Here is a 62,148-nt window from a genome sequence, read left to right as displayed (position 1 = left end):
GCCTCGAAGCCTCGGCTTCTCCTCCGCACCCACGCCCGAGCTAGGCACCTCCCGGCCCCAGTCAACAAGCGGCCCCCGATCGCCGCCATCTTTGTAAAGGCTGGAGGGGCGGGCCTCAGCTGAGTGCCGCTACCGCCGCCATCTTAGTAAAGGCTGGTGCGGCGGTGGCGGCACGGAGCTCCGCGCAGCAGGTGCACAGTGGCGTCTAACTCGCCCCCCCCCCCAGTCTGTCTCTCTCTCTCTCTTCCCCGCGCCTCCTGAATGCGCGGGGGAAGAGGCCCGGCGCACGCCGCATTTGGAGACTTCAACTCCATGACAGGTAAGGAGGGTCTTCGTTCACGTTGGGCGGCGGGCGGGTTCCTCGGGTGCTGATCCCTGGTGGTGTGGGGCCGGAGCCCGGCTCTTACCTTGCCCCGGAGAGCGGGTGGACGGCGGAGCCTGGAGTAGCAAATCGGGCACCACGGCAGAAGAAAAACTGAGAGCGACAGAGGGGAACAGACGTCAGAGAGACAAAGAAATAGGGAGGGAGAGAGGGAGAGGGGCAGGGAGGGAGAGGGGCAAGGAGGGAGAGGGAAGAGAGAGAGGGTGGGTGGAGGGAAGAGAGAGAGGGTGGGGGGGAGGGGCGAGAGAGAGGGTGGGGGGAGGGGAGAGAGAGAGGGTGGGGGAGGGGAGAGAGGGTGGGGGAGAGAGAGAGAGTGGGGGGAGGGGAGAGAGAGAGAGAGAGAGAGAGTGGGGGGAGGGGAGAGAGAGAGGAGGTGGGGGGAGGGGAGAGAGAGAGGGTGGGGAGGGGAGAGAGAGAGGGTGGGGAGGGGAGAGAGAGGGGGTGGGGGAGGGAGAGAGAGAGGGTGGGGAGGGGAGAGAGAGAGGGTGGGGGAGGGGGAGAGAGAGTGGGTGGGGGAGAGAGACGGTGGGGGAGGGGAGAGAGACGGTGGGGGGAGGGGAGAGAGAGGGTGGGGGAGAGAGGGTGGGGAGGGGAGAGAGAGGGTGGGGGGAGGGGAGAGAGGGTGGGGTGAGAGGGGAGAGGGGGGAGAGAGAGGGTGGGGAGGGGAGAGAGAGAGGGTGGGGGGAGGGGAGAGAGAGAGGGTGGGGGGAGGGGAGAGAGAGGGGGTGGGGGAGGGGAGAGAGAGGGGGTGGGGGGAGTGGAGAGGGGGTGGGGGGAGGGGAGGGAGGGGGGGAAGTGAGGGAGAGAGAGTAAAGCAGGGAGAGACAGGAGGAGAGAGAGAGAGGGTGAGGGAGGGAGAGGGTGGGGGGAGGGGAGAGAGAGAGGGTGGGGGGAGGGGAGAGAGAGAGGGTGGGGGGGAGGGGAGAGAGAGAGGGTGGGGGGAGGGGAGAGAGAGAGGGTGGGGGAGGGGAGAGAGAGGGTGGGGGGAGGGGAGAGAGAGGGGGTGGGGGAGGGGAGGGAGAGGGGGAGGGAGAGAGAGAGAGAGAGAGTAAAGCAGGGAGAGACAGGAGGAGAGAGAGAGAGGGTGAGGGAGGGAGAGCGTGAGGAGAGGGGGAGGGAGAGTAAAGCAGGGAGAGACGGGGGAGGGAGGGAGAGGGTGAGGGTGAGGGAGGGAAAGAGTGAGGGGGTTGGACAGGGAGGGAAAGAGTGAAGGGCTGGGACAGGGAGGGAGAGCTTACCTTCTTCCTTCCTTCACAGGGGTCCATCGGGCCAAGTTCCCCCCCAGTCGCACTCTCTCTTCCCCCCCCCAGTTGCTCTCTCTCTTCCCCCCCCAGTCGCGCTCTCTCTCTCTCTCTTCCAACAACAACATGCCCTCAAAAGACCCTCAGCACCGCCGGGCACTTCAGCTAGTATATATATATATAAAACGGATCGTTCTGTTTGTCTGTCTGTCTATCTGTCTGTCTGTCTGTCTGTCCTCACGTGTGCGTCTGTCCGGCTATGCGCTCAAAAGTTATAGAGCGTACCTACGCGTGCGTTACGTCCAAAGAAAGCTTACCGTCCGAAACGGTCGTAAGCATATTTACGTTTCGGCCGGACAAAAATCGCGCCCGCGGTACCAAAAAACGTTCAACATTCCGCTCATTAGCATCTCATTATCCGCTCATTAGCATCTCATTATCCGCTCATTAGCGATAGAGTGACCTCGAGGTCGACCAATCGTACGCGGGTTGCTGGCGCGTGCGGCCGGGCCCTCCTACGGGCGAGTGACGGGACGATTGACCAATCCTACGCTTCGGTCACCTGACGGTCGACCAATCAGTGCGTGTGTGGGCGGGCCTTATCGTTCTGAACCGAGGTGAGTCGCCGCCATCTTGATTCCAAACTTTTCCTTTCTTTTTCCTGCTTTCTGCGTCTTTAAAAAAAAAGTTGCTTTTAAAACACATAGGCCTAGAAATTCAGTTGGTTGCGCCAGCCGTTAGCGCCTTAGGAGGAGTAGATGTCGGGCGCTAGGCGAGTAGCGCCCGGGCGCAGCGAGAACTGCGCCTCGCCCCAACTTCACTCGAGATTTAGTGCCGGTGCAAAGTCTTTGCGCGCGCTCAGCTGCGCGCGCAGATCATGACGTCATTTCCTCGTGCAACGCCCTTTGTGCGCCCCAAACCGGAACTTCAGTGGCAACGCCCCATTGTGCGCCTGACGTCCCTAGCGACTGTGAAGTGGAACGGTGCTCAGCCGATGCGGGGCGCGGGGGGTGCAAATTAAAGGGCACTCCTCCTGCAATATAAAAGGCTGCCATTTTGCAGCACTCCCTCTTGCGAAACGGATCTTTGGAGAGAGACCAATGTAGATAGCTTTCTGCTTTGGCCCAACACTCGGACAGGTACTTCTGGCTTCAGGCCACAGATTTCCAGTAGTCTTTTCCTTCATTGACATCTCATTGTTTGCCAGCATATTATAGGGGCTGCAATGGGTGTCAACGCAGGCTTTCTCAATTACATCCAAAGGGCTCACAGACGCCGTGAGAGAGTGGCAGCCCTGGCTAGACGGAGAGGGGGCAACAGGCATCGGCAAAGGAGGCCTTACCCACCCAGGGTATTCCGCCAGCAGTTCTCCTATCTCAACATGTCTGAGGAGCAGTGTGTTCGGAGGCTGCGATTCAGAAGGGACGTGGTCACAGAGATCTGCCACCTGCTTGGCGGTGATCTGCAGCCACAGCTGAGGAGCAGGACGTCTCTGTCGGTGGCAGTCAAGGTGACGGTGGCTCTCAACTTCTATGCCACCGGCTCCTTCCAAGCTGCTACTGGGGACATTGCCAACATCTCCCAGTTCGCCGTGCATTGCTGCATCCGCCAGGTCACCAATGCCCTTTTCCAAAGGAGACGTCAGTTCATCTCCTTCTCCATGGCCCTTGCCAAGCAGCAACAGCGTGCAATGGGCTTTGCAGCATTCGCGGGCTTCCCCATGGTGCAGGGCGCCATTGACTGCACGCATGTGGCTTTGCGGGCACCTCTGGAGAATGCCGAGGATTACCGCAACCGGAAGGGCTACCATTCGCTGAATGTACAGCTGGTGTGTGGCCACAGGCAGCTCATCCTAGCTGTCAATGCCCGCTTTCCAGGCAGCAGCCACGATGCCATCATCCTGCGACAGACTTCTGTGGCAGACATGTTCCAGGCCCAGCCTCACCCACGCGGATGGCTTATCGGGGACAAAGGCTATCCTTTGTGTACCTGGCTGATGATCCCGCTCCGTGCGCCCAGCACCCCTGCTGAAGAGAGATACAACGAGAGCCATCAAGCGACCAGGAACATCATCGAACAAACAATCGGCATCCTGAAGCAACAGTTCCGCTGTCTCGATCGTTCCGGTGGAGCCCTACAGTATTCGCCAGAGCAAGTCTCCCATTTCGTGGTCGTTTGCTGCATGCTGCACAACCTGGCTATCCGCAGGACTCAGCCACTGCCACCACCAATTGGAGGACCACCTGAGGAGGAGGAGCAGGAGGAGGAGGAGGAGGACCAGCACAGGAGGGAGGCACAAAGTGCAAGGGCCGCCCGTCGCCGGCTTATTGAACATCGGTTCTAGGCCCCCTCTCAGGGACTGGCTTGTGCCAATGTCAGCAGATGAATGTAGCCGCTCCACAAGCCCTCAGCCGAGCAGGGCAACCAGGACTTACCAAAAAACCATGCACACTGCAATTTAACAACAATAATTTATTGAAAACCTCTGCCCTTCCCACATTACATGCTCATGTGGAGAAGCCCCCTCCAAAAACACAAAACTACCAGTCTCGGCCTTACGAAAAGAAAGAAAGACACCAGTCTCGGCCTTGCACAAAAACAACTGCACTAGTGTCGGCCTTACAACAAGCACCAGGCATTTGTGCATACCTCTACTTTTTGCCCTGCGAGGGCGATGCCTTGCGCATCCTTGCCTGGCCCCTGCCCGCCCTGCTGCTCCTCCTCAATGGGAGCCCAGTGGCTGCAGCAAGGCTGGGGGAAGGCTGCTGAGGGTCAGATGGCGAGACGGCAGATGCCCTTGGGGGTCGGCCTGCACCAGCTCTGGCCTTGGAGTGGCCGGCTGCTGACTGCTCCAACTCTGGCTGGGCGGCAGCAGTCTGTCCAGCAGCTCATAGCAGCTGCAATGGCGGAGTGGCAGTGTCGGCTGCAGGAATGGTGGCAACCTGGCAGATCGCAGGTGCTCGCTGGTTGCCTGACACATTGGCACTCGCATGGGCCAGCACTGCAGCATGCGCAGCAAACAGCTGAAGGACAGACTGCTGGGCTGCTGCTGCGCGGCGAGTGCCCTGGCGATGCCTGGCTGATCCAGCGAGGGTGGCAGCAGTTAGTGCCCGTGTGGCCCTGGTCTGTGTCTGCATGACACCAGCCAGTGAATGCACGGCACAACTGAGCACTTGGCTAGAAGCCGACTGTGCTGCCGCGAAGTCCTGCAGACTCCTGGCCTGTGCTGCACTGAATAGTTCCAGATTCCTGGCCTGTGCTGCACTGAATTGTTCCAGACTCCTGGCCTGTGCTGCCGCGAATTGCTGCACACTCCTTGCCAGTGACTCTATGGAGTCAGGCATCCTTGCCACTGCAGCCATGAGCTCAGTGTGCCTGCGCTCAGCCTGGATGGCCATTTCCTCTAGGAGGCGCACCTCCTCTGCGCTGACCGTCGCAGGACTGGAGGCCGCACTCACCCTCTGGGGAGAAGTCCGCCGAGCTTCCCCACTCCTCCCGCGTTGCTGCAGGCCGCTGGGCCCCGGAGCTTCACTCTCCTCCGACCCTTCCCCCCGGCTCCCCTCCAGGGAAGACGTGTCCCCTACATCGCCATGGGCTGGCGCGGCTGAGGGTGGCACTGATGGGCTGGCTTCCTCTTCCTCCTCCTCATCTTCCGAAGGGCTGACAGTGGCAGCTTGAGGGCCCGCCTCCTCACCTGGCGATTCACCATCTGAAAGCAGGAAGGCACAAGAGTAGCTTTAGAGTGAGGACAGGGCGGCAGCGAGGGAGGCATGAGTGGTGCCATTCACCGCATTGGTCGGACAGTGGCAAAGGATGCTGATCTGATGCGCAAGTGGAACGAGAGAGGTCCAAAAGGTGATGCCCTTACCATTGGTGCCCAGAACAGGGTCGGCATCTCCACTGGTGACAGGGCCAATCAGCCGGCCTCCCATAATGCGCTCCACACGCTGGTCGAGGTCGGAGAGCTCTTTGAGGTCAGGGCGGCCTCCCCCGGTCTCAGTTCGGTTGTGCCGGTTGTGCGCAACCTTGGCCTGCAAGAGAAAGGACGGCCTCTAAGTACAGTGTGTAGCCCTGATCTTGTCTGCACTGCCTCCCATGGTCGAATAGCTTGTACAGTGTGTAGCCCTGATCTTGTCTGCAATGCCTCCCATGGTCGAATAGCTTGGCCAGTGTGTAAAGTGCTGAATGTGCAATTGATTTTCATGCCAGTCCCATAGCTGCTGGATGAGGGCTGGCCATTAGGGCTTTCAGGTCCCTTTGCCCATAATGTGAGGTGCACATGCAAGGATGAGGAGGACACTGGAAAGGGTACTCACCCTGACAACCCGAGTGAGGTCGTTGAACTTCTTCCGGCATTGCACAGGAGTCCTGGCAACCACGCTGTTGGAAGACACCCTGTTGGACACCTCCCTCCAGGCTTTCCGGTAGGCGCTGGGCAGCGGCCTCTTGCCACCTTCTGGGAACAAAACATGGCGCCTGCGCTCCACTCCGCCAACCAGCACCCTCAGGTCACCGTCGCTGAAGCGTTGCACGCTCTCCCTCGCCTTCTCCATAGTCCTGGGCGTTGTACAGGTGAAGCTGAAGTGGTCAGGCCTAGGTTGAGGGTTGCAGTGTGCAGGGCGTGGCAGGCAAACAAATCCACCCTCCCCCTTTAAGAGATGACCGGCGCCAGAGTGTCTGCCGTCAATCAAGAACTCGCCACACCTGTGCTGCGCCCGGCCTCGGGGGTATCGCTCAGCACCGCCGGCTTAGCGCCTAAAGATAGTCGTGCATCGCCTGTTTTAGCGCAGCAGCAACCTCTTGGGGCGATGCGACTGAATATCGGCGAAGGGGGCGCAACTTTGCGCCGGGCGCAAACTTTAGCGGCCGCCCGACTTTACCGCCCCAAAAGTGGCTATACTGAATTTCTAGGCCATACTGTTTTGCAAGCTGTCAGCAAATTTTTAACTTTAACTCTTTCCCCACTTCACAAAGCATATGGGATCTTGGGCTTCATAAATAGGGGTATTGAGTACAAAAGTAGAGAAGTTATGCTGAACCTTTATAAAGCGCTGGTTAGGCCACAACTGGAGTATTGCGTCCAGTTCTTGTCACCACACTTTAGGAAGGATGTGAAGGCCCTTGAGAGGGTGCAGAGATTTACCAGAATGGTTCCGGGGTTGGGGGATCTTAGCTACAAGGAACAACATAAGAAATAGGAGCAGGAGTAGGCCAATCAGCCCCTCGAGCCTGCTCCACCACCCAACAAGATCACGGCTGATCTGATCCTAACCTCAAATCTTCTATCACTCTCCATCCACCCGAACCCATGTGATCTCCCGGGAGAGGCAAGAAACCAACTAAAAAACCCAATGGCCAATCTGGGAAAATCCTCGCCGACCCGTCTAGGCGATTGAAACTCATCCAGGAGGTCACTCTGTCCCTATATTTTCTACAGTACTTACCTTCTGTAAAGGCGATCTCCACCCCAGCCAGGCACAGGAATAAAACCATCTCCTGAAATCTAACACAGAATTAGAACACAGTAGGAGCAGAACCAGGCTACACGGCCCCTGGGCCCACTCCACTACCCACAGGGCCATGACCATTCCGAACCTAGACTCATGTCCAATTTCCTGCCCGCTCCCCGTAACCCTTAATTCCCTTTACTTCTAGGAAACTATCTATTTCTGTTTTAAATTTATTTAATGATGTAGCTTCCACAGCTTTCTGGGGCAGCAAATTCCACAAACCTACCACCCTCTGAGTGAAGAAGTTTCTCCTCATCTCAGTTTTGAAAGAGCAGCCTCTTATTCTAAGATTATGCCCCCTAGTTCTAGTTTCACCCATCATTGGGAACATCCTCACCGCATCCACCCGATCAAGCCCCTTCACAATCTAATATGTTTCAATAAGATCGACTCTCATTCTTCTGAACTCCAATGAGTAGAGTCCCAATCTACTCAACCTCTCCTCATATGACCACCCCCTCATCCCCGGGATTAACCGAGTGAACCTTCTTTGTACTGACTCGAGAGCAAGTATGTCTTTTCTTAAGTGTGGACACCAAAACTATATGCAGTAATCCAGGTGCGGTCTCACCAATACCTTGTACAACTGCAGCAATACCTCCCTGTTTTTATATTCTATCCCCCTAGCAATAAAAGCCAACATTCCATTGGCCTTCTTGATCACTTGCTGCACCTGCATACTAACTTTTTGAGTTTCGTGCACCAGGACCCCCAGATCCCTTTGTACTACAGTACTTTCCAGTTTCTTGCCACTAAAATAATAACTTGCTCTATGATTTTTCCTGCCAAAGTGCATAACCTCACACTTTCCAGTATTGTATTCCATCTGCCAAATCTCTGCCCACTTACTTAGCCTGTCTATGTCCCTTTGCAGGTTTTTTATGTCCTCCTCACTCACTACTTTCCATCCCATCTTTTATCATCTGCAAACTTTGATATGTTACACTCGGTCCCCTCCTCCAAATCGTTAATATAGATTGTAAAGAGTTGGGGACCCAGCACTGACCCCTGTGGAACACCACTAGTTACTGATTGCCAGTCTGAGAACGAACCATTTATCCCAACTCTCTGCTTTCTGTTAGAGAGCCAATCCTCCACCCATGCCAGAATATTACCCCCAATCCCGTGATTTTTCATCTTGAGCAATTAATCTTTTGTGCGGCACCTTGTCAAATGCCTTTTGGAAGTCTAAATACACTACGTCCACTGGTTCCCCTTTATCCACCCTGTATGTTACTTCCTCAAAGAACTCAAGCAAATTTGTCAAACATGACTTCCCCTTCATAAAACCATGCTGAGTTTGTCCTATTAAATTATGTTTATCCAAATGTCCCGTTACTGTCACCTTAATAATGGACTCTAACATTTTACCAACCACAGATGTTAGGCTAACCGGTCAATAGTTTCCAGCCTTCTGCCTACTACCCTTTTTAAATAAGGGTATTACATTAGCAGTTTTCCAATCTGCCAGGACCTTTGCTGAGTCCAGGGAGTTTTGGAAAATTATTACCAATGCATCCACAATCCCGAACGCCACTTCCCTCAAGACCCTAGGATGTAAGCCATCAGGTCCAGGGGATTTATCTGCCTTGAGTCCCATTATTTTACCGAGTACCACTTCCTTAGTGATTTTGATCGTGTTTAGCTCCTCACCCCCTAGAGCCCCCTGTTTGTCCAGTGTTGGGATATTCTTAGTGTCCTCTACCGTAAAGAGTGATACAAAATATTTGTTCAGCGTTTTTGCCATCTCTATGTTTCCCACCATTAATTTCCCAGTCTCATCCTCTAAGGGACCAACATTTAATTTAACCACCCTTTTCCTTTTTATAACTATAAAAACTTTTGCTATCTGTTTTTATATTTTTTGCTAATTTACTTTCATAATCTATCTTCTCTTTCTTAATCAATCTTTTAGTTATTTTTTGCTGTCTTTTAAAGACTTCCCAATCTTCTATCCTCCCACTAGATTTGGCTACCTTATATGCCCTTGTTTTTAGTTGGATACTATCCTCAATTACTTTACTTAGTCATGGATGGCTATCTTTTCTTTTACACCCTTTTTTCCTCAGTGGACTATATATTTTTTTGGAAGTTGTAAAATAACTCCTTAAATGTACACCACTGATCATGTACCATCTTACCCTTTAATCTATTTTCCCAGTCCACTCTAATCAATTCCGCTCTCATACCTTCATAGTCTCCTTTATTCAAGCTCAGCACGCTTGTTTGAGTTCCAACCTTCTCACCCTCTAATTGAATATGGAATTCAACCATGTTATGGTCACTCATTCCAAGGGGATCCTTTACTAGGACATTTTTAATTAATCCTGTCTCATTACACAGGACCAAATCTAAGGTTGCTTGCCCCCTGGTCGGTTCAGTTACATACTGCTCAAGAAAACCATCCCTAATACACTCAATGGACTCATCCTCAAGGCTGCCCTGCCCAATTTGATTTGTCCAGTTAAAATTCCCCATAATTATAGCTGTTCCCTTATTACAAGCCTCAACTATTTCCTGATTAATACGCCGTCCAGCAGAGTTGCAACTGTTCGGAGGCCTATAGAGTACGCCCACTAGTGTTTTTTTCCCCTTATTATTCCTTATCTCCACCCAAACTGTTTCACTATCCTGCTCCTTTGACCCAATATCATTTCTCTGTATTATAGTGATTCCTTCCTTTATTAACATAGCCACCCCACCTCCCCTCCCTTCCCTTCTTGCCTGTCCTTCCTGATTGTTAAATAACCTGGTATGTTTAATTCCCAGTCATGGTCACCCTGCAGCCATGTTTCTGTAATGGCCACAAGATCATACCCATATGTAGTTATTTGTGCCGTTAACTCATTCATTTTGTTACGAATGTTACGTGCATTCAGATAAAGAACTTTCCAATATGTTTTGTGACACTTAGTTCCTGTTTTTACCCCTTTTAGTACTTTACCTTTTACTCCATACCTTCTGTCCCTTCCTGACACGTTCTGTTTTTTAATTCCCCTATGACCTTCTCCGTTGTCATTTTTATTATTTGCTCTCTAGAAACCTCCCCCCCCACTGGTTAGTTTAAAGTCCTCTCTACAGCCCTAGTTATATGATCCGCCAGGACTCTAGTCCCAGCACTGGCCAAGTGGAGTCCATCCCAACAGAACAGCTCCCTCCTGTCCCAGTACTGGTGCCAGTGTCCCAAGAAGCAAAACCCATTTCTCCCACACCAGTCTTTGAGCTACGCATTTAACTCTCTGATTTTATTTATCCTAGCCAAATTCGCTCGTGGCTCAGGTAATAACCTTGAGGTTCTGTTTTTTAATTTGACACCTAGCTGCTCATACTTCTCTAACAGAACCATCTTCCTTGTCCTATCTACGTCGTTTGTACCAACATGGACCTGGATGTGATTAAAGGCATCGGAAACAGTGGAATCGACCCACCGCAGTCACAATGTGGACACTCTGGTGTGTCAGCGGGTGGGATACACCAGGGAATCCCTTTCCACACACTGAGGTTGACTCTAATGATTGGGAGTCCCAGGGTTTCGGATACCAGATAATCAAGCTCACAAGAACACAAATTGTCTCTCCAGACTTTATTAAGAGCGCTGCATAACACAGATCGGGTGATAATTCCCTCAATCTGGAGAATAGAAGTACAGTGGATTCGCGCGCGATCTTCTTGAGTCTGTTCCAACTGACAACGGCTTAAGTGGCCTGTTCTTATACACAAGCTTGGTTACCGCTCAGGAAATGGGATTGTTTGGACCTGTCTGTTGACCGCCTCCTGAACTCCTGCTAACTCAGGGAATTTAGTCCATCTGTGACCAGACTATAACCACAAGCCCGTCTGGTTATCACACCTATACGGTCCGTGAGGTTATTTTCAGATTCACACCCAGACGTTGTGCCTTCACTTGTCTGGCACTTCATCCCATAACATGGGTACAGGGGCTCAGTAATGTTTCATTCATCAGAAAAAGACAAAGTACAACAACATACTGGGCAGCTTAACAGAATCTCTGCATTTTTATGGGGCCATAAATATAAAAGTCACTAATAAATCCAGTGGGGAATTCAGGAGAAATGTCTTTACCCAGAGAATGGTGAGAATGGGGAACTCACTACAAGGAGTAGTTGAGGTGAACAGCACAGATGGATTTATGGGGAATCCACACAAGGGAGAAAGCAATGGGAGGATGTGTTGATCGGGTTAATTGAAGTCGGGTGGGTGTGGGGCATAAACACCGGCATGGACCAGTTGGGCCGAATGGCCTGTTTCTGTGCTGTACATTCTATGTAACACCATGAACTGTCAAAAGAAGGGAATCATCAGCACAACAGTCTTAAAGATTAAACAGCAGTACAAGAATTTATAAAACATTCATCCATTCCATGTTCATGTCACCCCAGCTGTCTGCAGGGCCCTGCGCTATAGAACAGTGTGAACTCGCTGGTGTGTCAGCAGGTGGGATGACCGAGTGAATCCCTTCCCACACACGGAGCAGGTGAACGGCCTCTTTCCTGCTCTCTCCAGCTGGTGTCCCTTCAGCTCCTGGGACATATGAAATCTTTTCCCACAGTCGGAATGTTTCACCGGCCTCTCCCCACTGTGAACTCGCTGGTGTGCCAGTAGATTCGAGGACCGAGTGAATCTCTTCCCACACACGGAGCAGGTGAACGGTCTCTCCCCGGTGTGAACTCGCTGGTGTCCGCTCAGATTCCTGGAGCATTTAAAGCTCATCCCACAGACAGAACATGTAAATGGTCTCTGATCAGAGTGAACTCGCTGGTGTTGCTTCAGATCCCCAGAGGTTTTAAAGCTCATCCCACAGACAAAACATTTAAATGGTCTCTCCCCAGTGTGAACTCGCTGGTGTTGCTTCAGATCCTCAGTGGTTTTAAAGCTCTTCCCACAGTCAGAACATTTAAATAGTCTCTCATCAGTGTGAACTCGCTGGTGTCGCAACAGGTTGGATGACTGAGTGAATCCCTTCCCACACACGGAGCAGGTGAACGGCCTCTTTCCTGCTGTCTCCAGCTGGTGTCCCTTCAGCTCCTGGGACCTTCTAAAGCTTTTCCCACAGTCAGAATGTTTCACCGGCCTCTCCCCAGTGTGAACTCGCTGGTGTGCCAGCAGATTCGAGGACCGAGTGAATCTCTTCCCACACACGGAGCAGGTGAACAGAATCTCTCCTGCTCTCTTCAGCTGGTGTCTCTTCAGATCCTGGGACCTTTTAAATCTCTTCCCACAGTCAGAACATTTAATCGGTCTCTCATCACTGTGAACAAGCTGGTGTCTCAGGAGGGTGGCAGAATGAGAGAATCGCTTCAAAAATACGGAGCAGGTCAACGGTCTCTCATCGGTGTGGACAAGCTGGTGTCTCAGCAGCACAGATGGTGCAATTAATCCCTTCCCACACACGGAGTGGGTTAAAGGTCTCTCCCTAGTGTGAATTTGCTGGTGTATCATCGGAGCGGATGACTGAGTGAATCCCTTCCACACACGGGGCCGGTGAACGGGCTCTCCCCAGTGTGTAGCCACTGGTGTCTCTTTGGGTACTTGTAGATTTTGAAGCTCTTCCCACACTCAGAACATTTAAAAGGTCTCTCATCAGTGTGAACTCTCTGGGGTGCCAGCAGATTGGAGGAACGACTGAATCAGGTCCTGAGGAATCGAGTGACTCTGTCTGTTCTTGACGTGATGTTTGGTCTGAGCTTCCTGTCTGTAAATGCTCCACTTCTAAAACCCTGTGAAAGGAGTGTAGATAAAATTCAATACAGAAAAGTGTGAGCTGATACATTTTGCTCGGATGAGGAGAGAAAATACCTGCTAAATGGTACAATTTTAAAGTGGGTGCTACAAGGGAGCTTGTGCTCAATTCTTTAAAGGTGGCAGGACAGGTTAACAAAGCAGTTAATAAAGCTCATGGGGTCCTAGGCTTTATAAATAGAGGCAGAGAGTACAAAAGCCAGGAAGTTATGCTAAACCTTTATAAAACACGAGTTCAGCCCCAGGGCAATACTGTGTCCAATTCTGGGCAGCACACTTTAGGAAGAATGTGAAGGCTTTGGAGAGGGTGCCGAGATATTTACTAGAATGGTTCCAGGGATGAGGGATGACAGTTCCGTGGATAGACTGGAGAAGCTGGGGTTGTTCTCCTGAGAGCAGAGAAGGCCAAGATGAGATTTGATAGGCGGTAAAAATCATGAAGGGTTTAAATAGTAAATAAAGAGAAACTGTTTCCAATGGCGGAAGGTCCAATCACAAGAGGGCTCGGATTGAAGGTGATTGGTCAAAGAACCAGAGGCGACGGGAGGAAAAACTTTTCTTCTGCAACGGGTGGTTCGGATTTGGAATGCACTGCCTGATAGGGCAGTCAATACAGATTCAACAGTAACACAAAAAGTTAGCATGTAGGTACAGCAAGGAATTAGGGAGGCTCATGGAATGTTGGCCTTTATTGCCAGGGGGATGGAGTATAACAGTAGGGAAGTCTTGCTACAACTGTACAGGGCGCTGGTGAGACCACACCTGGAGTACTGCACACAGTTGTGGTCTCCATATTTAAGGAAGGATGTACTTGGATTGGAGGCAGTTCAGAGAAGGTTCACTAGGTTGATTCCTGGGATGAAGGGGTTGACGTATGAGGAAAGGTTGAGCAGGTTGGGCCTATACTCATTGGAGTTTAGAAGAATGGGAGGTGATCTGATTGAAACATATAAGATTCTGAGGGGGATTTATCCGGCGGCCCACACTGCGCCTGCACAGGACACACACCGGCCGTGCTGTGATCGCTGCTCTCTCCTTCCACGTGCAGAAGCTGATGATGTTCAGGTCCCGATGAATAGAGCGACTCGGTCAGATCATGGTCTGAGCTTCCTGTCTGTAAATGCTCCGCTTCAAAAACCCTGTAAAAGGAGTGTAGAAAGGGGGTAAGAGGGAGAATGTTGTCTCGTGTCGCCCTTTCCCAGCCCAGGGGCAGTGAAGCTGATTTTCAGGCCCCAGCTGCTGCACAGGTTGGTTGAAAGGATCAACAGTAATGGCGGCTGCAATCCCCACAAACCCCGGCACTCCAGAAAGCACTCCGGCCGCTGCGCTGAGTTGTGACTGACACCGCGCTTGCGCCCCATGGCCGTGCCCTCTCCTGCTCCACAGGCGCCCGCACCGCGCATGCTCAGCACACACCCTGGGCCCCTGTCAATCATCCACCCCCACGCCTGCGCGCTGGGCCCCTGAACTCCAGGCTGCCGCGCGGGGCTTTCTTTGTAAAGTCGGTGCTGGTTAAGAGCTGCAATCAGTGAGGGAAACATAGAAACATAGAAGATAGGAGCAGGAGTAGGACATTCGGCCCCTCGAGCCTGTTCCGCCACTTAATGAGATCATGGCTGATCATCCAAATTCTAGTCCAACAGCTTTATTTGGAGCGGGATTTGAACCCACAACCTACTGACTCTGCTATCCACTGAGCCACAGCAGACTCCAGTCTTTTACACAGTTTCATCATAACTTCCTTGCTTTTGCACTCTACGCCTCTCCTAAAGCAGGGGAGTTATGGTGAATTGTTAAACAGTTTATTTTGCAGAGTGACCCAGGCTGTCTGTAGGAAACAATTGTGCATTTGAAAGCAGCTTGTATTGTGAAGCTTGTGCCCCTTTGCCAGGCCCGCTGCCTGCGGCCCCTCTCCCAGATTCCAGCCCCAGCTCTGTGCTGACTGAGCTGCTCTCACCTGGGGACAGCGCGTCACAATCGGCCCCAGCGCACCTGAGCTGGAGAGGAGGCCCCGCCCCCTTGCCGCGCCGCCATTGGTTGAAGGACCAGGCCGCCCAGTTCAGTCCTCCCACCTCAGCCCTCTTCCTATTGGTCAGCGCTCCCGTCAGTCAGAATCACATTGCTCCGGCTCACTCCGCCACCCCGCGCGGTTCAATCCGCTCCGTTCGGCGTCCACGGAGGTCCCGCCCGCCCGACTCTCATGTTTGGTTTTTCTGGTATTTCACTTTACAATCTCGCTCTCCGCTACCCCCCCTCACCTCGATTTAAATCGATTCCCCAACACTTGACTTTACCCCGGCCGCTGATTCTGTCTCTTCCCCGGGCCCGGCCTTCCGTTTGCTCCCCGGAGGCCCCGCGCAGGCGCACTGGCAGGGGAAGGGAGGGTGATTGACAGGTGACGATTGATAGAAGCGCCTGCCCGCGCAGTGATTGGTGCAGGGAAGGCAAGTGGGCGTGTCCGGGCCCCGGGCCCACGTGGGGGAGTCAAAGGCTGGCTGGAGCGCATGCGCAGCCCGCCTCGCACCGTTGGGAAGCTTTTCAAATATTTCTTTTTGCGAAACAAATTGAAAACACTCATTAATTCCCCCAACCTCCTCCCCTCTAAAGTGCGATTATTATTATTTTTGTTTTTCCTCATTTGTGTGGGGCGTTGCGTGCTGGCGTCAGCGCGTAATCGGAGGGGGGTTGATTGACGCGAGGCGCCCGCCAATCAGGAGCGAGGAAAACGCTGGGAGGACCGGGTGGGCTGACGGTCCTCCAACCAATGGCGGCGCGGGAGGGAGGGGGGCGGGACCTCGGTTGGCTGCAGGCCGCTTTCCTGCTTTCATTGTCTGCAGGAGCTGTTAAAGGGAAGGGGAGGAGAGGGTGGAAAAAACCCAGATTGTGAGTGTTTATTCCTTTGCATTACCTTTATTGCAAGGCTATTCATCAATTGCATTAATTTAAAAATAAGTGAACCTTTTCTCTTTTTGACTTTTATCCAGAACAAAGAGCCCTGGTGCTGTGAACATTTTGGTGGGCAGCCACTTTTAAAGGGACAAAGACCAGCATTCTTCCTCGTCTCTCTCTCTTGTGAGTATTTGTGGTGGGTCAGAGGGTCGGGGGGTGAGTCAAAGGGGACTGCGGCCCCTTTTCCAAGAAAATTAGTGCTTGGCCATTTAAAGGGGAATGGGTGGCCCCCAGGTATTTAAAGGGGCAGTGCCTCTCTCTTTCTGTATCATGTAAGAGCAGGGAGGTTCTGCTTGAACTGTACAAAACACCAGTTAGGCCACCGCGTGCAGTTCTGGTCGTCCCCATTGCAGGAAAGATGTGACTGTGCTCCAGACGGGAGATTTACGAGGATGTTGCCAGGACTAGAGAATTTCAGCTACAAGGAAAGATTGAATAAATAGAAACATAGAAGATAGGAGCAGGAGTAGGCCATTCGGCCCCTCGAGCCTGCTCCGCCATTTAATGCGATCATGGCTGATCATCCAAATTCAGTACCCTGTCCCTGCCTTCTCCCCATATCCCTTGATCCCTTTAGCATTAAGAAATATATCTAACTCCTTCTTGAATATATTTAATGAATTGGCCTCTACTGCCTTCTGTGGTAGAGAATTCCACAGGTTCACCACTCTCTGGGGGAAGAAATTCCTCCTCATCTCTGTCCTAAATGGCTTACCCCTTATCCTTAGACTGTGACTCCTGCTTCTGAACTCCCCCGCCATCGGGAACATCCTTCCAGCATCTAGTCTGTCCAGTCCTGTTAGAATTTTATAAGTTTCAATGAGATCCCCTCTCATTCTAAACTCCAGCGAGTTTAAGCCCAATCGACCTAATCTCTCCTCATACGTCAGTGCCTCTCTCTTTCTCTGTATCATGTAAGAGCAGGGAGGTTATGCTTGAATGTTTGGACCAAGGCTGTAATGAGGTCAGGAGCTGAGTGGCCCTGGCGGAACCCAAACTGGGCGTCAGTTAGCAGGTTATTGCTGAGTAAGTGCGGCTTGATAGCACTGTCGACGACACCTTCCATCACTTTGCTGATGATTGAGAGTAGACTGATGGGACGGTAATTGGCCGGGTCGGATTTGTCCTGCTTTTTGTAGACAGGACATACTTGGGCAATTTTCCACATTGCCGGGTAGATGCCAGTGATGTTGCCAGGACTAGAGAATTTCAGCTACAAGGAAAGATTGAATACATAGAAACATAGAAGATAATCTACATCCTAGGGTACTTAAGGAAGTGGCCCTAGAAATAGTAGATGCATTGCTGGTCATCTTCCAAAATTCGATAGACTCTGGAACAGTACCCATGAATTGGCGGGTAGCTAGTGTTACCCCACTGTTCAAAAAAGGTGGTAGAGAGAGAACGGGAAATTATACACCAGTAAGCCTGACATCGGTAGTGGGGAAAATGCTAGATGTAATAGCAGAGCACTTGGAAAACAGTGACCGGATCGGACAAAGTCAACATGGATTTACAAAAGGTAAATCGTGCTTGACTAATCTGCTGGAATTTTTTTAGGATGTAACTGGTAAAATAGATAAGGGAGAACCAGTGGATGTGGTGTATTTGGACTTTCAAAAGGCTTTCGATAAGGTCCCGCATAAGAGATAGAAACATAGAAGAACATAGAAGCACGGTGGCATAGTGGTTAGCACTGTTGCCTCACAGCGCCAGGGACCCGGGTTCGAATCTGGCCTCGGGCGACTGTCTGTGTGGAGTTTGCACATTCTCCCCGTGTTTGCGTGGGTTTCCTCCGGGTGCTCCGGTTTCCTCCCACAGTCCAAAGATGTGCAGGTTAGGTTGATTGGCTATGATAAATTGACCCTTAGTGTTAGGGGGATTAAATACGTGGGGTTACGGGGATAGGGTGGGATATGTGTTGGTGTAGGGGTTACGGGATCGGGTGGGATATGTGTCGGTGCAGGCTCGATGGGCCGAAATGGCCTCTATCTGCACTGTGGGGTTTCTGTGATTCTGTGATAGGAGCAGGAGTAGGCCATTCGGCCCCTCGAGCCTGCTCCCCCATTCAATGCGATCACTGCTGATCATCCAAGTTCAGTACCCTGTCCCTGCCTTCTCATTTCTGTCCTAAAAGGCCTACCCCTTATCCTTAGACTATGACCCCTGGTTCTGGACTCCCGACCATCGGGAACAACCTCCCTGCATCTAGTCTGTCCAGTCCTGCCAGAATTTTATAAGTTTCAATGAGATCCACTCTCATTCTTCTAAACTCCAGTGAATATAAGCCCAATCGACCCAATCTCTCCTCACACGTCATTCCTGCCATCCCAGGTATCAGCCTGGTGAATCTTCGCTGAACTCCTTCCATGGCAAGAATATCCTTCCTCAGATAAGGCAACCAAAACTGCACACAATACTCAAGATGTGGTCTTACCAAGGCCCTGTACAACTGCAGCAAGACATCCTTGTTCCTGTACTCAAACCCTCTCGCTATGAAGGCCAGCATACCATTTGCCTTCTTAACCGCCTGCTGCACCTGCATGCTTACCTTCAGTGACTGGTGCACAAGGACATCCAGGTCTCGTTGCACTTCCCCTTCTCCCAATCTATTGCCATTCAAATAATAATCTGCCTTCTGGCTTTTGACACCAAAGTGGATAATCTCACATTTATCCACGTTATATTGCATCTGCCATGCTTCTGCCCAATCACCCAACTTGTCCAAATCATCCTGTAGTTTCTCGGCATCCTCCTCACAGCTCACACGCCCACCCAGCTTTGTGTCATCTGCAAATTTGGAGATATTACATCTAGTTCCCTTGTCTAGATCATTAATATATATTGTGAATAGCTGGGGTCCAAGGACCGATCCCTGTGGTACCCCACAAGTCACTGCCTGCCACTCGGAAAAAGACCCGTTTATTCCACCTCTTTGCTTTCTATCTGCCAACCAGTTCTCTATCCAAGTCAATACCTTGCCCCCAATCCCATGTGCCTTAACTTTACACGCTAATCTCTTATGTGGGACCTTATCGAAAGCCTTCTGAAAGTCCAAATACACCACATCCACTGGTTCTCCCTTATCTTTTTTACTAGTTACATCCTCAAAAAATTCCAGTAGATTAGTCAAGTATGATTTACCTTTTGTAAATCCATGTTGACTTTGTCCGATCCTGTCACTGTTTTCCAAGTGCTCTGCTATTACATCTTTTATAATGGACTCTAGCATTTTCCCCACTACCGATGTCAGGCTTACCGGTCTGTAATTCCCGTTTTCTCTCTACCACCTTTTTTGAACAGTGGGGTAACATTAGCTACCCTCCGATCCATGGGTACTGTTCCAGCTTCCATCGAATGTTGGAAGATGACCAGCAATGCATCTACTATTTCTAGGGCCACTTCCTTAAGTACCCTAGCATGTAGATTATCAGGCCCTGGGGATTTATCGGCCTTCAATCCCATCAATTTCCCTAACACCATTTCCCTACTAATACTGATTTCTTTCAGTTCCCCCCTTTCATCAGACCCTATGTTCCCCGACATTTCTGGGAGGTTATTTGTGTCCTCCTTTGTGAAGACAGAACCAAAATATGTATTTAATTGGTCGGCCATTTCTTTGTGCCCCATTATAAATCCCCTGATTCTGACTGCAAGGGACCTACGCTTGACTTCACCAATCTTTTTCTCTTCACATATCTATAAAAGCTTTTACAGTCAGTTTTTATGTTCCCTGCAAGCTTACACTCATACTCTATTTTCCCTTTCTTAATTAATCCCTTTGTCCCCCTTTGAATCCTAAACTGCTCCCAATCCTCTGGATTACTGCTTTTTCTGGCCAATTTATATGTCATAGAGTTATACAGCACAGAAAGAGGCCCTTCGGCCCATCGCGTCCATGCCGGCCATCAAGCCCTGTCTAATCTAATCCCATTTTCCAGCACTTGGTCTGTAGCCTTGTATGCTATGGCATTTCAAGTGCTCATCCAAATGCTTCTTGAATGTTGTGAGGGTTCCTGCCTCTACCACCCTTTCAGGCAGTGAGTTCCAGATTCCAACCACCCTCTGGGTGAAAAAGTTTTTCCTCAAATCCCCTCTAAACCTCCTGCCCCTTACCTTGAAACTATGCCCCCTGGTTATTGACCCCTCTACTAAGGGGAAAAGTTCCTTTCTATCTACCCTATCTATGCCCCTCATAATTTTGTACACCTCAATCAGGTCCCCCCTCAGCCTTCTCTGCTCCAACGAAAACAACCCCAGCCTGTCCAGTCTCTCTTCATAGCTGAAGTGCTCCAGCCCAGGTAACATCCTGGTAAATCTCCCTGCACCCCCTCCAATGCAATCACATCCTTCCTATAGTGTGGCAACCAGAACTGCACACAGTACTCCAGCTGTGGCCTTACCAGTGTTTTGTATAGCTCTATCATAACCTCCCTGCTCTTATATTCTATGCCTCGGCTAATGAAGGCAAGTATCCCATATGCCTTTTTAACCACCTTATTCACCTGTTCTGCTGCCTTCCGGGATCTATGTACATGCACACCAAGGTCCCTTTGATCCTCTGTCTGTCCTAGGGTCTTACCATTCATTGTGTATTCCCTTGCCTTGTTAGTCCCTCCAAAATGCGTCACCTCACACTTTTCAGGGTTAAATTCCATTTGCCACTGTTCCGCCCATCTGACCAACCCATCTATATCGTCCTGTAGCCTGAGGCTACCCTCCTTGCTATTTACCACCCCAGCAATTTTCGTGGCATCTGCAAACTTACTGATCATACCTTTTACATTCACATCCAAATCATTAATGTAGACCACAAACAGCAAGGGACCCAGCACCGATCCCTGCGGTACCCCACTGGACACAGGTTTCCAGTCACAAAAACAACCTTCGACCATCACCCTCTGCCTTCTGCCACTAAGCCAGTTTTGGATCCAATGTGCCAAGGCACCCTGGATCCCATGGGCTCTTAAAGTCCTGCACAGAAGACTGGTCAGGAAGGTATCAAAAGCCTTACTGAAATCCATGTAAACCACATCCACTGCACTACCCTCATCCACACACCTAGTCACCCCCTTGAAAAATTCAATCAAATTGGTCAGACATGATCTTCCCTTGACAAAGCCATGCTGGCTATCCCTAATTATTCCTTGCCTCTCCAAGTGGAGACTAATTCTGTCCCTCAGAATTTTTTCCAATAATTTCCCTACCACTGATGTTAGGCTCACTGGCCTGTAATTCCCTGGTTTAACCCTACTACCCTTCTTGAATAATGGTACTACGTTAGCTGTTCTCCAGTCCTCTGGCACATCCCCTGTGGCCAGAGAGGTTCTGAAAATTTGTGTCAAACCCCTGCAATCTCCTCCTTTGCCTCACATAGCAGCCTGGAATATATCTCGTCCGGGCCTATGTCCTCTCCTTGGATCTTATGCTATCCCTTATTTCCCTCATTAGCCACGGTTGAGTCACCTTTTTTGTTTTATTTTTATGCCAAACTGGGATGAACAAATTCTGTAGTTCATCCGTGCGGTCTTTGAATATTTGCCATTGTCCATCCACCGTCAACCCTTTCAGTGACATTCCCCAACCAATCCTACCCAACTCGCGCCTCAGACCATCGTAGTTTCCTTTATTTAAATTCGGGACCCTTGTCTCTGAGTCAACTACTTCATTCTCCATCTTAATGAAGAATTCGATCATATTATGATTGCTCCGACCCAAAGGGCCTCGTACAACAAGATTGCTAATTAATCCTTTCTCGTTACATAATACCCAGTCTAAGAGAATGATTCCAGGGATGAGGGACTTCAGTTACATTGATAGACTGGAGAAGCTGGGGTTGTTCTCCTTGGAGCAGGGAAGATTGAGAGGAGATTTGATAGAGGTGTTCAAAATCAAGAGGGGTCTGGACAGAGTAGATAGAGAGAAACTCTTCCAATTGGCAGAGGGGTCGAGAACCAGAGGACACAGATTTAAGGTGATTGACAAAAGAACCAAAGGCGACATGAGGAAAAACTTTTTGACGCAGCGAGTGGTTAGGATCTGGAATGCACTGCCTGAAAGGGTGGTGGAGGCAGATTCAATCACCGCTTTCAAAAGGGAATTGGATAAGTACCTGAAAGAGAAATATTGCAGGACTTCAGATTCCTGGGGCAGGAGGGACCAGTTCTGGGGCAGGAGGGACCTGTCCAAGGTGGACGGGTTGCACCTCAACAGAGCTGGGACCAATGTCCTCATGGGACGGTTAACTAGTGCTGTGGGGGAGGGTTTAAATTAATTAGACAGGGGGATGGGCACCAGGATGAAACATTAGAGAGGAGAAACAAGGTGAAGAGAGGACTGGGAGAGACAAGTAGCACTAGAGGGACAGAATTACTGGTCATCTTCCAAAATTCGATAGACTCTGGAACAGTTCCCATGGATTGGAGGGTAGCTAATGTTACCCCACTATTCAAAAAAGGTGGTTGAGAGAAAATGGGGAATTATAGACCGGTAAGCCTGACATTGGTAGTGGGGAAAATGCTAGAGTCCATTATAAAAGATGTAATAGCAGAGCACTTGGAAAACAGTGACAGGATCGGACAAAGTCAACATGGATTTACAAAAGGTAAATCGTGCTTGACTAATCTGGAATTTTTTGAGGATGTAACTCGTAAACTAGATAAGGGAGAACCAGTGGATGTGGTGTATTTGGACTTTCAGAAGGCTTTCGATAAGGTCACGCATAAGAGATTAGCGTGTAAAGTTAAGGCACATGGGATTGGGGGCAAGGTACTGACTTGGATGGAGAACTGGTTGGCAGACAGGAAGCAAAGAGTTGGAATAAATGGCTCTTTTTCCGAGTGGCAGGCAGTGACTAGTGGGGTACCACAGGGATCGGTCCTTGGACCCCAGCTATTCACAATATATATAAATGATCTAGACGAGGGAACTAGATGTAATATCTCCAAGTTTGCAGACGACACAAAGCTGGGTGGGCGTGTGTGCTGTGAGGAGGATGCCGAGAAACTCCAGTATGATTTGGACAGGTTGGGTGATTGGTCAGAAGCATGGCAGATGCAGTATAATGTGGATAAATGCGAGGTTATCCACTTTGGTGGCAAAAACAGGAAGGCAGATTATTATCTGAATGGCAATAGGTTGGGAGAAGGGGAAGTGCAACAAGACCTGGGTGTCCTTGTGCACCAGTCGCTGAAGGTAAGCATGCAGGTGCAGCAGGCGGTTGAGAAGGCAAATGGTATGTTGGCCTTCATAGCGAGAGGGTTCGAGTACAAGAACAAGGATGTCTTGCTGCAGTTGTACAGGGCCTTGGTGAGACCACCCCTTAAGTATTGAATATTGAAACTTATAAAATTCTGACAGGACTGGACAGACTAGATGCAGGAAGGATGTTCCCGATGGCCGGGGAGTCCAGAACCAGGGGTCACAGTCTAAGGATAAGGGGTAGGCCATTTAGGACAGAAATTAGGAGGAATTTCTTCACCCAGAGAGTGGTGAACCTGTGGAATTCTCTACCATAGAAGGCAGTGGAGGCCAATACATTAAATATATTCAAGAAGGAGTTGGATGTATTTCTTAAGGCTAAAGGGATCAAGGGATATGGGGAGAAGGCAGGGACAGGGTACTGAATTTGGATGATCAGCCATGATCTCATTGAATGGCGGAGCAGGCTCGAGGGGCCGAATGGCCTACTCGTGCTCCTATCTTCTATGTTTCTATGATCCCCAGGACCAGGCCCCTATGGGGAATAGGTATGCAGATCTAGGCGCAAAACTAGCTGCGGAAGAAATGCAACCAGAGGACGCGTTCAAAAACGAAATAAATATGGTCATGATAGTCAGTGGGGTACAGGAAGTGAATATTATGGAGCTGCAAGAAAATACTAGTAAAGAGCAAAAGGAGAAATGGAGACAAGCTGGCGCGCAATTACAAGATAGAATTTGGAAATGGGGCCCACGTAACCAGGTGGTGGCACCGGAATGTTGTAGACAACAACTGATGGCGCTATACCATGGTGTAACACATACTGGCAGAAGTAACATGTTGCACCTACTGACACAGTACTGGTGGTGGCCAAAGATAGGTTGGGAAGTAGCGAAATATTGCCACCGCTGTATAATATGCGCAAGAATAATGCAGGACAGAGATGTAGAGTTAGAGTAGCAAACCAACCCAGGCCCCAAGGACCCTGGTGTTGTGTATGTACCTTTAAGAGAGAACTGATTTTATACTGTAGTACTGGCAGTGTCCACACCTGTATAGAAAGCCATAGCAGGCTTCTGTACTTTCAGTTTAAGCTTACCCTCTGTTCAGTAAATACCTGTTATTATTGTTCTCCTGCAGTCCGTGTATTATTGATACTCGGACACTACACTGGCGACGAGCAGGTTCGAACTCACCTGCAGTACTGCATCACCTCACGGGGATCTTTCCCTGAAAAGAAGCTTCTTGGAAGTCGAAGTCAGAGCAATGGGCGTCGACCGCGGGCAACCGCCCAAGGATCCATCGGAGTTCGGAGAATTGCAGGGGAGGCTGTGGAGAGCTGGGCTTGACTCCCCAGTCGAGGTGTTCCAGCAAATCGTGCTGGTAGCAGGTAGTGCGCTGACCCTTCCGGACTGCAGCGGGCTCGAGCTCGATCGAGCGGCTCTCCAAAGGGGCCGTGCAGCGTCGTCGGGAGGAAAAGAGAGAGAGAGAGAGAGGGTGGAGCGCACAGGGCGCGGTCGGTGCTCAAGAACCGGGCAGCGTAGAGAAAATAAAACGAGGGGAAGGAAAAGTGAGACGCGCCGAAGCCGCGGGTCGCCGCCATTACCCTGTAGAACGCTAGGAGCAGTGTGGCAGCAAGGGGAAGAAGGAAAAGCGCGGGAGGCGCCATTTTATTCCATTGGGGAAGAAGGAAAAGCGCGGGAGGCGCCATTTTAATCCATTGGGGAAGAAGAAAAAGAGCGGGAGGCACCATTTTAAACCACCCAAGATGCCGAAGAGTGGCAGCATCACTGTTTTCGACAACGAGGTAGAAGACTGGACTGCGTATGTGGAAAGAATTGAAGTGTACTGCAAGGCAAATGAGGTGACCGATGGAAAGAAGGCGTCGGTATTATTAAATTTGATGGGCGCGAGAACGTACGGCCTATTGCGGAATTTAATTACCCCAGCTAAACCAATGGAGAAAAGTTTTGAACAGATTGTTAATATCTTACAGGAACACCTAAACCCTACACCGCTGCTGATAGCAGAAAGATTCAAGTTCCATAAAAGAAACCAGCACAAAGATGAGAGCAATGCTGACTATCTTACGGAACTACGCAAGTTATCGAAGCACTGCCAGTTCGGAGCAGGACTGGCAGACACCTTGCGGGATAAGTTTGTCTGCGGGCTCCAGAGTAAAGGAACCCAGAAACGACTACTTTCGGAAAAGGACCTGACGCTAGAACAGGCTTTCAGCGTGGCAGTATCCTACGAAGCAGCAGCACGGGGAGCTGCGGAAATACAACAGAAACCACAAGAATACAGCGCTAACGAAATGGCGTATGGAGCAGAAAAGTGCTATCGCTGCGGCAGAACAACCCATGATCAGAAGGACTGCTGGTTTAAGGACAAAGTATGCAGGCAATGTGGGAAAATGGGACACATAGCAAGAGTCTGCAGGTCGGGAAAGAAAACCAACACTAAAAGAACTACTAAGGAAAAGTACAAGAAAGTAAAAAAAATGACAGACAGTAGTTCAGATGATCAGGAGAGTGATAATGACTCCGGGAACAGGAGACTAAGTTGTCTAAAGTTACACAACGTGATCGCAAAAGAGGATCACCGAACCATTTGGGTCACCCTCATGATAGCAGGGTTCCAAATAAAGATGGAATTGGACACAGGATCAGCCCTAACTGTCATGAATCGACGAGACTATGAGCAGCTATTCTCACACATAAGAACATAAGAAATAGGAGCAGGAGTAGGCCATTCGGCCCCTCGAGCCTGCTCCGCCATTCAATAAGATCATGGCTGATCTGATCCTAACTGCCAATCTACTATCACAGAACCATCTCCTGAATCTAACAGAATTAGACACACGAAATAGGAGCAGGATCAGGCTACACGGCCCCTGGGCCCGCTCCGCTACCCACAGGGCCATGTCCGATCCGAACCTAGACTCATGTCCAAATTCCTGCCCGCTCCCCGTAACCCTTAATTCCCTTTACTTCTAGGAAACTGTCTATTTCTGTTTTAAATTTATGTAATGATGTAGCTTCTACAGCTTTTTGGGGCAGCATATTCCATGGACCTACCACCCTCTGAGTGAAGTAGTTCCTCCTCATCTCAGTTTTGAAAGAGCAGCCCCTTATTCTAAGACTATGCCCCCTAGTTCTAGTTTCACCCATCATCGGGAACATCCTCCCCGCATCCACCCGATTCAACCCCTTCACAATCTTATGTTTCAATAAGATCGCCTCTCATTCTTCTGAACTCCAATGAGCAGAGTCCCAACCTACTCAACCTCTCCTCATAGGTCCATCCCCTCATCCCCGGGATTAACCGAGTGAACCTTCTTTGTACTGACTCGAGAGCAAGTATGTCTTTTCTTAAGTATGGACACCAAAACTGTACGCAGTATTCCAGGTGCGGTCTCACCAATACCTTGTACAACTGAAGCAATACCTCCCTATTTTTATATTCTATCCCCCTAGCAATGAAAGCCAACATTCCATTGGCCTTCTTAATCACTTGCTGCACCTGCATACTGACCTTTTGAGTTTCGTGCACCAGGACCCCCAGATCCCTTTGTACTTCAGTACTTTCCAGTTTCTTGCCATTAAGATAATAACTTGCTCTACGATTTTTCCTGCCAAAGTGCATAACCTCACACTTTCCAGTATTGTATTCCATCTGCCAAATCTCTGCCCACTTACTTAGCCTGTCTATGTCCCCTTGCAGGTTTTTTATGTCCTCCTCACTCACTACTTTCCCTCCCATCTTAGTATCATCTGCAAACTTTGATATGTTACACTCGGTCCCCTCCTCCAAATCGTTAATATAGATTGTAAAGAGTTGGGGACCCAGCACTGACCCCTGCGGAACACCACTAGTTACTGATTGCCAGTATGAGAATGAACCATTTATCCCAACTCTCTGCCTTCTGTTAGATAGCCAATCCTCTATCCATGCCAGAATATTACCCCCAATCCCGTGATTTTTTTATCTTAAGCAATAATCTTTTGGGTGGCACCTTGTCAAATGCCTTTTGGAAGTCTAAATACACTACGTCCACTGGTTCCCCTTTATCCACCCTATATGTTACTTCCTCAAAGAACTCCAGCAAATTTGTCAAACATGACTTCCCCTTCATAAAACCATGCTGACTTTGTCCTATTAAATTATGATTATCCAAATGTCCTGTTACTGTCTCCTTAATAATGGACTCCAAAATTTTACCTACCACAGATGTTAGGCTAACCGGTCTATAGTTTCCAGCCTTCTGTCTACTGCCCTTTTTAAATAAGGGTGTTACATTAGCAGTTTTCCAGTCTGCCGGGACCTTTGCTGAGTCCAGGGAGTTTTGGAAAATTATTACCAATGCATCCACAATCCCTACCGCCACTTCCCTCAAGACCCTAGGAGGTAAGCCATCAGGTCCAGGTGATTTATCCGCCTTGAGTCCCATTATTTTACCAAGTACCACTTCCTTAGTGATTTTGATCGTGTTTAGCTCCTCCCCCGCTATAGCCCCCTGTTTGTCCAGTGTTGGGATATTCTTGGTGTCTTCTACTGTAAAGACTGATACAAAATATTCATTCAGTGTTTTTGCCATCTCCATATTTCCCACCATTAATTTCCTGGTCTCATCCTCTAAGGGACCAACATTTACTTTAGCCACCCTTTTTATTTTTATATATCTATAAAAACTCTTACTATCTGTTTTTATATTTTTGGCTAATTTACTTTCATAATCTATCTTCCCTTTCTTAATCAATCTTTTTGTTATTTTTTGCTGTCTTTTAAAGTTTTCCCAATCCTCTATCCTCCCACTAGATTTGGCTACCTTATATGCCCTTGTTTTTAGTCGAATACTATCCTTAATTTCTTTACTTAGCCACGGATGGCTGTCTTTTCTTTTACACCCTTTTCTTCTCAGTGGAGTATATATTTTTTGGAAGTTGTAAAATAACTCCTTAAATGTACACCACTGATCATGTATCGTCTTACCCTTTAATCTATTTTCCCAATCCATTCTACTCAATTCCGCTCTCATACCTTCATAGTCTCCTTTATTCAAGCTTAGCACGCTTGTTTGAGATCCAACCTTCTCACCCTCTAATTGAATATGGAATTCAACCATGTTATGATCACTCATTCCAAGGGGATCCTTTACTAGGACATTTTTAATTAATCCTGTCTCGTTACACAGGACCAGACCTAAGGTTGCTTGCCCCCTGGTCGGTTCAGTTACATACTATTATGTCCATGTATAATTGAGACACGGACTGCAGGAGTTGATTATAACAGGTCTTTACTGAATGGAGACAACCTGGAACTGAAACTACAGAAGCCTGCTAGGGCCTTTTATACAGGGGTGGTCACTGCCGGTACTGCAGTCTAAGACCAGTTATTCCCTTAAAGGTACATACACAACACATACTGCTCAAGAAACCCATCCCTAATACACTCAATGAACTCATCCTCAAGGCAGCCCTGCCCAATTTGATTTGTCCAATTAATATGATGGTTAAAATCCCCCATAATTATAGATGTTCCCCTATTACAAGCCTCAACTATTTCCTGATTGATACACCGTCCAACAGAGTTGCAACTGTTCGGAGGCCTATAGACTACGCCCACTAGTGTTTTTTTCCCCTTATTATTCCTTACCTCCACCCAAACTGTTTCATTATCCTGATCTTTTGACCCAATATCATTTCTCTGTATTACAGTGATTCCTTCCTTTATTAACATAGCCACCCCACCTCCCCTTCCTTAATGCCTGTCCTTCCTGATCGTTAAATAACCTGGTATGTTCAATTCCCAGGCATTGTCACCCTGCAGCCATGTTTCTGTAATGGCCACAAGATCATACCCATATGTAGTTATTTGTGCCATTAAGTCGTCTATTTTGTTACGAATGCTACGTGCATTCAGATAGAGAACTTTCAAATATGTTTTGTGACACTTAGTTCCTGCTTTTGCCCTTTTTATTACTTTACCTTTTACTCCATACCTTCTGCCCCTTCCTGACACGCTCTGGTTTTTAATTTCCCCACTGCTACCTAAGTCTATTACCTTCTCTGTTGTCATTTTTATTATTTGCTCTCTGGGAACCTCCCCCCCCCCCGACTAGTTAGTTTAAAGCCCTCTCTACAGCCCTAGTTATATGATCCGCCAGGACTCTAGTCCCAGCACTGGCCAAGTGAAGCCCGTCCCAACAGAACAGCTCCCTCCTGCCCCAGTACTGGTGCCAGTGTCCCAGGAAGCAAAACCCATTTCTCCCACACCAGTCTTTGAGCCACGCATTTAACTCTCTAATTTTATTTGTCCTAGCCAAATTCGCTCGTGGCTCAGGTAATAATCCAGAGATTATTACCCTTGAGGTTCTGTTTTTTAATTTGACCCCTAGCTGCTCATACTCCTTTAACAGAACCGGCTTCCTAGTCCTATCTATGTCGTTTGTACCAACATGGACCATGACAACTGGATCCACCCCCTCCCACTGCAAGTTCCTTTCCAGCCCAGAGGAGATGTCCTTAACCCTGGCACCGGGTAGGCAACACAGCCTTCGGGACTCTCGCTCTTGGCTGCAGGGAACTCTATCTATCCCCCTAATAATACTATCCTCTACAACATTTCTATTTACTCCCCCCTCTTGAATGGCCCCCCGTTACACGGTGCTGTGGCCAGGTTGCTCATCCTCCCTGCAGTCCCTGCTCCTGTCCCCACAGGGAGTAAGAACCTCGAACCTGTTGGACAAGAGCAAAGGCTGCGGTTCCTCCAGCTCTACCTCCTGGATCCCCGTACCTGCCTCACTCGTAGTCACAATGCCCTGTCCCTGACCATGGGCTACATCTGAATTAATTAACTTCATAGGTGTGACCACATACGCTTGAAGGACATGTCCATTGTATTGAAGACATACACGGGGCAAAAAGTCTACCCCAGAGGAAAAATAAGGGTGCCAGTTAAATACAACGGCAAGGAAACACAGAAACTGTATCTATATATACTACAAGATGGAGGACCACCATTATTGGGACGTGAATGGATCCAAAAAATACAATTGGATTGGCATTCCATTCAGGCGCCAACTGTGACTGACAAAAAGGATGACGACGTCACACCTGGATGACTGTCAAAAATTCTAACTGACACGAAAGGGGTGTTCCAACAAGGACTTGGGACTCTAAAAGTTGTAACAGCAACGATAAAAATCGAAGATAACGCAAACCCCAAAATGTTTAAGGCCAGACCGGTACCGTACGCGATCCACCCAGCCATTGAAGCAGAGCTGGAGAGCCTGGAGCATTCGGGTGTGCTGTCCAAGGTGGACTGGAGCGAGTGGGCCACACCCATCGTTCCTGTAATGAAGAAATCATTGAGCAGCACGCCTGGGGAGCCGAAGAAGGTTCGCATCTGTGGGGACTTCAAGGCAACTGTGAACCCAGTCCTGCACACAGTACGATATCCACTGCCACGGATAGAAGATATTTTCACCTCACTGTCTGGAGGGAAACGCTTTACGAAGATTGATCTGGCCCAAGCGTATCTACAAATGGAGGTGGAAGAAGCATCTAGGAAATACCTCACGATAAACACTCACAAAGATCTTTACCAGTACAACCGACTGGTATTCGGGGTAGCCTCAGCCCCGGCTATTTGGCAGAGGGCGATGGAACAAGTCCTGCAAGGGATCCCGGGGACCCAGTGTTATTTGGACGACATCCTGGTTACGGGCGAAAATGACAGTGAACACCTTGCCAACCTGGAGCAGGTGCTCACTAGATTACAAGAATATGGGCTACGAGCCAACCGCCCCAAATGCGAGTTCTTCAGGAGACAAATCTCGTATTGTGGCCACATGATTGATGAGGAAGGGTTGCATAAGTCCCCAGACAAGATTGAGGCAGTAGTCAAGGCTCCAGCACCGGAAAATGTGTCGCAACTGAGGTCGTTCCTCGGGTTGGTGAACTACTACCATAAGTTCTTGCCGAATTTATCGACAATTCTGCACCCACTGAACGCCCTGCTGCAAACTGGAGTGACATGGAAATGGAGTGATGAGTGTAAGCGTGCTTTTCAGAAATGTAAATGCCTAATCACTTCAAAAGAAGTATTGGCCCATTACAATCCAACACTACCGATTCGGTTGGCATGTGATGCGTCTCCCTACGGCATTGGAGCGGTGCTGTCACACAAATTCCTTGACGGTTCAGAGAGGCCAATAGCCTTTGCGTCGTGCTTGTTAACCTCAGCTGAGCGTAACTACGCCCAGATTGACAGGGAGGCCCTCAGCCTGGTGTGGGGGGTGAAGAAGTTCAATCACTATCTGCACGGGCAGAAATTCACCCTACTGACTGATCATCAGCCTCTGGTCTCCATTTTTAACCCAAAGAAGGGCGTTCCGGTGATGACAGCGCAACGGCTGCAAAGATGGTCACTTTTTCTAGGGGCACATCAGTACGACATAGCGTACAAGGGTACGAAACAGCATGGAAACGCTGATGGGCTGTCACGCCTACCGTTGCCTACGGTGGAGGAAGCACCTGCAGTGGACCCTGTTGAGATATTCCATTCGACCATAGTCGAATGTCTACCTGTTACAAACTCAAGTATAGAGAAGGAAACCCGAAATGACCCGACACTCTCTCGGGTCTATGATTTGATGGTGAAGGGATGGCCAGCACATGGCGACTCACTGTTGCCAGCATTCTCGCCAAGGAGAGAACAGCTGTCAGTGTGCCGGGGGACCTAGATGTGTGGATCCCGAGTGGTAATTCCACCCAAGTTGAGAGATAGAGTGCTCAATGAGCTTCATGAGGGTCATCTGGGAGGGGTAAAAATGAAGAGCCTAGCCAGGGCATTTGTGTGGTGGCCAGGAATCGATAAAGAAATCGAGGATATGACCAAGAGATGCACAGGATGCCAGAAGGTCCAAAACATTCCACCACAGGCCCTGCTACACCCATGGGAGTGGCCCTCATCTCCATGGCAACGGGTACACATTGATTTTGCTGGTCCATTTATGGACTCAATATTTTTAATCGCCGTGGATGCCCATTCGAAATGGCCAGAGGTCATCACAATGTCCTCCACCACCACGGAGAAAACTATTGCAGTCCTACAGACCATCTTCGCCAGGAATGGCTTGCCAGAACAGATTTGCTCCGACAATGGACCACAGTTTGTGTCCGAGGATTTCCGGAGGTTCCTGAGGAATAATGGGGTGAAACATTACACATCTGCCCCATATCATCCAGCCACAAATGGATTGGCTTAGAGGTTTGTTCAGACCTTTAAAAAGGCAATAAAGGCGATGTATAACGACGACATACCACTACAACACAAGGTGGATAATTTCTTGTTTGCTTACCGGAATGCGACACATGCAGTCACCAACCAAGCTCCAGCCATAATGTTCTTCAACCGAAGGCTAAGATGTCGCCTGGATTTGCTCAAACCAAACATAAGATGAGATGTTGAGGATAAGCAATTCCAGCACATCAATGAGAAGCCAACCAGGAGCTTCAAGATAGGGCAACCAGTCTTGGCCCGCGACTACCGAACAGAAAAATGGCAGCCAGGAATGATATGCACACAGCAGGGAGCACTAATGTACACAGTGGACGTTGGAGAGAGCATCGTGAGACGCCATGCTGACCAGATTCTAGAGTCACAGGAACAAGCCAAACCCATACCACGAGCATGTGCACCTGGTAATGAACCCGAAGTACAGATTGCGTCTACCTCAGAATCAGTGGTATTGGAAGCTGACGAACCAACCAATGACAATGAACCAGAATCGACTCCGCCGCAAGAACAGGATACTCGAGAAAGGCGCTATCCAGTCAGGATCAGGAAGCCTCCTCAAAGACTGAACTTATAAATGATTATTTCAGTTGATGTATATAGTATAGAGAAAATTGTAATTGTAATTAGTTATTATTTAATTGTTAAATGAATGTTATGTACTGTTTATCTAAAAGGGGAGGAATTGTTGTGTATGTACCTTTAAGAGAGAACTGATTTTATACTGTAGTACCGGCAGTGACCACACCTGTATATAAAGCCATAGCAGGCTTCTGTACTTTCAGTTTAAGCTTACCCTCTGTTCAGTAAATACCTGTTATTATTGTTCTCCTGCAGTCCGTGTATTATTGATACTCGGACACTACACCTGGGAAAACTTACAAATTGACTTTACCGGCCCCTTAGTGCAGGACCGGGGGAAGAAATATTGCCTGGTAATAATTGACCAATTTACCAGGTGGGTGGAAACCTTTGCCACCCGAGATTGCTCTGCAAAAACAGTTGCACTAATATTGGCTACCGAGGTTATACCCGATTGGGGAGTGCCTCTGCAAATTGACTCAGACAACGGCACTCATTTCACCAGCAAAATAATGAAAGAAATCTGTAAGCTGCAACATGTGACACAAAAATACCACATACTATATCACCCCCAGAGCTCGGCGATGGTAGAAAGAATGAATAGGACACTGACAAACGCACTGACAAAAGCCATCCAAGAAACAGGGAAGGGATGGTCGGAATTATTACCAAGCATACTAATGAGGCTGCGAGCCACCCCAGGACGAACGACCGGACTGACCCCCTATGAATTAATGACAGGACGAGCTATGAGACTACCAGAGGATTTGGCTGGAGGGGTGGGAGAACCAGGACCAGTACAAGATAGATTAAGGCGATACTTAGTACAACTAAATCAGGAGGTGCATGCACTAAATAAAGAAGTAAGGAACCAACAACAGATTAAAGATCTAGAAAGGCAGAATGCTGGACTTAAACCAGACGAGTTGTCCAGAATAGGTCAACAAGTAATGACGCAAGTTATCGGAAGAAAGGGAATGGGGCCCGTTGGATGGGGCCATGTACTGTATTAATGACAAGTGATACGTGTGTTTGTCTACAGGAACCGATGGGTATGCGATGGAAGCACTGGACCCAGGTGAAACCATTTAACACTAAAGACCCCCATTCTACCCTCTCCTCTAGGGGAAAGAGCTCGGAAGATGACCAGATCTCTGTTTAAATTACAGATAAACATGGATCCAGTCGACCCTTTATATCAGAGTGTCCGTCTCGGGGAGAAGAAGCTCTCCCGGTTTACCCTTACACCTGAGAACTCATTTTTAATGTGGAAGCAAGTTAAGAAGAAGAAGATATAACTGGAGTAAGACTTCTTTACTCCTGTAGTCAAATCCTCTTGTAATGAAGGCCAGCATACCATTTGCCTTCTTAACTGCCTTTCATGACCACCGGACATCCCAAAGCGCTTTACAGCCAATGAAGTACTTTTGAAGTGTAGTCACTGTTGTAATGTGGGAAACGCGGCAGCCAATTTGTGCACAGCAAGCTCCCACAAACAGCAATGTGATAATGACCAGATAATCTGTTTTTTCATCATGTTGATTGAGGGATAAATATTGGGCTCAAAACACCGGGGATAACTTCTTCGAAATAGCACCACGGGATCTTTTACATCCACCTGAGGGGGCAGACGGGGGCCTCGGTTTAACGTCTCATCCGTAGGACGGCACCTCCGACACTGCAGCGCTCCTTCATTACTGCCCCTCTGACAGTGCGGCTCTCCCACAGCACTGCCCCCCCGACAGTGCGGAGCTGCCTCAGTACTGCCCCTCCGACACTGCAGCGCTCCCTCAGTACTGCCCCTCCGACAGTGCGGAGCTCCCTCAGTACTGCCCCTCCGACAGTGCAGAGCTCCCTCAGGACTGCCCCTCCGACAGTGCGGAGCTCCCTCAGTACTGCCCCTCCGACAGTGCAGTGCTCCCTCAGTACTGCCCCTCCGACAGTGCGGCGCTCCCTCAGTACTGCCCCTCCAACAGTGCGGCGCCCCCTCAGCACTGTCCCTCTGACAGTGCGGCGCTCCCTCAGTACTGCCCCTCCTACAGTGCAGCACTCCCTCAGTACTACTACTCCGACAGTGCAGAGCTCCCTCAGTACTACTACTCCGACAGTGCAGAGCTCCCTCAACACTGCCCCTCCAACAGTGCAGCGCTCCCTCAGCACCACACTGCAGTGTCAGCCTCACTTTGTATGCTCAAGTCCCTGGAGCGGGATTTGAACCCACAACCTTCTGACTCTGCTATCCACTGAGCCACAGCTGACTCCAGTCTTTTACACAGTTTCATCATAATTTTCTTGCTTTTGCACACTACCCCTCTTCTAAAGGAAGGGAGTTATGATGAAGTTAAAGTTTTTTTTGCAGAGTGACCAAGGCTGTCTGTAGGAAACAATTTTGCATTTGAAAGCAGCTTGTATTGTGAAGCTTGTGCCCCTTTGCCAGGCCCGCTGCCTGCGGCCCCTCTCCCAGATTCCAGCCCCAGCTCTGTGCTGACTGAGCTGCTCTCACCTGGGGACAGCGCGTCACAATCGGCCCCAGCGCACCTGAGCTGGAGAGGAGGCCCCACCCCCTTGCCGCGCCGCCATTGGTTGGAGGATCAGTCCGCCCAGTTCAGTCCTCCCACCTCAGCCCTCGTCCTATTGGTCAGAGCCCCCGTCAGTCACAGGCTGGGGCCGGGCCTCCATCCACCAGATTGGGCCTCTTCCTCTGATGACATCACAATCGGGCCCCAGCCTCAGCGCCGGAGAGGAATTTCCCGCCCCCTAACCGCGCCGCCATTGCTTGGAGGACCAGGCCGCCCAGTTGAGTCCTCCCAGCTCAGCCCTCTTCCTATTGGTCAGCGCTCCCGTCAGTCAGAATCACATTGCTCCGGCTCACTCTGCCACCCCACGTGGATGAATCCGCTCCGTCGGGCGTCCGCGGAGGTCCCGCCCGCCCGACTCTCAAGTTTGGTTTGCTCGTCTTTTACTTTATAATCTCGCTCTCCGCTCCCCCCTCACCTCGATTTAAATCGATTCCCCAAACACTTTACTTTACCCCGGCCGCTGCTTCCGCCTCTTCCCCGGGCCCGGCCCTCCGTCTGCTGCCCGAGGCCCCGCGCAGGCGCAGTGGCAGCCTCGTGTTGTGGTGAGGGGGCCGAATGAGCATGCGTGGCCCCGCCTCTCCACATTTAATGGGACTCGCTCCCCCCCTCCACATTTAAAGGGACACCCACCCCTCTCCACATTTAAAGGGACACCCACCCCCTCCACATTTAAAGGGACACCCACCCCCACCACATTTAAAGGGTCACCCACCCCCTCCACATTTAAAGGGACACCCACCCCCTCCACATTTAAAGGGACACCCACCGCCTCCACATTTAAAGGGACACCCACCCTCTCCACATTTAAAGGGACACCCACCCCGCCACATTTAAAGGGACACCCACCCCCTCCACATTTAAAGGAACACCCACTTCCTCCACATTTAAAGGGACTCCCTCCCCTCCTCTCATGTGTTCTTCAGATTAAACAAAGAAGAAACATAGAAGACAGGAACAGGAGTCGGCCATTTGGCCCCTCGAGCCTGCTCCGCCATTCAGTGAGATCATGGCTGATCATCCAAATTCAGTACCCGGTCCCTGCCTTCTCCCCATATCCCTTGATCCCTTTAGCCTTAAGAAATATATCTAACTCCTTCTTGTATATATTTAATGAATTGGTCTCTACTGCCTTGTGTGGTAGAGAATTCTACAGGTTCACCACTCTCTGGGTGAAGTAATTCCTCCTCATCTCTAAGTCTAAGGATAAGGGGTAAGCCATTTAGGACAGAAATGAGGAGGGATTTCTTCACCCAGAGAGTGGTGAACCTGTGGAATTCTCTACCACACAAGGCAGTGGAGGCCAATTCATTAACTATATACAAGAAGGAGTTCGATATATTTCTTAAGGCTAAAGGGATCAAGGGATATGGGGAGAAGGCAGTGACAGGGTACTGAATTTGGATAATCAGCCATGATCTCATTGAATGGCGGAGCAGGCTCGAGGGGCCGAATGGCCTACTCCTACTCCTATCTTCAATGTTTCTATGTGACCCCTGGTTCTGGAATCCATGACCATCGGGAACATCCTTCCTGCATCTAGTCTGTGTAGTCCTGTTAGAATTTTATACATTTCAATGAGATCCCCTCTCATTCTTCTAAACTCCAGCGAGTATAAGCCGAGTCGACCCAATCTCTCCTTATACGTCATTCCTGCCACCTCAGGTATCAGTCTGGTGAATCTTCACCGCACTCCCTCCATGACAAGGACATCCTTCCTCAGATAAGGCGACCAAAACTGCACACAATACTCAAGATGTGGTCTCACCAAGGCCCTGTACAACTGTAGCAAGACATCCTTGTTCCTGTACTCAAATCCTCTCGCTATGAAGGCCAACATACCATTTGCCGTCTTAACCGCCTGCTGCACCTGCATGCTTACCTTCAGCGACTGGTGCACAAGGACACCCAGTTCTCATTGCACTTCCCCTTCTCCCAATCTATTACCATTCAGATAATAATCTGCCTTCCTGTTTTTGCCACCAAAGTGGATAACCTCGCATTTGTGGGGAGGGGGCCGAATGAGCATGCGCGGCCCCACCTCTCCACATTTAAAGTGACACCCACCCACTCCACATTTAAAGGGACACCCACCCTCTCCACATTTAAAGTGACTCCCTCCCCTCTCTCGTGTGTTCTTCTGATTAAAGGGTCGGTGACAATTCCCCCGGCCACCGCACTTTAGCAAGGATCTGGAAGACCTTGAGAGCCAGCCAGTGGCTCAGTTGGGAGCACCCTCGTCTCTGAGTCAGAAAGTTGTGGGTTCATAGTCCCCACTCCAGGGACTCGAGTGCATAAACCTAGGCTGACGCGCCGGGGCAGCGCCGAAGAAGCGACGCACTGTCGGAGGGGCGGTGCTTAGGGGGCACGGCCGTCGGAGGGGCGGTACTGAGGGAGCGCCGCACTGTCGGAGGGGCAGTACTGCGGGAGCGCTGCACTGTCGGAGGGGCAGTACTGCGGGAGCGCTGCACTGTCGGAAGGTCAGTACTGAGGGTGCGCCGCACTGTCAGAGGGGCAGTACTGAGGGAGCGCCGCACTGTCGGAGGGGCAGTACTGAGGGAGATCCACACTGTCGGAGGGGCAGTACTGAGGGAGCTCCGCACTGTCGGAGGGGCAGTACTGAGGGAGTGCCGCACTGTCGGAGGGGCAGTACTGAGGGAGCGCTGCACTGTCGGCCGGCAGTACTGAGGGAGTGCCGCACCGTCGGAGGGGCAGTACTGAGGGAGCGCCACACTGTCAGAGGGGCAGTGCTGAGGGAGCACCACAGTGTCGGAGGGTCAGTACTGAGGGAGCGCCGCACTGTCGGAGGGGCAGTACTCAGGGAGCGCCACACTGTTGGAGGGGCGGTGCTGAGGGAGCGCTGCTCCATCGGAGGGGCAGTACTGAGGGAGCGCCGCACTGTCGGAGGGGCGGTGCTGAGGGAGCGCTGCTCCATCGGAGGGGCAGTACTGAGGGAGTGCTGCACTGTCGGGGGGACAGTACTGAGGGAGAGCCGCACTGTCAGCGGGGCAGTAATGAAGGAGCGCTGCAGTGTCGGAGGTGCCGTCCTACGGATGAGACGTTAAACCGAGGCCCCCGTCTGCCCCCTCAGGTGGATGTAAAAGATCCCGTGGTGCTATTTCGAAGGAGTTATCCCCGATGTTTTGAGCCCAATATTTATTCCTCAATCAACATGACGAAAAAACTAATTATCTGGTCATTATCACATTGCTGTTTGTGGGAGCTTGCTGTGCGCAAATTGCCTGCCGCGTTTCCCACATTACAACAGTGAATACACTTCAAAAGTACTTCATTGGCTGTAAAGCGCTTTGGGACGTCCGGTGGTCGTGAAAGGCAGTTAAGAAGGCAAATGGTATGCTGGACTTCATTACAAGAGGATTTGAGTACAGGAGTAAAGAAGTCTTACTCCAATTTTCTCTTCTGCTTTCTTCTTAGGCAGTCCCTTGGAACCGAGGATGACTTGCTTCCACATTAAAAATGAGTTCTCGGGTGTAAGGGTAAACCGGGAGAGCTTCCTCTCCCCGAGACGGACCCTCTGATATAAAGGGTCAACTGGATCCATGTTTATCTGCAATTTAAACAGAGATCTGGTTGTCTTCCGAGCTCTTTCCCCTCGAGGAGAGGGTAGAATGGGGGTCTTTAGTGTTAAATGGTTTCACCTGGGTCCATTGCTTCCATCGCATACCCATCGGTTCCTGTAGACAAACACACGTATCACTTGTCATTAATACAGTACATGGCCCCATCCAACGGGCCCCATTCCCTTTCTTCCGATAACTTGCGTCATTACTTGTTGACCTATTCTGGGCAACTCGTCTGGTTTAAGTCCAGCATTCTGCCTTTCTAGATCTTTAATCTGTTGTTGGTTTCTTACTTCTTTATTTAGTGCTTGTACCTCCTGATTTAGTTGTACTAAGTATCGCCTTAATCTATCTTGCACTGGTCCTGGACTTAAATACATTCTTTGGTTCTGTCTTCACAAAGGAAGACACAAATAACCTCCCAAAGATGTCGGGGAACATAGGGTCTGATGAGAGGGAGGAACTGAATGAAATCAGTATTTGTAGGGAAATGGTGTTAGGGAAATTGATGGGATTGAAGGCCGATAAATCCCCAGGGCCTGATAATCAACATCCTAGGGTACTTAAGGAAGTGGCCCTAGAAATAGTAGATGCATTGCTGGTCATCTTCCAAAATTTGATAGACTCTGGAACAGTACCCATGGATTGGAGGGTAGTTAATGTTACCCCACTGTTTAAAAAAGGTGATAGAGAGAAAACAGGGAAATATAGACCGGTAAGCCTGACATCGGTAGTGGGGGAAATGCTAGAGTCCATTATAAAGGATTTAATAGCAGAGCACTTGGAAAACAGTGACCGGATCGGACAAAGTCAACATGGATTTACAAAAGGTAAATCATGCTTGACTAATCTACTGGAATTTTTTGAGGATGTAACTGGTAAAATAGATAAGGGAGAACCAGTGGATGTGGTGTATTTGGACTTTCAAAAGGCTTTCAATAAGGTCCCGCATAAGAGATTAGCGTGTAAAGTTAAGGCACATGGGATTGGGGGCAAGGTATTGACTTGGATAGAGAACTGGTTGGCAGACAGAAAGCAAAGAGTTGGAATAAACGGGTCTTTTTCCGAGTGGCAGGCAGTGTCTAGTGGGGTACCACAGGTATTTATCGCAGTTCGGTTATCCGGAATTTTTGATGAACTGGCACCACGTCGGACCCGTCCGTACCGGATAAAAAAAAGTTTCCTGTACCTCTATTTATGAAGCCCAAGATCCCATATGCTTTGTTAACCACTCTCTCAATATGTCCCACCACCTTCAGGGACCTACGCACATTAACTCCCAGGAACTCCTTGGAGCACTGTGTACAGTTCTGGGCACCGCACCTCAGAAAGGATATATTGGCCTTGGAAGGAGTGCAGCACAGATTCACCAGAATGTTACCCGGGCTCCAAGGGTTAGATTATGAGGGAGAGATTACATAAACTAGGCTTGTATTCCCTGGAATCTAGAAGGTTAAGGAGTGATTGAGGATTTTAGGTTTTTGAAAGGAATTGGTAGAGTAGATAGAGAGAAACTTTTTCTGCCGGTGGGGCAGTCGAGGACAAGGGGACATCACCTTAAAATCAGTGGAAGGCAGTGACTAGTGGGGTACCGCAGGGATCGGTCCTAGGACCCCAGCTATTCACAATATATATTAATGATCTGGACGAGGGAACTAGATGTAATATCTCCAAGTTTGCAGACGACACAAAGCTGGGTGGGCGTGTGTGCTGTGAGGAGGATGCCGAGAAACTCCAGTATGATTGGGACAAGTTGGGTGATTGGGCAGAAGCATGGCAGATGCAATATAACGTGGATAAATGCGAGGTCATCCACTTTGGTGTCAAAAACAGGAAGGCAGATTATTATCTGAATGGCAATAGATTGGGAGACGGGGAAGTGCAATGAGACCTGGGTGTCCTTGTGCACCAGTCACTGAAGGTAAACATGCAGGTGCAGCAGGCGGTTAAGAAGGCAAATGGTATGTTGGCCTTCGTAGCGAGACGGTTTGAGTGCAGGAACAAGGATGTCTTGTTGCAGTTGTACAGGGCCTTGGTGAGACCACATCATGAGTATTGTGTGCAGTTTTGGTCGCCTTATCTGAGGAAAGATGTTCTTGCCATGGAAGGAGTGCAGCGAAGATTCACCAGACTGATACCTGGGATGGCAGGAATGACGTATGAGGAGAGATTGGGTCGATTGGGCTTATACTCGCTGGAGTCTAGAAGAATGAGAGGGGAGCTCATTGAAACTTATAAAATTCTAACAGGACTAGACAGACTAGATGCGGGAAGGATGTTCCCGATGGTCGGGTGTCCAGAACCAGGGGTCACAGTCTAAGGATAAGGGGTAAGCCATTTAGGACAGAGATGAGGAGGAATTTCTTCACCCAGAGAGTGGTGAACCTGTGGAATTCTCTACCACAGAAGGCAGTAGAGGCCAATTCATTAAATATATTCAAGAAGGAGTTGGATATATTTCTTAAGGCTAAAGGGATCAAGGGATATGGAGAGAAGGCGGGAACGGGGTACTGAATTTGGATGATCAGCCATGATCTCATTGAATGGTGGAGCAGGCTCAAGGGGCCGAATGGCCTACTCCTGCTCCTATCTTCTGTGTTTCTATGTTTCAGTTTGAGCTGGAGTGGAGATGGAGGAGAAGTTGCTGGGTTTAACCCCCAGTACTTCTGAGCCCAGGAGGACCCAACAATTTCCAATGTGAGACTGTCAAGGGAGGTGGATTCTAGGGGAGATTAGGTTGTTAATCAGACACTGTCCGTACAATGTAAAAGAGTATTGTTTTAGGAACAAGTATTTCTGCACAGGCTTCTAATCCAGTTTACATCTACAGATTTGTTTTAATTCATTCTTGGGATGTGGGCGTAGCTCGCAAGAGCAGCAAATATTGCCAATCCCCAGTTTCCCGTTGAGAAGGGGGTGGTGAGTCACCTTCTTGAACTACTGCAGTCCGTGTGGTGAAGGTATTCCCACAATGTTGTTCGGTAAGGAGTTCCAGGATTATGACCCAGCAACGATGAATATATCTGAGTCAGGATGACGTGTGACTTGGCGGGGAACTTGGATGTGATGGTGCTCCCATACAACAGCTGCCCTTGTCCTTCTAGGTGGTGGAGGTTGTGGGTTTTGGAGGTTCTATCAAAGTTCTGGTCGAGTTGCAGATGTATAAAGTTCCTTCCCTTCGCCCCTCCCCCTCCCACCTCTCTCTCTCTCTCCTTCCTCCCATAGAGGCCAGAGTCTTGTGTAGGCCCAGACCAGGTGGTGGATTCCCTTCCCTGAAGGACATCAGTGAACCAGTTGGGTTTTTATGACAATCCGGTAGCTTTCGTGGTCACTTTTTTCTAGTGCCGGCCCCACAATTGACCAGATTCACTGAGCTCAATTTCACAACCTGCCTTTGTTTTCTTGTGGGTTGTCTCTCATGCTCCCTCTTTTAAATTAATTTTACAGGGCACTGGAAGGGGAGGATTTACAGACGGTAAGCTCAAACCAAACATCACTTCAAGATCTGACAGAGTCACTTGACTCATCGGATCTGAATATCATCGGCCTCTGAACATGGAAGCAAAAAGCACCGTTCACAGTGGGGAGAAACCGTTCACATGTTCTGTGTGTGGACGAGGCTTCAGCCGATCCTCTGGCCTATCGAGACACAAGCACAGTCACACCGGGGAGAGGCCGTTCACCTGCTCTGAGTGTGGGAAGGGATTCACTCAGTCATCCCACCTACTGAGACACCAGCGAGTTCACACCGGGGAGTGGCCATTCACCTGCTCTGAGTGTGGGAAGGGATTCACTCAGTCATCTGAACTTCAGATACACCAGCGTGTTCACACCGGGGAGAGACCGTTCACCTGCTCTGAGTGTGGGAAGGGATTCACTCAGTCATCCAACCTGCTGAGACACCAGCGAGTTCACACTGGAGCGAGACCGTTCACCTGCTCTGAGTGTGGGAAGGGATTCACTCAGTCATCCCACCTACTGAGACACCAGCGAGTTCACACTGGGGAGAGGACATTCACCTGCTCTGAGTGTGGGAAGGGATTCACTCAGACATCCCACCTACTGACACACCAGCAAGTTCACACCGGGGAGTGGCCATTCACCTGCTCTGAGTGTGGGAAGGGATTCACTCAGTCATCTGAACTTCAGACACACCAGCGTGTTCACACCGGGGAGAGACCGTTCACCTGCTCTGAGTGTGGGAAGGGATTCACTAATTCATCCAACCTGCTGAGACACCAGCGAGTTCACACTGGAGCGAGACCGTTCACCTGCTCTGAGTGTGGGAAGAGATTCACTAATTCATCCAATCTGCTGATACACCAGCGAGTTCACAGTGGGGAGAGGCCGTTCACCTGCTCTGAGTGTGGGAAGGGATTCACTAATTCATCCCACCTGCTGAGACACCAGCGAGTTCACACTGGGGAGAGGCCGTTCACCTGCTCTGAGTGTGGGAAGGGATTCATTAATTCATCCAACCTGCTGAATCACCAGCGAGTTCACACTGGGGAGAGGCCGTTCACCTGCTCTGAGTGTGGGAAGGGATTCATTAATTCATCCCACCTGCTGAATCACCAGCGAGTTCACACTCGGGAGAGGCTGTTCACCTGCTCTGAGTGTGGGAAGGGATTCACTAATTCATCCCACCTGCTGAGACACCAGCGAGTTCACACTGGGGAGAGGCCGTTCACCTGCTCTGAGTGTGGGAAGGGATTCATTAATTCATCCCACCTGCTGAATCACCAGCGATTTCACAAGTGACTGCAGGGGTTGGATTCTGCTGTTATTGCTGCTGTTAATCACATTCAGGACTGAACCATGTTCATTCTGACAGTTGGGGTTTGTTTCTGCTGATGTTAATAACCCCTATAACTGGGCTGGAGTTTAATATTCTGGATAGATGTCAAATAAACGAGCTTTGTTTTAAACACATTATTGTAGATTTTCTTCTTTCCCACCTAAGTGTTTAGCATCACCTGGCTGGAGCTCAGAAAGGACAATCTGGGGGAGGATCGTACGGCGGGAACAGAACTCCAGCCTGGACACAGTCCTTCAGGGCCACACAGAGAGGCAAACGGCACTTTGGTCTTTCTTGTCTCTCTTCACTGACAGCAAAGTTGCCGTGCGGGTTAATCTCGAGGCGTGTGAGAAACGTGTCCCAGCCGCTCTCTGCCATGGTTCAGAGCTCCTAGGCACGGAACAGAAGGCTCCTTTAGGAATGTACCCCAGTGCTTTTTTTTTAATGGCCTTATTAACCTGTGTTGCTACTTTTAGTGATTTGTGTATCTGTATCCCTGGATCACTCTGCTCCTCCAGCCAATTTAGACTCTTAGGGAGAAATTTGGTGGCGCCGGGGCTAATTTTAGCGCCCCGAAAAAGTTAGCGCCCCTGCGCATTAAATTCAGTGGTAGCGCCCCAGGCAGGAGGCAGGGTGCTACTGGAAGCGCTCCCCTCCCTCTTGAGGCGCTACCAGTGAATTTCATGCCGCTTCGTGTAACAGCACCACACCCGTCGGCACATAGCACCGTGTCATAGCAGACCTCGCTCCCTGATTAAAGGGGAGGGGCCTAGCACTGCGCACACCGGGGCCCTGCTGGACCACGAGGGAGTGGGGTGTCAGATCAAGAGGAGCGCCGGGCTGTGCGATCGCGGCCGACACCCCGAAGAAGAAAAGGGAAGGGGGCAGGTGCTGGCTGTCGGCCAAAAGAAAAAGTTGCCGCCCGACACCTGCCCTTTAAGTGGTGTCGCCACGGCTGCAGAAACAACCCCTGACCCTGTTGGACATATCGTCCGGCGATAGGTCAGGGGTCGCAACCCAAGGTTGCAGCCGGGGTGCTGCGCGTGGCGATGATGTCATTGCCGGCGGTGCAGTGCCGCGGGGAGCTACCGACTACATCCGCCGCTAACCTCCTGCTGAATATCGCGGGAGGCACAAAGCAACCCAATTTCACCCCCTTGTCCAAGTAGTGAGTGGCCTCCTTATTCTTCCCACCAAAACACACCACCTCACACTGATCTACAGTGAAATTCATTAACACACCCCCTCACACTGATCTATAGTGAAATTCATTAACACAGCACCTCACACTGACCTATAGTGAAATTCATTAACACACCCCTTCACACTGATCTGTAGTGAAATTCGTTAACACACCACCTCACACTGATCTACAGTGAAATTCATTAACACACCACCTCACACTGATCTATAGTGAAATTCATTAACACACCACCTCACACAGATCTATAGTGAAATTCATTAACACACCCCTTCACACTGATCTACAGTGAAATTCATTAACACACCACCTCACACTGACCTATAGTGAAATTCATTAACACACCCCTTCACACTGATCTATAGTGAAATTCATTAACACACCGACTCACACCGATCTACAGTGAAATTCATTAACACACCACCTCACACTGATCTATAGTGAAATTCATTAACACACCACCTCACACTGATCTACAGTGAAATTCATTTGCCAATTACACGCCCATTCTGAAATTTATTAATGTCTTCTTGCATTTTGTCTTCCTCAGTATTAACTCTACCTCCCAATTTGGTGTTATCGACAAACTTTGAAATTGTTCTTCTGCTTCACGTGCCCAAATCGTTTCTGTAAATGGTGAACAATAGTGATCCCAGCGCCGATCCCTGTGGAACACTACTTCCCACCTTTTGCCAGTCTGAGTAGCTACTCTTAACCCCTACTCTCTCTTTTCTGTTTTGTGACCAGCTTGCTATCCATAAACAGTATGTAAGATCGACAAGATGACCCAGGTCAGGCCGTGTGGAGTGAAGGGCCAGGCAGCAGAATGGATGGAAAGCTGGCTACAAAACAGAAATCAGAGGATTGGAGTTAAGGGAAGTTTGTTGTGATCTTTCCATCCATTCTGCTGCCTGGCCCTTGACTCCACACGGCCTGGCCGTGGTCATCTTGTAGACCGTACATACTGCAGACACAGTGCACCAGTGGTGGAGGGGGTGGATATTGAGTCCTGTGGCAGGGGCACTGATGAAGTGGATTTCTCTGTCTGCGAGCTTTGAGGCATCGCTAGTTGTGTTTTTCACCTCTTTCCACCTTTAAAAACAACCTTGCTGCCAGTTTATTAAAGCCATTAACAGCCGCTCGGGTGGGACACACCAATAAATGAGGCCTTGTTTCCCTCAGAATGACAGGCCTGAACCCGAGTTAGAAAACATTCAGTAATTAAACCAGACTGGGCGGGGCCTGAGGTGCGAGTTAGTAACGGAAAATTGGTGGCCAGCGTACTTCACACCAGGGCTGAGGACCCGGGGACTCGGGTTTCTGTATCATTTATTGATTCATTTTGTTTATTGTCGAATCTCAATCAGACTGGCGGGTCATCTTGCTGTCTGACGGAGGCGAGGTTCCCCAATGGAGGACTCTCTATGCGGGAGTCCTTCCCAGCACCATTGGGGATCTGGGGTGGAGACTGTTGCAGGGAGCTGTCGTGTGCAACAGTTTTTAAACTCCTTTCCGGACTCCAAGGTCAGATGTGTTTTCTGTGGCCTAGAAGAGTCCACGGGCCGTGTATATATTCAGTGTGAGAGGTTACAGCCCCTGTATAGTTCCCTGAAGGGGCTGCTCCTCAACTCTTGGTTACACTTTAGCCCCACGCTCCTAATCTTTGGCCGCCCGGTGTGGAGTGGGGGTGGGTAAGTGGGAGGATCTTCTCCTGGACCTGCTCTTGCACCTGGTGAAAACAGCAATTTGTAGGCCCAGGATGGGCCGGGCCCATGGGGGTGTCACTCTGGCTGCCTGCCTCTCTCCCATGGTCTTGTCCCTGCCCGGGTGGCCCTGGAGAGGGAGCAGGCGGTGTCCACCGGTTCACTTGATACCTTTCGTGTCCACCAGTCGAGGAAGGTATCAAGATGCGATAATCAATCCTCACAATCACATTGTGATTTAATTATTAATTGTGTGTGTGTCACAAATACATTTCTTCTATTTTGATACAAAAGTTCTACTAGACATGTTAAACTACTAGTTATTTAATCAGGGCTGCAGCTGCTGAAAGGTTGACTGTACTGAGGTTTGTGGCCAGAGCTGGCAGACGTGTTGTTCTGAAGTCTGATGTCTCACACCTGAAGAGTCTGTTTATGTCGTGTTGTAATGACCTTTTTCTGTTGCCTGGTGTCAGAAATAGAAATCAAAGGAAGATGATGCCCCACTCTGTTAATCAACTCTTTGACACATTTCCATTTCTTAATTTACAAAGATCACAACTCCATTAGTGAACAATGGATTGCCAGTCTGCCACTTTTTAGTGAGGCTTGAAAGGATTCGCTGTGAAGCTACACCTGCCCATCTGTCTGTGTGTCACTGTGTTTGGATTGTGTTAGACAACAGTCCTAATATCTCGCCTACATCCATTACAATTTTTGAAATGTTAGATTGTACTTGGAAGAAGTTGAGTTTGAATCTAACAATTCTGAAATTGGGAGCTTTTAATGATTTCTGTTTTTCACATAACTATATAGTGATGTGATCAGTCAAAGCAAATTAAAAGATGCTGCTATTTACTGAACACAACTGAATAATTCTACAAGGATGCTATCGCAGTCTTCCTCAGTATTAACTACACCCCCCAATTTAGTGTCATCAGCAAATTTTGAAATTGTACTTCTGATTCCCAAGTCCAAATCATTCATGAAAATGGTGAACAACAGTGGTCCCAGCACCAATCCCCGTGGAACACCACTTCCCACCTTCCGCCCGTCTGAGTAAATACCTTTAACTCATCCCGTCACTATAACTGGACTTGTCTCCATTCCCGTGCTGAGGGGATTGCTGTACCACACGGGAGGGGCAACATTTGGGGACTCTCGATTCTCCACCAATTCCCATTCCCCTTCTTTCTGGTGGATAATGGAGGTGCCACTGTGTGTAATGTGTAAGTCAGTAAGAATTGTCAGTGAGGATTAATCAGCACTTTCTAATTGGAGATGATAATCAATGGAATCTTTCAGACAATGAATTGTAGATTTTATAGCAAAGATTAATATACGATTGAAGTAAAAGTTCATAATTTTATTGTAAAATATTTCAGGAACATGCATCAGAAATTAAGGGGAAAGATCAGACAGCAGTACTTAAAGGGATTCTGCAGCCCCAACAACTCAATCAGCTATATATCCAGAATATTAAAATCCAGCCCAGTTATAGGGGTTATTAACATCAGCAGAAACAAACCCCAACTGTCGGAATGAACATGGTTCAGTCCTGGATGTGATTAACAGCAGCAATAACAGCAGAATCAAACCTCTGCAGTCACTTGTGAACTTGCTGGTGTCTCAGCAGGTTGGATGACTGATTGAATCCCTTCCCACACACTGAGCAGGTGAATGGCCTCTCCCCAGTGTGAATGCGCTGGTGTCTCAGAAGGTCAGAGGAATTAGTGAATCCCTTCTCACACATGGGGCAGGTGAACGGCCTCTCCCCAGTGTGAACTCGCTGGTGTCTCAGATGGTCAGAGGAATTCGTGAATCCCTTCTCACACACGGGGCAGGTGAACGGCCTCTCCCCAGTGTGAACTCGCTGGTGTCTCAGATGGTCAGAGGAATTCGTGAATCCCTTCTCACACACAGGGCAGGTGAATGGTCTCTCCCCAGTGTGAATGCGCTGGTGCTCAATGACGTGAGATGATTGCCTGGACCTCTTCCCACATTGAGAGCAACTGAATGGTCTCTCCTCAGTGTGAAGTCGCTGGTGTGTCAGAAGGTGGGATGACTGACTAAATCCCTTCCCACACTTGGAGCAGGTGAACGGTCTCTCCCCGGTGTGACTGCATCGATGAGTTTCCAGCTGGGATGGGGAGCTAAATCCCTTCCCACAGTCCCCACATTCCCACAGTTTCTCCGTGGTGTGGGTGTCCTTGTGTCTCTCCAGGTTGGACAATCGGTTGAAGCCTCATCCACACACACAACACGTGTACGGTTTCTCCCCGCTGTGAACGGTGCGATGTTTTTTCAGACTGTGTAAGTGGTTAAAGCTCTTTCCACAGTCAGTGCACTGGAACACTCTCACTTGGGTGTGTGTGTCTTGGTGCTTTTCCAGTCACACCGATCTTTGAAATCTTTTCCCACAGACAGAACAGGCAAACATTTCTCCTTCCACATTCAAAGGCCGATGATATTCCCTGTAAAAGTAGTTTACAAAAGACATCACTGTAAGTTCAGGATTAAAATTCAGAACAGATCATTCTAGTTTCTATGGAACATTCCTCTCTTATTACATAGAATTACACAGATTGTACAGCACAGAAACAGGCCAATCAGCCCAACTGGTCCATGTGGTGCTTATGCTCCACATGACCCTCCTCCCATCTCTCTTCATCTCACCCTATCAGCATCTCCTTCTATTCCTTTCTCCCATGTGTTTATCCAGCTTCCCCTTAAATACATCCATGCTCTTCACCTCAACTACTCCCTGTGGCAGCAAGTTCCACATTCTCAGCACCCTCTGGGTGAAGGAGTTTAATCTAAATAGGACTTCCCTGGGCAGCCAATCAGCACTGCTGCCTCTTTTGTGCATTTCCTGGCGAGGCGAAACAGTTGATATTTTCTGATCAAAAAGAGCTGAGCTCGGCAGCATTAGTCCTGTTTTGCCTCCTTTGGAGACCAGGTGTACGAGCAGAGTGAGTGCAGCCTTCACAGCAACCGCAATAAAATTGTTGCAGTTGTGAAGGAACTTTGTGTCAGTGCACTGGACCACAAACAAAATATGTGTGTCGATTGTTGTCTTATTACCCTACTGTAAAGTGCCTTGAGATATTTTAAAAGCTCTATATAAAGGTAAGTTGTTGTTGGTGTATAGAGAACTCTGTTGAAATTTAGTGAAATGATCAATAACCAAGGAAGATCATTTCTTTATAATTGCACAATACTGCGGATGCTGGAAATCTGAAATAACAACAGAAAATGCTGGAAATACTCAGCAGGCCAGGCAGCATCCGTGGAGAGAGAAACAGAGTTAACGTTTCAGGTCTGGGACCCTTCATCAGAACTGGAAAAAGCTGGAGATGTAACAGATATTAAGCAGGTGCAGAGACGGGGGGGTGGTGGGGGGGGGGGTTAGGAGGGGAGGAAGGAGTAGAAAGAACATCCTGTACTTTTGTAAGAGGCAGGAAAGATAAAATGTTGCAAATGGGAATGGCAAAAATCATACTGCATGAAAAATAGGGGCAGGGGTAATTATCTGAAATTGTTGAACTCGATGTTGAGTCCGGCAGGCTGCAAAGTGCCCAATCGAAAGATGAGGTGCTGTTCCTCCAGCTTGCGTTGAGCTTCATTGGAACAATGTAATAGCCCGAGGACAGAGAGATCAGAGTGGGAGTGAAGCGGTGAATTAAAGTGACAGGCGACCGGAAGCTCAGGGTCACCCGTACGGACTGAACGGAGGTGTTCCGCAAAGCGGTCGCCCAATCTGCATTTGGTCTCCCCAATGTAGAGGAGACCACATCGTGAGCAGCGAATACAGTATAGTAAATTGCAAGAAGTACAAGTAAATCGCTGTTTCACCTGGAAGGGGTGTTTGGGGCCCTGGACAGTGGGAAGGGAGGAGGTAAAAGGGCATGTGTTGCATCTCCTGTGCTTGCACGGGAAGGTGCCAGGTGAAGGAGAAGGGGTGTTGGGGGTGATTGAGGAGTGGACCAGGGTGTCGCGGAGGGAGCGGTCCCTTCGGAATGCTGAAAGGGGAGGTGAGGGGAAGATGTGTTTGGTGGTGGGATCACGTTGGAGGTGGCAGAAATGGCGGAGGATGATCCGTTGAATGTGGAGGCTGGTGGGGTGAAAGGTGAGGACAAGGGGAACCCTATCGTGGCTCTGGGAGGGAGGGGCAGGGGTGAGAGCAGAAGTGCGGGAAATAGAACGGACACGGTCAAGGGCCGTGTCAACCACGATAGAGGGGAATCCTCGGTTGAGGAAAAAGGAAGACATGTCGGAAGCACTAGTTTGGAAGGTGGCATCGTCAGAACAGATGCGGCGGAGATGGAGAAACTGGGAGAATGGAATAGAGTCCTTACAGGAAGCGGGGTGGGAGGAAGTGTAGTCCAGGTAGCTGTGGGAGTCGGTGGGCTTGTAGTGGATGTTTTCATTTCTTTGTTTGGTTCTGTTAGTTTTCATAGAATCATGTAAAAGTACAGCACGAAGGAGGCCATTCGGCCCATCGTGCCTGTGCTGGCTCTTAGAAAGAGCACTCGTGCTTCGTCCCACATCCCTGCTTGTTGTCCGTAACCCTGTAAGATCCTCATCCTCAAGTACCCGCCCAACTCCCTTTTAAAATCATTGATGGAATCAGCTCATGACCTTTTCAGGTCGAGCGTTCCAGATCCCGACAACTCTCTGAGTTTTATTCAATTCTTACCACAGTTGCCTTCTGTGAAGGTTTAATAATAAATGCATTTTGTTATGAAAGCAATTAAAACATTCCTAATATATAAATAGACAGATGCATCAAAATATTAAAATTGTGGGAGGGAGGGCAGTGCTCGCCCAGGGCCCAATAAACATTGGAATTCCTGTTTCCCAACCCAATGCTCAGAAGATGAAGTCCCAGAGCTGCCTCTGGCTCGGTTCCACCTGCCCTATTCTGACAAGCTGAGGTGTTGGTCAGTGCACTGTGATTGCCCTGTGGGCAGAAAATGGCAAATCTAGAAATATGACCAAAATAACACATTTTAACCCCAAAGCTGTAAATCCCCGTCCCACACACTCTCCCTCCTCCCTGTGCTGAAATCCAAACCCATCGCACCATCTCCAACATTTCTTTCCTCCACTCCCAGTTTCCCCCCTCCCTTTACTCTGGTTGGGTTCAGTTCTACACCCGCTGTGTGCAGAGTGAGAATAAAATCAATGAGTCAATGATTGTCTCTCCTGGTCACTGGGACCCTGAAGCCCCGCCCACTCTCTGTTCCTGTACCAAGATGGCCGCACATGCACCGTGCTGCAGGTGGAACCGGTCTGTCTTTCCTCCACCAAGATGGCGGCGCCTAACCCGGGCCTGTCACTGAGAAAAAGCCTCACCGCTGCTGTCCGGCGGAACACATTCGGTCGCTGGATCTCATTCGGGCCTGAGACCATTCTCCAACTTTATAAACTCTGCGGTGCGGCCTACCCGCAGTTTATTAATCTCCCGACCCCGCTCCCGCCGACCTGCAGCTCCGCCCGGCGACCGCGCGGGGCTTTCTTTGTGAGGGACACGTGACCCGGGCCCAGGGCCTGATTGACAGGAGCTTCCGACCAATAGGGAGCGAGCGGGGCGGCGTTGGAGGAGTGAGCTGGCTGCGGGTCCTCCAACCAATCGGGGAGCCTGAGGGGTGGGACTTGCGCCGGCTGATTGTCTGATCCGCAGGGCAGCGAGTTTCTCCAGTCCCTTGTTCAGGGCCCGGGGCCAGGGGAGGCTGTGGGCCTTTATTCCCCTCATTGGACACAAGGCTCTTTGGCTCACCACCCACGGGCTCAGATTGCAATACAGACTTTTTAAATTCAGGAATAAAAGCAGATAAACCCCGTGCTTCTGTGGCACAAACTTTTTAATATTTGGGAGTAAAAGTACAAGTTTTTGTCCCTCTGGGGAATTTGTTATTAGTTTCAGGAAACAACAACAACCACTTGTATGTATAAAGCGCCTTTAATGTAGTGAAACATCCCAAGGCTGTTCACAGGAGCGTTAGAAAACAAAATTTGACACCGAGCCACATAAAGCGATATTCGGGCAGATGACCAAAACCTTGGTCAAAGAAGTAGGTTTTAAGGAGCATCTTAAAGAAGGAGAGAGAGGTAGAGAGATGGAAAGGTTTAGGGAAGGAATTCCAGAGCTCAGGGCCCAGGCAACTGAAGGCACGGCCGCCAATGGTGGAGCGATTAAAATCGGGGATGCTCAAGAGGCCGGAATTAGAGGAGCGCAAATATCTCGGAAGGTTGTGGGGGCTGGAAGAGATTACAGAGATAGGGAGGGGCGAGGCCACGGAGGGATTTGAAAACAAGAATGAGAATTTTAAGAATGAGACACTTGAGGAAAAGCAGGGAGTGGGGGAGGGTCAAGCCTTTATGGGACAGGGTCGCTAATTCTGTTCTGCGACAGTTACTGGGACAGACTGTATCTCCCCTCTCCTCCACACAGGGATTTGTGGTAGTTAAAGGGACAGTAATTCTCCTTGTTTTGCGAGATTGTAATTAAAGGGACACTGCTCTGAGATGGCTGCGAACTTTTAGTGCCGCCAGCCTTTCTAAAACATCTTCCTTTTCTGAAGATCTGTGTGAACAGGCTGGTGACTCAGCAGGTGGGATGAGCTCTGAAACCTCTTTGCACAGTCAGATCATTTAAAGGGTCTCTCATCGGTTCTGGGGCAGGAGGGATCTGGTTAACAGTGATCACAATATCATTAGGTTTAAAGTAGTTATGGAAAGGGACAAAATAAAATCAACGGTGAAAAGACCCAGCTGGAAGAGAGTCAATTTCAGTGATTTGAGAAGGGATCGAGCACAGGTGGACTGGAAACAAAGATTGTCCAGGAAAACAGTGAATGACCAATGGCAGGCCTTCAAGGCTGAGATAGTTCAGGTACAAACCAAGCATATTCCCATAAGGAGGAAAGATAGGCCATCCAAAGCTAGAGCTCCCGATGACAAAGGATATAGAGGTTAGAATAAAACAGAAAAAGGAGGTTTACGACAAATGTCAGGTACAGAATAGAGTCAAAAACCAGGCAGAATACAGAGAGTGCGGGGGAAATTGAAACAGGATATAAGAAGGGCAAAGAGAATATGAGAAAAGATTAGGGGGTAACATAAAAGGGAAAAAATATTCTATAAACATATGAAAAGTAAAAGGATAGTTAAAGGAATGGTGGGACCGATTAGCGACCAAATAGGATCTCATCATAAGAACATAAGAAATAGGAGCAGGAGTCGGCCATTTGGCCCCTCGAGCCTGCTCCACCATTTAATGAGATCATGGCTGATCTGATCTTGGGCTCAGCTCCATTTCCCTGCCCGCTCCCCATAACCCTTCACTCCCTTATCGTTCAAAAATCTGTCTATCTCCACCTTAAATGTATTTAATGACCCAGCCTCCACAGCTCTCTGGGGCAGAGAATCCCACAGATTTACGACCCTCGGAGAGAAGAAATTCCTCATCTCAGTTCTAAAAGGGCGACCCTTTATTCTGAAACTGTGCCCCCGAGTTCTAGATTCCCCCACGAGGGGAAACATCCTCTCCGCATCTACCTTGTCGAGCCCCCTCGGTATCTTATATGTTTCAATAAGATCACCTCTCATTTTTCTAAACTCCAATGAGTACAGGCTCAACCTGCTCAACCTTTCTTCATAGGACAACCCCCTCATCCCAGGAATCAATCTCGTGAACCTTTTCTGAACTGCCTCCAATGCAAGTATATCCCTCCTTAAATAAGGAGACCAAAACTGTACGCAGTACTCCAGGTGCGGTCTCACCAACGCCCTGTACCGTTGTAGCAGGATTTCCCTGCTTTTATACTCCAGCCCCCTTGCAATAAAGGCCAACATTTCATTTGCCTTCCTGATTACTTTCTCAAGATTTTCAACAGGCCCAAAACTGCCTTTTATTGTCTGTTCAAAACGTGTCATGCGAGTCCAATGGGATGGCGTCCATGGCGGTCGCAGGGTAAGCGCTCTCCGAGTCGGTCGGCCCTCTCCCGCTACAGACGCTGTGCATCGGTGCTGATGAGTTCGGCGAGTTGGCGGGGAGGCAGCAGAAGCAGTGATGGAGACCACGATGACCCGCTGTAGCACGGCGGCCGGCAGCTCCTCGGCGGGAGGCTCGGAGGTCGAACCGGTAGGAGGGGAGGCGGCCAGCGGACCGAGGGCGGGAAAAGCAGGCCCTGGAAGGTCGGACACCGCGGGAGGCTCGGAGGTCAGACCGGGTGGAAGGAGAGCCAGGGAGAAGCAGGCCCCGGGACGTCAGTACCATGGCGGCTGAAGATTGTCGGGCAGGAGTGCGGGAAAGGTGGAGCGAGGCGAGAGCGGGCCCTATTGTGATGGCGCCGATGAAGATGGCTGCCGTCCTTGCGGGCTCCGTGCGTACCAGGCAGCTAAGTGTCCTTTGCTGATTGGTGCGCTCGGCTCGTTAAGAAAAAAGCATTTCACTGACTGGATTTCACTTGTATTTGGTTATGTGACAAATAAAATTGAAATTGAAATTGAAATACCTGCATGCTAACGTTTTGTGTTTCATGAACAAGGACCCCCAGGTCACTCTGTACTGCAGCATTCTGTAATCTCTCTCCATTTAAATAATCATTTGCTTTTTTACTTTTGTTACAGTTTGTCAACCTGAAAATACATAGAAACATAGAAGATAGGAGCAGGAGTAGGCCATTTGGCCCCTCGAGCCTGCTCCGCCATTTAATGAGATCATGGCTGATCATCCAAATTCAGTACCTGGTCCCTGCCTTCTCCCCATATCCCTTGATCCCTTTAGCCTTAAGAAATATATCCAACTCCTTCTTGAATATATTTAATGAATTGGCCTCCACCGCCTTCTGTGGTAGAGAATTCCACAGGTTCACCACTCTCTGGGTGAAGAAATTCCTCCTCATTTCAGTCCTAAATGGCTTACCCCTTATCCTTAGACTGTGTCCCCTGGTTCTGGACTCCCCCGCCATCGGGAACATCCTTCCTGCATTTGACCCATTTATCCTGACTCTCTGTTTTCTGTTAGTTAGCCAATCCTCTATCCATGCTAATATATTACCCTCAACCCCGTGAGCTCTTATCGTGTGCAGTAACCTTTTATGTGGCACCTTATCGAATGCCCTCTGGAAATCCAAATGCACATCCGCTGGTTCCCCTTTATCCAGCCTGCTCGTTACATCCTCAAAGAACTCCAGCAAATTTGTCAACATGATTTCCGTTTCATAAAACCATGCTGACTCTGCTTGACTGTATTATGATCATACGGAGGCAGAGTGCATGGCTGAGGTACTGAATGAATACTTTGCATCTGTCTTCACAAAAGAAGAGGATGAAGTTAATGTCGCAGTAGAGGAGGGGGGGGGAGTAGAGAAATTGGATAAAAATGGATAGAAAGGAGATGCTAAATAGGTTGTCATCACTCGAGGTTAACAAGTCACCCGGTCCAGATGCGATGCATCCTAGATTGCTGAGGGAAGCTAGGGTGGAGATAGCAGAAGCTCCGACCACAATCTTTCAATCTCCCTCAGATATATGGGGGTGGTGCAAGACTGGAGGATTGCAAATGTTACACCCTTGTTTAAAAAAGGGGAGAGGGATAAACCTGGTAACTACAGGCCAATCAGTCTAATGTCAGTGGTGGGTGAACGACTAGAGACCATTGTCGAGGACAACATTATTTCTGACTTGGAGAAGCATGGGTTAATAAGGGGCAGCCAGTATGGATTTGTTAAAGGTAAATCATGTCTGACTAAACTGACTGAGTTCTTTGATGAAGTAACAGAGGGTTGATGAAGGTATTGCAGTAGATGTTGTATATATGGACTTTCAAAAGGCATTTGATAAAGTACCGCACAAGAGACCTACTTGGAGAATAGAAGCACATGGTATTAAAGGGCTGATGGTAATTTGGGTATATAATTGGCCGAGGGATAGGAGACAGTGAGCAGTGCTGAGGGATGTTTTTCTGACTGGAGGGAAGTATGCAGTGGATTCCCCCAGGGGTCAGGATTAGGACCATTGCTTTTCTTGTTATATATAACTGACCTGGACTTGGGTATAGGTGTACAAGTTTGAAGTTTACAGATGATACAAAACTTGGCAACGTATTAAATAGTGAGCATAGTAGTAGCAGACTTCAGGAGGACAGAGACAGACTGTGAAATGAGCAGACACAAGGCAGATGAAATTAAATGAGGATAAGTGTGAAGTGATGCACTTTGGGAGAAACAACAGGGAGAGGCCGTATAATCTAAATGGGACTATTTTGAGGGGGTGCAAGAGCAGAGGGACCTGGGGGTCCATATTCACAAATCTTAGAAATTGCCACGGCAAGTTGGTGAGGCCGTTCAGAAAGTGTGTGGGATACTTGGCTTTGTAAATAGTGCCATTGAATACAAAAACAAGGAAGTTACACTAAACCTTTACAAATCACTAGTGAGGAACATAGGACAGGAGGAGGCCATTCAGCCCCTCGAGCCTGTTCCGCCATTCAATGAGATCATGGCTGATCTGCGATCTAACTCCATACACCCGCCTTTGGCCCATATCCCTTAATACCTTTGGGTAACAAAAACCTATCAATCTCAGATTTAAAATTAACAATTGATCGAGCATCAATTGCCATTTGCGGAAGAGAGTTCCAAACTTCTACCACCCTTTGTGTGTAGAAGTGTCTCCTAATTTCACTCCTGAAAGGTCTGGCTCTACTTTTAGTCTATGCCTCCTAGTCCTAGACTGCCCAACCAGCGGAAACATTTTCTCTCTATCTACCCTATCTGTTCCCCTTAATATCCTGAAAACTTCGATCAGATCACACCTTAACATTCTAAATTCTAGGGACTACAACCCTAGTTTGTGTAATCTCTCCTCGTAACTTAACCCTTGAAGTCCGGGTATCATTCTGGTAAACCTACGCTGCACTCCCTCCAAGGCCAATATATCCTTCCTAGGCTGTGATGCCCAGAACTCCTCACAGTGCTCCAGGTGTGGCCTAACCAGGGTTTTGTACAGCTGCAGGGTTTTGGCCTCAGCTGGAGTCTTGTGTACAGTTCTGGGCACCACACTTTAGGAAGGATGTCAAGGCCTTGGAGAGGATGCAGAGGAGGTTGACCAGGATGGTACCAGGGATGAGGGACTTCAGTTATGTGGAGAGATTGGAGAAGCTGGGATTGTTCCTCTTCGAGCAGAGAAGGTTAAGAGGAGACCTAATAGAGGTGTTCAAAATGATGAGGGGTTTTGATCGAGCAAGTCGGGAGAAACTGTTCACTCTGGCAAGTGGGTCGGTAACCAAAGGTCACAGATTTAAAATAGTTGCTAAAAGAACTAGAGGGAAATGAGGAGAATTGTTTTCACACAGAGGGTTGTTAAGATCTGGAACGCACCATCTGAAAGGATGCTGGAATCAGGTTCCACAGGAACTTTCAAACGGTAATTGGACGTATAGTTGAAGAGGACTAGTTTGCAGAGTTCTGGGGATAAAGCTGGGGTTTTGGGACTAAATTGGACAGCTCTTTCAAAGATCCAGCACAGACAGGATGGGCCGAATCACCTCCTTCTATGATGTTAGATTCTATGATCAGTGTGAAGACGCTGGTGTCTCTTAAGGCTCTTCGAGCTTTTAAAGGTCTTCCCACAGTCAGAACATTTCATGGATCTCTCGTCAGTGTGAACAAGCTGGTGTGCAAGCAGGTTGGAGGACCAAATTAATCCCTTCCCACACACAGTGCAGGTGAACGGCCTCTCCCCAGTGTGAACTCTCTGGTGTATCTGGAGTTTGGATGACTCTGCAAATCCCTTCCCACACACGGAGCAGGAGAACGGTTTCTCCCCAGTGTGAACTCGCTGGTGTGTATGGAGGCTGGATGACTGAGTGAATCCCTTCCCACATTCAATACACGTGAACGGCCTCTCCCCAGTGTGAACTCGCTGGTGTCTCTGGAGCTTGGATAACTCTGCGAATCCCTTCCCACACTCGGAGCAGGTGAATGGCCTCTCCCCGGTGTGAACTCGCTGGTGTCTCAGCAGGCTGGAGGACTGAGTAAATCCCTTCCCACACTCTGAGCAGGTGAACGGCCTCTCCCCGGTGTGACTGCGCCAATGAGTTTCCAGCTTGGATGGATAATCGAATCTCTTCCCACAGTCCCCACATTTCCACCGTTTCTCCGTGGTGCGGGTGTCCTTGTGTCCCTCCAGGTTGGGCGATCGGTTGAAGCCTCATCCACACACGGAACACGTGTACGGTTTCTCCCCGCTGTGAATGGTGCAATGATTTTTCAGGCTGTGTAACTGGTTAAAGCTCTTTCCACAGTCAGGGCACTGGAACACTCTCGCTCGGGTGTGTGTTTTCCAGTCACACGGATGTTTGAAATCTTTTCCCACAGACAGAACAGACAAACATTTGTCCTTCCGTATTCAAAGGTCAATGATATTCAGGTCCTGATGAATGGAGTGACTCTGTCAGATCTTGATGTGATGTTTGGTTTGAGTTTCCAGTCTGTAAATCCTGCCCTTCTCACACCCTGTAAAAGGAGTTTACAAAAGTCATCACTGTAAATACAGGATAGAAATTCAGAACAGACAATTCCAGTTTCTGTGGAACATTCTTTCCTCTCGTTTCCCCAAAGCTGTAAATCCCCGTCCCACACACTCTCCCTCCTCCCTGTGCTGAAATCCAAACCCATCGCACCATCTCCAACATTTCTTTCCTCCACTCCCAGTTTTCCCCCTCCCTCTACTCTGGTTGGGTTCAGTTCTACACCCGCTGTGTGCAGAGTGAGAATAAAATCAATGAGTGAATGATTGTCTCTCCTGGTCACGGGGACCCTGAAGCCCCGCCCACTCTTTGTTCCTGTACCAAGATGGCCACGCATGCGCCGTGCTGCAGGTGGAACCGGTCTGTCTTTCCTCCACCAAGATAATGGCGCGTAACCCGGGCCTGTCACCGAGAAAAAGCCTCACAGCTACCGTCCGGTGGAAGATAGACCAGGCCGCTGGATCTCATTCGGGCCTGAGGCCATTCTCCAGCTTTATAAACCCGGCGGCGCAGACTACCCGCAGTTTATTAATCTCCCGACCCCACTCCCGCCGACCAGCAGCTCCGCCCGGCAACCGCGCAGGGCTTTCTTTGTGAGGGACTCATGACCCGGACCCAGGGCCTGATTGACGGGAGCTTCTGACCAATAGGGAGTGAGCGGGGCGGGGCTGGAGGAGCGAGCTGGAGGCGGGTCCTCCAACCAATCGGGGAGCCTGAGGGGCGGGACTTGCGCCGGCTGATTGTCTGATCCGCAGGGCAGCGAGTTTCTCCAGTCCCTTGTTCAGGGCCCGGGGCCAGGGGAGGCTGTGGGCCTTTATTCCCCTCATTGGACACAAGGCTCTTTGGCTCACAACACACGGGCTCAGATTGCAATACAGACTTTTTAAATTCATGAATCAAAGGGACAGGGTCTCTCATTCTGTTGTGGGACAGTTCCTGGGACAGACTGTATCTCCCCCTCTCCTCCACACAGGGATTTGTGCTGGTTAAAGGGACAGCGATTCTCCTTGTTCTGCCAGTTTGTAATTAACTTTATCCCATATTACAGACCCTAGGAGTTTACCAATAACTCCTCGAGTCTTGGTTATGATCTTCCAGAATTCCTTAGATTCTTGAACGTTCCCCGGGGATCAGAAGGTGGCAAATGGAACCCCGCCGTTCAAGAAAGGAGGGCGAGAGAAAACAAGGACCCCTGGGCCAGTTAGTCTGACATCAGTGGTACGTGCAAAAAAGATTCACAAGAATGACACCAGAACTGGGAGGATATACCGATCAGGAAAGGCTGAACAGGCTGGGGACTCATTTCTCTGGAAAAGAGAAGGCTGAAGGGTGACCAGATAGAGGTCATCAAGATTATGAAAGGGTTTGATAGGGTAGACATGGAGAAAATGTTTCTACTTGTCGGGGGCGACCAGAACTCGCAGTCATAAATATCAGATATAAAAGAGAGAAATAGCACCAGAGTAAAGAAAAGTTCAGAAATAGGAGGAATCAGACGGGGCAAAAGCGAGGCAGACTAAGATGTGTTTGGAGTGCATGTGTGTAAATGTACATAGTCTGGTAAATAAGGTTAGTGAGCTGCAGGCACAAGGTGCCACAGGGGACTCTGATATAGGGGCAATAACAGAGACCTGACTCAAAGAAAGGGAGGATTGCGATCTTAATATTCCTGGCTACAAGGTATTCAGGAAAGATAGGGAAGGAAAAAGAGATGGGGTGGCAGTATTGATCAACTAAACTATTACAGCATTGGAGAGGGTGATGTAGTCGAGGGAGCAAAGGCAGGTTTGAATTCAGGAACAATAGAGGCGCGATTACACTGCTGGGTGTTTACTACAGGCCACCAAATAGTGGGAAGGAGATAGAGGAGCGATTACACTACTGGGTGTTTACTACAGGCCACCAAATAGTGGGGAGGAGATAGAGGAGCTATTACACTACTGGGTGTTTACTACAGGCCACCAAATAGTGGGGAGGAGAGAGAGGAGCGATTACACTGCTGGGTGTTTACTACAGGCCACCAAATAGTGGGGAGGAGATAGAGGAGCTATTACACTGCTGGGTGTTTACTACAGGCCACCAAATAGTGGGGAGGAGATAGAGGAGCTATTACACTACTGGGTGTTTACTGCAGGCCACCAAATAGTGGGAAGGAGATAGAGGAGCTATTACACTACTGGGTGTTTACTACAGGCCACCAAATAGTGGGGAGGAGATAGAGGAGCTATTACACTGCTGGGTGTTTACTACAGGCCACCAAATAGTGGGGAGGAGATAGAGGAGCTATTACACTGCTGGGTGTTTACTACAGGCCACCAAATAGTGGGGAGGAGATAGAGGAGCTATTACACTGCTGGGTGTTTACTACAGGCCACCAAATAATGGGAAGGAGATAGGGGAGCAGATTTGCAGGCAAATTACAGAAAGATGCAAGAATATAGAAATATAGAAGACAGGAGCAGGAGTAGGCCATTCGGCCCCTTGAGCCTGCTCTGCCATTCAATGCGATCATGGCTGATCATCCAATTTCAGTACCCGGTCCCTGCCTTCTCCCCATACCCCTTGATCCCTTTAGCCTTAAGAAATATAACCAACTCCTTCTTGAATATATTTAATGAATTGGCCTCTACTGCCTTCTGTGGTAGAGAATTCCACAGGTTCACCACTCTCTGGGTGAAGAAATTCCTCCTCATTTCTGTCCTAAATGGCCTACCCCTTATCCTTAGACTGTGGCCCCTGGTTCTGGACTCCCCGACCATCGGGAACATCCTTCCTGCATCTAGTCTGTCCAGTCCTGTCAGAATTTTATAAGTTTCAATAAGAT

The 62,148-nt window shown here is 49.3% G+C and overlaps 1 pseudogene; it reads right to left on the bottom strand.

Annotated features, from left to right (window-relative positions):
* Window positions 1-48,182: 48,182 nt before the first annotated feature.
* LOC147082054 (uncharacterized) lies at window positions 48,183-54,724 on the bottom strand (annotated as a pseudogene).
* Window positions 54,725-62,148: the final 7,424 nt, after the last annotated feature.

Source organism: Somniosus microcephalus, unplaced genomic scaffold, assembly GCF_052327205.1.
Source record: "Somniosus microcephalus isolate GS21.2 unplaced genomic scaffold, FLI_Smic_1.0 scaffold217, whole genome shotgun sequence".
NCBI lineage: Eukaryota > Metazoa > Chordata > Chondrichthyes > Squaliformes > Somniosidae > Somniosus > Somniosus microcephalus.
The sequence above is the reverse complement of the archived record's forward strand: the minus strand, read 5'-3'. Positions and strand labels throughout refer to the sequence as shown.